The following is a 70,900-nucleotide window of genomic DNA, read 5'->3' as shown; positions in this document are numbered from 1 at the left end:
GCTTTTTTTCTTTTTTTTTGGATATAGTCTCACTGTGTTGCCTGGGCTAGAGTGTCGTGGTGTCAGCCTAGCTCACAGCAACCTCAAACTCCTGGGCTCAAGCAATCCTCCTGCCTCAGCCTCCGGAGTAGCTGGGACTACAGGCATGCACCACCATGCCTGGCTAATCTTTTCTATATATTTTTAGTTGTCCAGCTAATTTCTTTCTATTTTTAGTAGAGATGGGTCTCGCTCTTGCTCAGGCTGCTCTTGAACTCCTGAGCTCAAATGATCCTCCTGCCTCGGCCTCCTGGAGTGCTAGGATTATAGGTGTGAGCCACTGGGCCCCGGCCAAATTACTCATTTTATTTTATTTTATTATTTTTTTTAAGGCTGGTCAAGTGGAGCAGTGGGACTGGAGAAGGAACAAAGGAATCTGTAACTGGTTGTGATCAATTAGTTGTAAACACCACTGCACTGGGACCAACCAAGTTACTCATTTTAAATGATTATAGAGTTTATAAGGAATTTGGAGTTTTGCATTAGAATAAGTTGATTTACATTTATCTAGGAACTTAATTGGTCAAAATGGCTTCTGTGAATCAATGGGCTAGCTAAGTTTATGAAGGAGCCCCCTTAATTTAGGTTTTCTTTCTTTTTTTGAGGGTGGGAGAGGGCCTTAGCCTGAAAAATAAAGGTCTCTCTTGCTCCATTGTAAATAAGAGACCAAAACTTAGGCTCAGCTTTGCCTCTCTTCCTTCCTTCCTTCCTTCCTTCCTTCCTTCCTTCCTTCCTTGTTTTTTTAAAGAAATGTTTTTTAAAAAGTTGTGGTAAAAAACACATGAAATTTACCATCTTAACCATTTTTCAGTGTACAGTGTAGTAATATTAAGCATATTAATACTGTTGTGAAACATCTTCAGAACTTTTTCATTTTGCAGAATTGAAACTCTATACCCTTTAACAACTCTCCTTTGCTCACTCTCCTCATCCTCTGGTAGCCACCATTCTGCTTTTCCATTATCAATGAATTTCACTACTTTATATACCTTATATAAATGGAATCATATAGTATTTGTTCTTTTGTGACTGGCTTATTTTACTTAGTATGATGTAGGTTCATCCATATTATAGCATGTGACAGAATTTCCTTCCTTTTTTGGAGAGACGCAGTCTCACTACGTTGCCCTGGCTGGTCTCAAACTCCTGGCTTCAAGCGATTTTCCTGCCTCCCAAAGTGCTGGGATTACAGGCATGAGCACGGTGCCTGGCTGATTTCCTTCCTTTTTAAGGTTGAATTGTATTCCATTGTGTGTGTATACAGTATTTTGTTTATCCTTTCATCTATTGATGGATATTTAAAAGCTTCTTATACCTCTTGGCTGTTGTGAGTAGTGCTGCTATGAACATGAGTGTACAGATATCTCTTGGAGACTCTGCTCTTAAGTATTTTGGATATACACCTAGAATTGGAGACTCTGCTCTTAATTATTTTGGATATACACCTAGAATTGGGATTACTGAATCATACAGTAGTTGTTTTCCATAGCAGCTGCACCATTTTACAGTCCCTGTCAACAGTGCACAAGAGTTCTGACTTCTCCATATTCCCGTCAATACTTGTTGAATATGATATGATAGAGCTTGATTACACTTTTAGTAAAAGCTTCATGAAAACTTTTTTTTTTTGAGTTTTCAGACTTGAATGTTCTTGTTACGATATCTTTACATAGTGATTTTTAGCTAAAACCTTGGGCTCATGTTCTTGTTTCAGAATATGGAAAGGGACATAGCCTGGGAAGAAAGCAAACTAGTGGGCAAAAGTGGTTGTGGCAGTTGGGGAGAAAGGTGAGCAGAATCCATAGAGTTTGTCATAAACAGAAAAATTAAGAGGAAAACAATACTTCTGGTGTGCATTTTAGTTTTTTTAATGGCATGTTCAGGGAGCAGAGGGGAAAATGAATAACAAACCTTGGTGTGCATATGGGAAATGTCTAGACCAGAGGGAGTGACGGATTCTTAGGGAAATATCATGGAGAGCAGCTACAGAGGGAGAGGGTTCTGACAGCTAACTAGAGGACTTAGATTTTTGCAAACATGGGCTCTCATTAACGAGAACTTGGGTAAGCCTGTCATCTGGATGTAGGATGGCTTGAAAGAGGAAGAAGAAACCGGACACCATAGTAATACAAGGTACCAGTAAATCTCTTGATACTGGTAATGCAGAAGAATGAAAGACTAGGGTTGATGGGGGACTGTGTGGGCACAGGAAGTAAGGAAAAACCATGCCATGTGTGTTTATACATGTATTTTTATGCCTTCTACTTGTTTTTCCCCAACCTCTTGGCTCTACTTTCTCAGGCCCCAAAATGAAAATCCACTACTACCAAATCATTTTGTGCATCTCTGCGGCTAAGTTTTTATTGGTTTTGATCTATGGTCCTTAGAAAGAGAGCCAGCCCACTACCACCTGGACAGTCTAATATCACACACAGAGCACTTAAGTGGTTAGAAAATAAAAGATAAAAGTAGCTGGTTCTTGCTTTAATATTTTTGTTGTTGAATCTAAAAACACTAGTTTGAAAACATGTCTACACTTGATCTTTGGACAATAATGGCAGTATCCATATTAAGTGACTAATGTGAGGCTAGTCATCTCCTGTTATTATTTCATTATAATATTTTCATCAGTATGCATTATAAATTAGTATGTGAAAGAAAGGGCTTTTATCCATTGTAAAGCACTTTACAAATGCAAGAGGTTAGTTGGGAATTGTATTTGAATATCCTAGATCTGTGTAGCCAATATGTTATTCTCTATGGGGACAGTTGTGTATCTATATCTATAATATAATTATAATTAGATAATTTATATTATATAATAGTTATATAATAATTTATATTATATAAATTATAATTATATCTATAAATTAAATACTCAAATTCTAAAGTTCCCTTTCACTCTGATTTGAAAGCTTTAGTTTTAAATGAGAGAGGTTAGTGGTCATTATGAAGTTTAAGATAGACAATGTGTGTAACTTATTTTACTCTTTATATGTAGATCATGGAAGGGAAGTGGTTACTGTGTATGTTACTGGCCCTTGGAACTGCTGCCCTTCAGGCTCATGATGGACATGATGATGATGTGATTGATATTGAGGATGACCTTGATGATGTCATTGAAGAGGTAGAAGATTCGAAGTCAGATACCAGCACTCCTCCTCCATCTCCAAAGGTTTGAAGTGTTTGAATCTATTCCTTTTACCTCTTGATGATAAAATTTTGAAAACAGTGGGGTGCGGTGGGGTGTACCTGTAGTCCTAGTTACTTGAGAGGCTGAGGTGGGAATATCACTTGAGTTCAAGTCCAGCCTGGGTAACATAGCAAGACCCTATCTCTGAAAAAGAAAAAAAGTTATGCAGGTAAATTTGGATCCTTCTCAAAGAGAAAGCATAGTTTGCTGAAATACCTATTGATCTCTCTGACAGCCTTTGTTCTATCTTGCCAAAGGCCAGGAATATAGATCAAATTTGAATGCTGGCTATGAAAGTTTTATGACAATAGGAAGCAAACCAAGAGAATAAAATCTAGTAAAAAAAAAGCACGTTGCTTTTTTAATTCACTTATATATTTAACACAGGTCACCTATAAAGCTCCAGTTCCAACAGGGGAAGTATATTTTGCTGATTCCTTTGACAGAGGGACTCTGTCAGGGTAAGTGTTTCCTAGGGGGAAAAATTCTTGGAGGCAAACATCATGTAAATAAGGTGGGTAAAAGTGGATTCCTTTCTGGGTAGCCTCTTACATAGTGAAATGTCTAACTTTTATATCTCCAGTGTTCCCATCCATTTAGGAGAATAGTCTTCTGGAACTTGTGGTTCTTCCATTCCTTTTCTTCCCCTACGCCACCCTATATTTTATTTTTTGAGAAAATTTTTTTTCTCTTGAGTCTTAAAAAAAGGGAATTATCTCATAGGTTGGTACTTTTTCTTTTAGGTTTGTGAGTTGAATATAATGTTATCAATACTACTTGTATGGCATTTAGAAGTTGAAAGCAGAGTGGTTAAGTAAGCTAAGAAGAGCAGGATAAAGTCCTTTTATGAGTATTTACATTGTTTTTCTTCACAGGTTAACTGTCATTTGAACCTTAATTTTGGGATTTGTCTTAATTACAGGTGGATTTTATCCAAAGCCAAGAAAGATGATACTGATGATGAAATTGCCAAATATGATGGTGAGAATTTTGTTTAGATAGCAGATAGAAGTTTGACATGTTGTCTCCATGACATCTCTTAAGACTAGTTTAGGCCGGGCGCAGTGGCTCACGCCTGTAATCCTAGCACTCTGGGAGGCCGAGGCGGGTGGATTGCTTGAGGTCAGGAGTTCGAGACCAGCCTGAGCAAGAGCGAGACCCCATCTCTACTAAAAATAGAAAGAAATTATCTGGCCAACTAAAGTATATATATATATATATATATATATATATATATATATATATATATATATATATATATAGAAAAAATTAGCCGGGCATGGTGGCGCATGCCTGTAGTCCCAGCTACTGGGGAGGCTGAGGCAGTAGGATTGCTTAAGCCCAGGAGTTTGAGGTTGCTGTGAGCTAGGCTGACGCCACGGCACTCACTCTAGCCCGGGCAACAAAGTGACGCTCTGTCTCAAAAAAAAAAAAAAAAAAAAAAAGACTAGTTTAAAAGGAAATATAAGCCTCAAGATTTTTCTTTGGAAGTTTTGCCATCTTTGTGTGTTGCCTCATATTTAATAGTATTATACCTCTGTAATCACCTATGCAGCTGAATGTTGGAAATAATAATAGAAGGTCTTTTCTAGGCAGTGGCATAATAAATAAGCTACAAGTGAAAAAACTCATATCCTAATATTTGTCAAATATATGCATATATGTGTTTAGTATTAATAGGCTAACTCCCATAGATAAATGGAATATGTTAAAAATTTGTCAGTATGATAGACTTATACAACTTGGGAGTTTAGTTTGTTTCCATTTAAAGGACCTTCAGAGGTGTGGAGCTTTTTTGTGTTGTCTTGTAGGAAAGTGGGAAGTAGATGAGATGAAAGAATCAAAGCTTCCAGGTGATAAAGGACTTGTATTGATGTCTCGGGCCAAGCATCATGCCATCTCTGCTAAACTGAACAAGCCCTTTGTGTTTGATACCAAGCCTCTTATTGTTCAGTAAGTGAAATGCTTGTATGATAAAAGCTTTCTAGAAAGAGTAATCTCAGAAGACGTCTTATTATAAAACTTTTACTCTATGTAGAAAAAATTATGAGAGTGTTACAATAGGGATTTTGGGGTGAATTTAAGCATCTTATAATTAATATTTTTTTCTGCCCAATAAATCAGTTTGAAACAAGCTGGTTTACAAAAAGCATTTACCAGGAATCTGCATTAAGGTTTAATTTAATTTAATTTAATTTATTTTTGTGGGATTGGGTAGCTGTAAAAAGCAATAGCAGGTGGAATCTTTGTTAAGGATAAACGTATGACTTGTGATAAAGCATATGACCAAAATGGAGAAAAGGGGAAATAAATTAAGAGAGTCAGTCTTTCAAAATGCCATACTGGTTTCTGCTTTCCTTTTTGAAATTAGGTATGAGGTCAATTTCCAAAATGGAATAGAATGTGGCGGTGCCTATGTGAAACTGCTTTCTAAAATACCAGAACTCAACCTGGTAGGTAATTCCTATTTCTTTGTGTAGCTGGCCATCCACAATTATAAGCTTATAGAAAAGGAAAGAAAATTTTGTAAGCCCTGTGAAAGTAAAGACTTCTTCCCCTGCGGTTTAAATCTTTTAGAAGGTTAGGAATATTGACTTTGACACTGATGTGCCATTTATTTGAAATGTGAATTTCAAAGTTATTACCAACTTTTATCTTATCTCTGGTTTCTGTTCTGTGTAGATTTTTGTTTTAGCAAGCTTATTTCTTGGTTTTATGAAGGAAACTAGATATATGTATTTTTTTTAAAACACTTAACTATGTTCTTATTTTAAATTTCCTGATGATTGCTGGTAATTCCATTTCACTTAAAAAACCTTATAATCAGCTTTTCAACATTAATAGTTACTAATTTGTTTGAAATTTTATAAGAGGAAATAGCATATACTTTTGAAAGGTTGCTTTTGAACACTTTGACTAGAGTTACTTAAAATAATTTATTTTTATTTCTGAAGGATCAGTTCCACGACAAGACCCCTTATACGATTATGTTTGGTCCAGATAAATGTGGAGAGGATTATAAATTGCACTTCATCTTCCGCCACAAAAACCCTAAGACGGGTATTTATGAAGAAAAGCATGCTAAGAGGCCAGATGCAGATCTGAAGACCTATTTTACTGATAAGAAAACACATCTTTACACATTAAGTAAGAAAAACTATTAGTTTGGGGGTTTTATGGCATTACAAATGGGTGATCCATTTAAAGATTGCTCATCCTGCAAATTACCCAAGCCTGCAGATAAGGCGGTCTTGACTTAATATCTTAGCGGAGAAATGAGCTTACTTTGTCAGCATTAAAACAAAGTTCTCTTTCACAGGTTGAACTGAGAACTGAAGTTTGAGACAATTTCAGGAATAGGGTTTTATGTTCCATGCAGAGGTTCTCTGCTGATTTCCCTCTTTTCTTCCCTTTGTATATTTTCTTGTTGATAAAATGTTGAATAATAGGATATACAATAGAACTATATACAAGCTTTCAAAATTATCTTTTAGTTGAACTTTCTTTGGATGTTCCAATACCACCTGGACAATTGTGTTTAGTCATTTGGCTATTAGGGTAAGTTTTGTTTTGGTTTTTAAATGAAGCTTTTCCTGCTGGTTTGAGATCATTTATAGACATGCCTCTTTTTGCAAAGAACGTAATAACCTTTTTTTTAGAATTACAAAAGTAACATATATTTAGAGTACAGGAATTCAGAAGATGTGAATAAGCAAAAAAAAGACGTTTAAGGTGCTGAGCCGGTGGCTCACGCCTGTAATCCTAGCACTCTGGGTTGCCAAGGTGGAAGGATCCCTTGAGCTCAGGAGTTCAAGACCAGCCTGAGCAAGAGTGAGACCCCATCTCTACTAAAAATAGAAAAAATTAACCAGGTGTGGTGGTGCACACTTATAGCTACTCAGGAGGCCAAGGCAGGAGGATCGCTTGAGCCCAGGAGTTTGAGGTTGCAGTGAGCTATGATGATACCACTACACTCTAGCTGGGGCAGCAGAGCAAGACTCTGTCTCTAAATCAATCAATAAAGAATAAATAAATAGACACTTAAGGATTTGGGGGAATGAAGAGAAGTTGGTTAATGGGTACAGAAATACAGTTTAGTTAGATAAAACGAATAAGTTCTAGTATTCAGCAGTACAGTAGGGAAATTATAGTTAACAGTAATTATATATTTAAAAATAGCTAGAAGAGATGGTTTGTTTCCAACACAAAGAAAAGATAAATATTTGAGGTGATGGGTATCCCAGTTACACTGATTTGACCATTACACATTGTATACATATATCAAAACATTACATGTAGTCCCAAAATGTGTGCATCTATGATATACCAATGAAAAAATACACAAAAAACGTAAAATTATCTGAAATATCAACATTGTGATGTGTATTTGTCCATATATATATAAACCTTTGTGTATAACTTTTACAAAGTTAAATATACTACATATCTCACTTCCTTAACTATACAAAAGTGTGAAAATCTTCCTACGAAAGAATGTATCTTCATTGTCATTGTTAACAGCAGCATAGTGTCCCATTGTCTGGATGCGCTCTAACTTGGTCGGCTGCCTATTAGGCATTTTGGTGTGGGATCCAGGCTTAAGCGTAAATCACACTTAAGATGACTTTATGGATTTAAAATTGTGTTTCCATTTTCTATTGGACTTCAAAAGTACAACCATGAGTAAACATGTATTTTAATAAAAGATTTGTGTAATTCAGATAGTTGGTAACATACATGGTAATAATACCAGTTCTATGAAAAAATGAAGAAATGGGCCTTTCTACTGGGAGGTGGTTATGAGAAATACACTCACCTGCTGACTGGTGCACAACAATTTATGTCAGACCAATAATTAAGTTAATTGTTATAGGTTTTTTGACGTTCTTATTGTCCATAACCGTAAGTGCAGTCTTTTGGTGTTATAAATTTTAGCTATTATTTGTTATAATTCCTAGAAACCTGAGGATCTAGCACCTAATTTTGTAGATAAGGAAAAGGGGTTCAAAGGTGGTTCCAAAAAAAAAAAAAACAGGAAAGGAAAAGGAGGTTAAGTTGCCCAAGGCCCCCCAAGAGCCAGGCATTGGTGATCCTGTTACGACCCTAGTGCCTGTGGTCGTTCCTCCATATTTTCCATGTTGCTGCTTCCTATGCGACATCACCATCTTTTGGTTTATGGTAAAGACAGCTTGGGCGTGAATGGGTAATTAACTATTTTTAATTGCATTTAACTTTTTTTTTTCAGTCTTGAATCCAGATAATAGTTTTGAAATATTAGTTGACCAGTCTGTTGTGAACAGTGGAAATCTGCTAAATGACATGACTCCTGCTGTAAATCCTTCACGTGAAATTGAGGACCCAGAAGACCGGAAACCCGAGGATTGGGATGAAAGACCAAAAATACCAGATCCAGATGCTGTCAAGCCAGATGACTGGTGAGTCTTGGGGGCCTGTCTTTGAGTATAAGGGAACATTTTGTATATTCGCCATGGCTTTAGCAACGAAATATTGGTTGAGTAAGATCTGATAATTTCAACAATCTATGATGCAGTCTAAACTGTAGGAAAAAATGTAGACTGCTGTAGCTGGAGTGTCATCATCTATATCAGAGGTCCCTAACCTTTTTGGCACCAGGTACCATTTTCATGGAAGACAATTATGCCATGGACTGGTGACAGAGGGCATGGTTTTGGTATGGTTTCAAGTATATTACATGTATTGTGCATTTTATTTCTATCATTATTACATTGTAATATATAATGAAATAATTATACAACTCACCATAGGTTGGGGACCCCTGATCTAGATTGTTGTAGCATTTTATAAATCACAAAATGCTGAAACTGGTTATGCAGATTGCCTGTGGTCAGTTTGTGGCAGAACCTCAGGTCTTGTGGCCTGGCCATTCTAGTGCTGCTTTCAATTCACATTCAAAGTTAAAGTACTGAAATTTTAAATTGAAAAGTAACCTTTTTCCTATTTCCTATTTAAAACAATACTTAGAGATCTCTGCTCTGTGTTGGGCAGTGGAATACAAAGGCACAGGACACTACCATCTGCCTACCCAGAGCTCCAAGTCCAGTTGTAAGGCAAGTAAATAAAATTGGCATGTAGTTATAGTAAGGGTCCACAAGAAGGTGCTACTAGGGGACCAGAGCACCAGGTGTGCCTAACCCAGGCATGGTTTCTGGGAGCAGGGCAAATTAAATTGAGACTTAAAAGCAAAATGAGAGTTAACTAAGTGGTGAGGATGGAAGAGGAGGGTGTTCCTGGTTGAAGAACATTATATGCAAAAATAGAGGAGCGGGAGTGATCTAGACATGCATGAGAGAAGTTTTTTGTTTTTTTTTTTTAGACAGGGTCTCTGTCACTTAGGCTGGATAACAGTGGTGTCATCATAACTCACTGTAGCCTCAGACTTCTGGGCTCAAGCGATCCTCCTGCCTCAGCCTCCCAAGTAGCTGGGCCTATAGGCACATGCCACTATGCCTGACTAATTTATTTTTATTTTTATTTTTTGTAGAGATGGGGGTCTTGCTATGTTTCTCAGGCTGGTCTCGAACTCCTGGGCTCAAACGATATTCCCACGTTGGCCTCCCAAAGTGCTGGCATTACAGGCGTGATCACCTAGACAATTTTGAGTATTATATGGCCTTTTATGTAGGGTTCAAATTGGAGAGTGATGAGAAGTGAAGATAGGTGGGGTCAGACTCTTGTATTTGGCTATATTTGAAATCCAGTGACTTCCAGAAATGTTACAATTTCAACAAAGAAATAAATTGTTCTTACCCTTTGTAAAAGTATCTTCCTATGCTTAGCAATTAAATTCTAGATAATCTTTTTCTTCCCTGAAAGGTAAGATATATGTACCTGAAATTTTATGCTGCACTAATACATATGCTAAATTTATTTGTATATTTGGTGAACATTAGATTTGGAGTCAGCCTTGTTCAGTATTACATTCCGTTACTAGCTTTATCACCCCAAAAGAAACCTGTACTCATTAAGCAGTCACTCCCCATATCTTCCTTTCCCTAGCCTCTGGCAATACTACTCTGCTTGCTACCTCTCTGGATTTGTCCATCTATACGTTTCATATAAATGGAGTCATGCAATATGTGACCTTTTGTGACTAGCTGCTTTTATTTAGCATAATGTCAGGGGTCATCCATATTGAAGCATGTATCAGTACTTCATTATTTTTTTTTATGACTGAATAATATTCCATTGTGTTGATAATGCCACATTTTATTTATCCACCCTTTAATTGATGGAAATTTAGGTTGTTTCTCCTTTTTGGCTATGGTTATGTAAAATGCTGCTATGAACATTCAAATACCAGTTTTTGTGTAGATACATATTTTCATTTCCACCTAAAAGTGTAATTGCTGGGTCATGTGGTAACTCTGTTTAACTTTTTGAGGAACTGCCAAACTATTTTCCAAAGTGGCTGCACCATTTTACTTTACCACCAGCAATGTATGAGGGTTCTACATGCTCATCAACACTTGTTTTTATCAGTCTTTTTTATTATAGCCACTTCATGGATGTGATGTGGTATTGTGGTTTTGATTTGCATTTCTCTGATGTCTGTTGATGTTAACCATCTTTTCATGTGCTCATCAGTCATTTGTATATGTTCTTTGGAGAAATGTCTATTCAAATTCTTTGCTGGTTTTTTAGATGGGTCTTTTTTTATTACTGAATTGCAAGCAAGAGTTCTTTTACTAGGCCCCTATCAGATATATGATTTACAAATATTTTCTAGGAATCATTATTTTAAATTTTGAGATTATGACCTAAATCTTTTTTTTTTTCCCTGAGATACTGCTCTGTCTCCCAGGCTGGAGTACAATGGCGTGACCATAGCTCATTGCTGCCTGGAACTCTGGGTCTCCTGCCTCAGCTTCTCAAGTAGCTAGTTACAGGTGTGCACCACCACGCCACCATGGAGGACTTTTTTTTTTTTTTTTTTTCTTGTAGAGACGAGATTTCGCTATGCTATGATGCTTAGGCTGGTCTCAAACTTCTAGCCTTGGGTGATCTTCTCACCATGGCTTCCCAGAATGCTGGGATTACAGGGCCCTAAATATTTTTAGAATGCTCTGTTTCAGATTCACAAAGTGGGAGTACTCTGATTCACTGGCCAGTGTTGTCATAACTGGCTTTTTCTTTTGTGTTTAAGGGATGAAGATGCCCCTGCTAAGATTCCAGATGAAGAGGCCACAAAACCTGAAGGTTGGTTAGATGATGAGCCTGAATATATACCTGATCCAGATGCAGAGAAGCCAGAGGATTGGTAAGAGCTTCAGATAACTTTTTTAATTATCTTTTTTTCTTTTATTTATTTATCTTTTTCTTCACAGCCATCAGACGAAGAGAATAAATTATCTTTTTTTAAATTGAAGTAAAATTTATTTTTATTTTATTTATTTATTTTTTTTGAGACAGCATCTCACTCTGTTGCCTGGGCTAGAGTGCCATGGCATCAGCCTAGCTCACGGCAACCTCAAACGCCTGGGCTCAAGCGATCCTTCTGCCTCAGCCTCCCAAGTAGCTGGGACTACAGGCATGCGCCACCATGCCCGGCTAATTTTTTCTATATATTTTAGCTGTCCATATAATTTCTTTATATTTTTAGTAGAGACGGGGTCTCGCTCTTGCTCAGGCTGGTCTCGAACTCCTGAGCTCAAACAATCTGCCTACCTCGGCCTCCCAGAGTGTTAGGATTACGGGCATGAGCCACCCGCCCAGCCTGAAGTAAAATTTAATACTTAAGTACAAGCTCTGATTGGGGGGGTGGGGGGGCGAGGCATGGGCAATACACATAACCTAAACTTTTGTACCCCCATAATATGCTGAAATAAAATAAAATACTTAAATACAGGCAGTTGCCCAAATTTTAGGGTAGAGCTTGACGAATTTAATTACATTTTCAACTTTTTTTTTTTTTTTTTACTGCATCTGTCATGAAAAACTGTTGTTACTGGAGATACAAACAACAGAAGATGGTCTTGCATAGTATGACAATGTGAAAACAGTTCAGTAGGACCTTAGGGGAGCACTGGCCAGCGAGCTGTTCATAGTCCTGTATCACAGAACCCATTTGTAATTTGTTGTTTTTGTATTTCCAAAGGGATGAAGACATGGACGGAGAATGGGAGGCTCCTCAAATTGCCAACCCGAAGTGTGAGTCAGCCCCTGGGTGTGGTGTCTGGCAGCGACCTATGATTGACAACCCCAATTATAAGGGCAAATGGAAGCCTCCTATGATGGACAATCCTAACTACCAGGTTTGTACATCTTGATGGTTGAGTTGCTTTCATTGATCTGTTTGCATTCAGATAGAAGTTTTGTCTGCGGTGAGGCTCCCAGGATGATCATTATATTCAAGCTGTTGAATTAAAAGCAGAAAGTAAACTTCATAAATTGAGAGAGGCTTAATCGGTTAGGTGCTGCAAAGATAAACCTAGAAACTGGAGGCAATAGCTGTTACAATTGCTTTGTAACTATGTTTAGAAACAAAAACAAAAGAGAAATGGAAAACTTGTGATTGGGCACCCTGCTGTCAGGCGGCAGGGGTGCTTTAGTCACAAGATCCAAATCCCAGGCTTGGCAATCTGTGTGACATGGTGGATAAGAGGCCTGTGAGAGGAGCTGGTACCCCAACCACATCAGAACAGCTCACTGCTTAGCCTTAATGTCTTCAACTGTAAAAAGTCTCAGGCTCAGATGAGATGGTAAGGATCTAAGTGGTCTATGAAATGTGCCCCCTTGGACCCTTTCTTTATCCTAGTGAAATTGTTTATAATCATTAATTTCCACTTTGTCAAACTTTAAGGTATAGGTGGATCTATATGCATATACTAGATGTATGTTTTTCTGTTTTTTAATATATTTTTAATTGTGCAGTCAACAATGAGATAAAATTAAAAAATTCACTTTACAAAAATTGCCCTTTAGCTGTTCTCCTGTTGGTGGCCATTTAGGTGGATTGTCAGTTTTCCTTTTAGAGTCAGTGCTGCCGTAATCATCCTTAAATGTGCCTGAATGTATGTAGTAAGTATTTGTCTAGGTAGTTATCTAGAAGTGAATTGCTGGTTGAAGACTAAGTACATTTTATTTTAAATCACCACTGAAAAAGTAGTCAGAGTTTAGCAATCTTAGAGGCAGGGGTATAAAACATCAAGTAGCATTTATTGTCTTCTTCCTCTTGCTCATTTAAGTTTCACAAAGTCAGCATTTATCTCCATTGATTATGTAGAATTCATCTTACAGTAGGCTTCTCATAAGTTTTTGTTGATCATTATCTGAAATAATTTTTTAAACATTGTTTGCTAGGGAATCTGGAAACCCAGGAAAATACCAAATCCAGATTTCTTTGAAGATCTTGAACCTTTCAAAATGACTCCTTTTAGTGCTATTGGTTTGGAGCTGTGGTCCATGACCTCTGACATTTTTTTTGACAACTTTATCATCTGTGCTGATCGAAGAGTAGTTGATGATTGGGCTAGTGATGGATGGGGCCTGAAGAAAGCTGCTGATGGGGCTGCTGAGGTTTGTGTTTGCTTGTTTCTTGTGCATTTATATCTGTTACTATGGGTAACTTTTGTGAAAAGGTATGTTTGAGGATTTATTTTTCCCTCTTTGGGAATCTTGGCATAAAAAGTATAACCATATGCCTGCTAAAGACAAAATGTTGGGTTTTTGGCCATGACTTCATTAGTCTAATATGGTGGCTTTAGATTCTCTATTTGTTATGTGCAGAATTTTTTGAAAATTATTTGTGTGTCCGTGTGTATATGTATCTTAAAATCTGCCATTTAGGGTATATCATAATGCAAACTTGAATCTTGATTTATATCTAACATGCAGAATTTTCAGAGAACTGGTCATATGTCCAAGCTGCAAATTGGAGAGCCAGAGATAACTGAGATCAAGAAATTCTTGATTCACTGGTTTGAGGTTAAGGGAGCTTTTTGCAGGTGAATAAGATGCCAGCTTTGGTACCTATGAAAGTGAAATCACCTTGATGATAAGGAGAGCAGGAAGATGGAAGCATTTCTCTATAATTTCATGTTTATGTTGTATGGACATCTTGGCTTGGACTCTTTGAAAAAGGAGGAGCCTGTGTAGTGCTGTGCCGTAATTGAACAGTAGAACAAACAGTGCAGCCTATATTTGGTTTCAAAAGCCAGAACTTTCAATCCTGTCTTGTTTTTCAGCCAGGCGTAGTGGGGCAGATGATTGAGGCAGCTGAAGAGCGCCCGTGGCTCTGGGTGGTCTACATTTTGACTGTGGCTCTGCCTGTGTTCCTTGTTATCCTCTTCTGCTGTTCTGGAAAGGTATGAATTATTATTATTATTATTTTTTGGCATCACTTTTAGAAAGAACTCTTATGATGTTAAAAATAACGAAGATAGGCCGGGTGCGGTGGCACACTGCCTGTAATCCTAGCACTTTGGGAGGCAGAGGTGGGCAGATCATTTGAGCTCAGGAGTTCGAGAGCAGCCTGAGCAAGAGCGAGACTCCGTCTCTACTTAAAAAAAAAAAGAAGAAAGAAAGAAAGAAATTAGCTGGACAACTAAAAATATATAGAAAAAATTAGCCGGGTATGGTGGTGCATGCCTGTAGTCCCAGCTACTCAGAAGGCTGAGGCAGGAGGATTGCTTGAGCCCGGGAGTTTGAGGCTGCTGTGAGCTAGGCTGATGCCACAGCACTCTAGCCCAGGCAACAGAGTGAGACTCTGTCTCAAAAAAACAAAGATATGTTGCCTGAAGTTTTCTTTGTAGCAGCTCAGTAATGACGGGGCCATATTTGATGTTGACTTCTGAAAGTTTATTCGCTACTCCTCAATGGCCATTTATTGTGCCCAGATGGGAGTAGAATTTATAGCCCCTCGGTTGCTAGTATTATTTATCCTGCTTTATTTCTCTCTGTAATATTTGGCAGTAACTTTCTTAAAATAAACTTAGATACAAAACCAGCTATCTGGGAACAAACCAGCTCTTTCTCCTGCCATAGGTATTTCTGTTATTATACTTTATAATTCGATCTTTGATTTCTCATTATCCATTCCTCCCTCACCAACCCCCCCCCCAAAACAATACACGTGGAGGTATTATTGCCTTATTATTAATTTTCTTATTTAGCCCTTGTTGCATGCAATCATAAAAAAAGAATATCTTATTTAGGCTCTCTACTTCCAAGTGAGGATTACGCTTCACCTTGCATTCAAAACACTTTGTAACTGAATCCAAAGTTCTTTTTCCAGCCTTACTCTCCACCACTGTTCTGTGTATCTGTGCCTCAGTCAGCTTGACTATTTAGACCTGTACACACGCATATTCAATGAAGAGAAAGCTATTCAGGGTAGGAATTGATATCTTACTCATTTCTATATATCTACCCCTATATACAGCCTAGAACAGAACTTTGCCAGTGCCTGTAGGCATTCGGTAATTATATGATAACGTAATATCTGACAATGTAAATAAAATTGTTGCACTTTGGGGAATATTTCAGAGACAACCCAGTGCTGTGGAGTATAAGAAGACTGATGCTCCTCAGCCCGATGTGAAGGAGGAGGAAGAAGAGAAAGAGGAGGAAAAGGACAAGGGAGATGAGGAGGAGGAAGCAGAAGAGAAACTTGGTAAGAAGTTGACCCCAAAACCCTGCTTTAAGCCAAGACCCTAAGATGTTGTTTTCAAACACTTACAATCAAGTTACAGTAAAGATTTTTTTAGATCTAGAGATATATTCTAATGCTAATTGCCTGATCACCAAAACAAGTGTAAGGTTTTACTTAGTTGTTTAACTTCTGTCTTAGAAGAGAAACAAAAAAGTGATGCTGAAGAAGATGGTGGCACTGTTAGTCAAGAGGAGGAAGACAGAAAACCTAAAGCAGAGGTAAAAGAAAGGAGTTATGCATTTTGTATTTCCAAATTGAAGGTACATTTAAGTAAAGGGAATATTTTTATAGGGTAGTTTACAATGGCTTGTAGCAGTAAAAATTCTCTTAGTGCTGGTTTTGTTGAAGTGGGATTTTTAGCTATATTAGTCAACATTTCATTTGATAATTTTAAGCTATATCTGAATCTCAAAAGTATGTTTTTGTGCCGAAAATGGCTTTCTGGATTAAGCAGAAGGTTGTAGAGGGCAAATAATAAAAAGCTTTCTAAGATGGGAACTTTAAGTTGTTATCACAGTTCTGTCTCGTCTACCTCTTCTGTTCCCTGAAAAGTATTTTTTGCACAAATCACTGCATTCTGTATATTTTGTCCCTGATTTCCATGGATTCATGCCTTCATTTAACAAATATTGAGTGCCCATTTTGTGCCAGACATTGTCAGCAAATAATACAAAGATACCCTGCCTTTGGGGAGTTTAAATTCTAGTGGGGGGGAAACAGGCAATAAACAGTAGACATTATAAGGAAGTAAACGACTCTATGTATTAGGAACTGATAAGCTATGAAAAATTAGGACAGGAAAAGGTATTGGAAGTGTCGGAGGTGGGGTAGGTCACAATGTTAAAGACCTCATTGGAAAGATTCAAAGGCTTGAAAGAGAAAAAGGACTTTTCCATGAGGATGTCAGTGGCAGGTGTATTCCAGGCAGAGAGAACAGCCAGTACTAAGGCCTAAAGTGGTTGTCCACAAGGCCAGTATGGCCCGTAGAGTGAGAGAGAGTGGAGAAAAAGAGGATGGAGAAGGCTCCTAATTAGGTGGAACTCACAGGCCGTTGTATGGACTTGGCTTTTCTTTCGAGTGAAATGGGCAGCCGTTGCATGCTTTGGGGCACAGATGTGACAGGATCTGATTACTGAGGCTGCTGTGTTTTCTGTAGACCAGGGAGAATCAGGGAGACCAGTTAGGAGGCTCCTGTAATAATCCAGGCAAGATATAGTGGCCCTATGCAAGGTGCTTGGAGGAGGAGGGTATGAGAAGTAGTGGAGGTTCTGGATCTAGGTTTTGCGGTGGTTGGATATATGGGGTATGAGAGAGAATAATCACTGTACCTTTGCTTACCACGGAACTCTTTTTAGTGCCTCTGTTTTTGAGTCTAGTCCCTTCTTCAAAGCTCTATCCCTTTCCAGCTACCACAGTCTTTCTGTTGATAAAGATGAGTGCTATTTATATCTTGATTATGTTTTCAATGGATGTATTCTGTCTCAACAAAAATTCAGTTCTTGAAGGTAGGCACCATGTCTCACTACTTTTTATATCCCCCAAACAGCCTAATGTGTTAAGTTGCTAGTACATTTAAGTAAAGGGAGTATTTTCATAGGGTAATTTATAATGTTAAGAACTTGTGATAGAGTAGAAAGAGCACTGGGCTTGTAGTCTACTTGGATAGTCTTCAGTCTTCATGAATCCTAGGTTTCTCATCCTCAAAATGGGGCTAATGTACCCACGGGCTAATAGATTAGGATTAAGCAAGATAATGTGAAAGCCCAGTGCCTGATCGTTTTTTTAAGAAAAGGTTTATGGGTTAGATTGAGGAAAAGTATACGTTTATGGAACAAAAAAGACTAAACTGAATTAGTCTGCTACCTCTGAGACAGCCATTGTTTTGGGTGCATTTTTTCTAATTATTTTTCTTGATTTTTCCTCAAATGGGTCACTCTTAGCCTGGCAGATCTTGAAAATATGGTGAACTTTTATTTTTCAAAAATGTGCTAATTAGAGTGAATTTCTTTTCTTTTCAACCAATAGGAGGATGAAATTTTGAACAGATCACCAAGAAACAGAAAGCCACGAAGAGAGTGAAACAATCTTAAGAACTTGATCTGTGATTTCCTCTCCCTCCCCTTCCCCTGCAAGTGTGGTCCTAGCACCTGGCACACCTTAGGTTGAAACTCAGAAAACCTCAAGACGTCACCATAAACAGGTTCCAATTGAACACTAGTCTGTGTAATTTTAAACATCTAGCAGTAAATAATTGCAGTTGTGACATAAAGGACCCTGTTTCTGTAGAAAACATTTAACATAATGGTTGTGAAATGTAACATAAAGCAACTAACTTGTATTTTTGTTTTTGTTTTTAAACATCTTTGTTTTTTAAAATAGAATGATAGAACTTTGCCAATCTTTAAAATCTTGGCTTAATTTAATACATTAATCTGTCCATGCAGAAATAACACCAACACTTAAAAATGCTAGGGGGATGAGTTGCAGTTTTTATAACAGATTTTTTTTTAAGTTTGGTATTACAAAACATTCAAATGTCTGTGTCCCTTAAAATTGATAATCATGTTTAAAGTGCAGTCATTTATGGTTTTAATCTTGTTTTGCTTGTTTCCATTACTCATTTTCTCCTAAGGAAATTTAGGAGAGGATTGGACAGAAGCCCAAATTTATATAGAAGTTCTGTTTAAGTTGTATTAAAAATAGACATACAAAAAGAAAAAAAAAAAACTTTTCACTTGGTGTTGGTTAGACCATAAAATGTTTGTGTTCTGGTGCCCTTGGAACTGCTTAGTTCCCAGACAGCTTCACAGTTAGTGGAGAAGGTGGCTTCATATGGGCACTTGGGTATTCATACTCCATATACAGGGATCATTGGGCTCCGGCCTTCTGGAGCAGGTGGCTTGTTAAGGAACGCACTAGCAGGGCATGGCATGTGAGCTCTGGAGTAGGTGTTTTCATCACTTCTTCCACTATGTTGACACTGTTTTCCTTACCTATTTCCCCAAATTCCCAGCTTTCTCCTCTGCTATGCATTTTCTTCACAGCGCAGCTTGCAGTCCGTTGCTGAAAATGATTATAAACTCTGCATAGTGTTAAGCTTTATTGTGATTATGTGTATTTCTTTCTTTTAAGCAGACCCATACCTTTCCAGGGTCAAAGTACAGGATAGAATACAATTTTTCATTTTTATTCATTTCTTTTACTCTGTGTAAAGACTTTAGGAGTCTGATTCAGAGGTGAGCCAATTTAGAATTGACTGTAATTGAACACAGGCTAAAAGTATTTATGGGAGGAGTGACACATAGCATGAATTATCTGATTTTTGTAGCTGCTGAATATTTTAAGCCTTCATTTGCAATTCATGTAATTCATTTGTGTCTTAAATTACACAATAAAGCAGTCCTGTTCAAATTTTTTTTATGTGGCTTGTAGAATTTTTAAAAAAATCTTAGGTTTGTTTTTCATGTGGAATGCAGATGGGTGCTATCAGAGCCTCTCCCATACCACTATAGTGTAATGTTATTATGCTACACTGAAACATATTCAGAATTAGATTTTATTTTAGCTTTATTCTGATGATACTGTTCCTTGCACTGAATATATAGACACTCCACAGTGTTTATATTGGGGAGATGGGGAGGATGTATATTTGTAAAAGATGAAGGCTATATCCATTTATTTTATCATCTTTTTTTTTTTAAACTGGTTCACTTAAATTCTTTTGAGGGTTGTATGCATTTTTCTTGCTGTCCAGTGCTTTTTCCTTTTCATCTGTTGTTTGTAGTCACAGTGACATTAGCTGTGTAACAGACTTTCCCAAATGTATTGAGTGCAAATAAACAGTTATTACTTAGCAAGACCTGAAAACATGTCTGCAGATTTCTCCTTGAAGCAAATGTGGGGGATCCTTGCATTTCTAGAAATCTGCCTTCATTCTCCATTAATGTTACATTTCATGCCTCCCTTTCTTCCAGCTGAACTTTAAACCATTAGAGTGTTCATTGCTTTTCCAGGATTATTTAGTGAAGTTTATTCAAAATAAAACAAAAACAGTGCCTTTTATTGGTTCGTTTTTTCAGTTTTTGTTGAAGGTGCAGCATCCTGATTAAATGTCCAACACATTAATGAATGACTAGCAGTTTTCAGCTCTTAAAAGGCACTTATATTATGATTTCACATGCTGGTTACCTGTCCCATTGTTGTAAAATGCCCACTCTCCGTCAGATGTGTTCCTCAATTTTTCTTATCCACAAAGTATTCAACATTTTTCAAACTGTCACGTTACTAAATGGTGTTACATTAAAGCCCTGTGTTAAGTGTCTGCTTTTGACTGAACTTCTTCATAGTAACCTTCAATGTGTGTTTTTTACTGTTTCAATAGCGGGTTAATCTTTTAATTGGCCCCTGCATGAGAGTTTGCTAATGTGCAGAAACTATTATAGATGGTGAAATAATTACCTTATCTCACCACATGAGTTTGATTCAGTCTTTTATATTTAGCTCTTGCCGCCTCCTCTTGCTGATTGTGGTTCAGTAGTTTCTATTGTGTGCAAGGACAGCAGTTCAGAAAAGGAAGGGATGCCAGCCCCAAGAGGTGGCTCACACCTGTAATTCTAGTGACTTGGGAGGCTGAGGCAGGAGTATCATTTGAGGCTAGGAGTTTGAGACCAGTCTGGGCAACATATTGAGACCCCCATCTTTACAAAAAATAAAAAAATTAGCCGGGTACAGTGACTTGGGCCTGTAGTCCCAGCTACTTGGGAGGAGGCCAAGGCAGGAGGATTGCTGGAGCCCAGATGATGGAGACTGCAGTGAGCTGTGATCACATTTATCTCTTCAGAAAAATTATTTTAAAGGAGTGGATGCTACTGGTAATTTGTAGATGATATTCTTTTTTTTGAGACAGAGTCTTGCTCTGTTGCCCGGGCTAGAGTGCAACCTCAAAGTCCTGAGCTCAAGCATCCTTCTGCCTCAGCCTCCTGAGTAGCTGGGACTACAGACATGTGCCACCATGGCCGGCTAACTTTTCCTATATAGGTTTTCAGTTGTCTGCTAATTTCTAGTTTTAGTTAGAGATGAGGTCTCGCTCTTGCTCAGGCTGGTCTTCGAACTCCTGACCTCGAGCAATCCTTTGGCCTTGGCCTCCGAGAGTGCTAGGATTACAGGTGTGAGCCACGGTGCCTAGCCTGTAGATAATATTTTTTAAGACTTACAGGAAACACTGAACTTTTTTATTAGAAAATAATCTTTGTTCAGAATCAGACTCCATATTTTACATATACTTGAATATTTCGGGGATGTTTTTGAAAATTAGGCCAAAAGTTTTTATGCACTATTGATTGCTTGCTGAAAAGATATACACAAAATGTAGTACTCCTAGTTACTATTTTTTCTATTAAAAGAATAGTTTAATTCTGATGTAAAATTTATATGTTTGAAGTAAGAAGCAGGGCTGCATTAGGGCATTTTCACCTTGGTGGCCCACTTCCTACATTAAAAATTAGAATTTGTATTTTTCTGCATTTGTATAAAAACATTTGGCTATTTGTAATAAAACTTTTTCCTGAGCCCTAGTAAAAAGCAACGAATGTTTGACCTGCTGATGGTGTCTCTCAACGTACAGCCTCCTGGCACCTCCTTTTTAACCTTTTAGCAATTAGGGTGACAATACCTGTACCTAATATCCCCTGGCATCTAGTTTTAGTACTGACACTTTCATTGCTCCGCTTTTCCCCATATAGTCCCTTCCACGCCCTCTACCTACTAGCAATACTGGAGCAGAATTGTCTTTGGGTTTAAGGACTATTTTTTAAATGTAAAGCTTGCAGTCCAGGCTCCCTGTTTTTAACTGAAGCATAATCCTTTGCATTTCCAGCCCCCTCTAATGGAGCTGGACTCCATTATGTTTTTCCTCACATCTGCTAAGCTTTTTCTTTTAAGTAGTAATTCTGCACTTCTGAATTCTGCATTTGTTCAGACTTTCATAAATAAGTGGAAGTTGACAGCCCCAATGATCCAGAACGGTGTAAGAGGAAATTTCTACCAACTCGCTCGTGGACCATTCTGACCAATTATGGGGCTGGATAAGGTGAAAGAAAAACGGCTGACGCTGAAATAGCGTAGCTACTTTCAGCTTATCAAAGCCAAAATCAAAAGGTTGGAAGAAAATGAAGTGCCGTGCTGTGAGGCGGACGGCTGGGTGTGGACGCCGACTTGGATTCACCTCCTCTCCCTCAGCGGGCCGGAAGGGCCTGCCTTCAGGAGGCAGCGTCTGGCAAGCCTCTAGTCACCCCCAGGAAGAGCTCCTGTCAGTCACGCTTAGCTCCGCCCCCAGGGCTGAGGCCCGCCCAGGGGCTTCCCTCCGCCCTCCGCTGGAGAGTTCCTTTTAAATACCGCTCCGGAGTCCGAGCGCGTCTCTTACGTGCTCGTCCCCACGCCCTCGGGCGGCCAGTTCTTCCTTTTTTGATTGGCCGGAGCACCTGTCCATCAGTCGTGACGCGCGAGGTTGCCTGCCGAGGCCCCGCCCTCTTCCGAGAGCTCTGAAAACAATTTTAAGATGGCGACGGCGGCGGCTCGGAAAACAATGGGGCCGGGGCGGCGGGGACAGGCCAAGGCCTGAAGTGGGCAGCGAGCGCCGGCTGGGGGTCGGGCCGAGCGGGGCAGGAGAAAGACCCACCGCCGCGCGTGAGCCCGCTCCACAGCCTGCGGGGGCATGGCGCGGCCGTGAGGCGGACCGGGGCTGCCGCAGGGAGCGGAGCCCGCAGTGCCAGCCGGCCCCGAGAGGCCCGGCCCGTGCAGCCCGCGGCCCATGGTGCTGCCCACCTGCCCCATGGCGGAGTTCGCGCTGCCGCGGCACAGCGCGGTCATGGAGCGCCTCCGCCGGCGCATCGAGCTGTGCCGGCGCCACCACAGCACCTGCGAGGCCCGCTACGAGGCCGTGTCGCCCGAGCGCCTGGAGCTCGAGCGCCAGCACACCTTCGCCCTGCACCAGCGCTGTATCCAGGCCAAGGCCAAGCGCACCGGCGCTAAGCACCGGCAGCCGCCCGCCGCGGCTCCGGCCCCGCCGTCCGCCCCGGCCCCAGCGTCCGCCGCGCCCGCCCCGGCCCCGCGCCTCGACGCCGCCGACGGCTCGGAGCTCGGCCGCCCGGCCGCGGTGAGTAGGGCGCGGGGGCAGTCCCTTCGCCCGAAAATGCGTCCCCTTGACGCAGCTCGGGCCGCCGGGAAACTTCCTCGTGCGCCTGCAACTCCTGGGTCTGGCTCGAGGGAGGGTAACATGGCAGGGAGCTGAGCGGTTGTCATCTTCGGGAAATGGCACTGTGGCATTACTCTGGGAAAATATAACCGAGAGGACCTTGCCTGAGGCTCGGCGTGGGAAGGCTGGCGAACGCTAGCCGAAAGGTTTTTCTCCCAGACTTAATTCTAAAATTTTGAGAACGTTATTTTGGAAAATACCAACATTCGAGTTGCCTGTGATGTAGGGAGTTCCTGCACAGTAGGCCTGGCTTCATTTATTCTTCAAATGTTTATTGGGTCTTTGTGCTGTAAGCAGGGTCAGGTCTTTAATATGAAAATAAGTCGGCTTTCGATTGAACAAATCAAACTGTTCTGAATGAAAAATTAAAAAAAAATCTTTAGAAAACTTATAAAATGCATATTGCTGCTCAGTGAGTTGCATAAGAGTATTCCTTCTTTAGGTAGTCTGAAATTTGTGAACTTGAGATTCCTGCAATATTGTTGACAGTTCCAGTTTTAATTTATGAGGCCTGTTTAAAGTCTCTAATGTTAGATTGTTGGTAAATTATTACGACCCTTGAGTTCTCAGTAGATACTTGTGAAATTTGTTGGTTAGGTTTTTCTCCGTGAAACTGGTATGTAAAAGGGAGACAAGATTTTTTGTGTGTGTGGTTTTCTTGGTAATTTTAGTTTAAAACAAATGCTACAATCCAATCGGTTCAGTATATTTGTAATTCTTGCCTTTATTGTCTCTCACCTGGGCTGTTGTAACTAACTTTAGGCATTTGTTCTCTTTCTGCCTCTCTAATTGACAGAAACCCTTCTATTGGACCTAACCCATCTTTTCCTGTCCCCGGCAGGTCCTGTGCTCTGGTTGAATTATTTTCCTCATTCTCTACTACACTAGTGTGGGCTGTTGAACTGGAAGACAAAATACTTGGGTTCAAACTCAGGTTTCATTGCTTATTGTATTGAATGGTCAAGTCATCTCATCCTCACTTTTTTCATTTGTAAACTGGTGGTATGTTGGGCTTCTTATCTCCCAGGGTTCTTTAGGATTCAAAGAAATGAGTATAGGTGTAAAACTAGAGTATTCTGTAAACTGATAGGCTGCCTGCAGGGTCCTCCTCAACATCTTTCAGAATCCTACCGTGCCATCAGTCCCAGCTCACCTCTCCCTTCTTTAAAGCTAGTTTCTGACCAATCTAGCCTACAGCAATAGAATCACCTTTGTCAAAACATTTAGGAAATATATTGTCTGTGCTATTTATTTTTAGCACATGGACACATATTACTTTAGGTCACGTATTTCCAACTAGACTAAGCTCTTGGAAGCAGGGAGTGCTTGGGCTCAGAGTCCTGCACATACATGTCTGAGGCCCTCAGAGCATGTTTGTTGAGTGATTGATAAAAACTTGTTAGTGCTTTACTCAGTAATCTGTCCTCCTGTGTGCTCACCTCAAAAAGCTAAATGGCTTAACTTCATGAGCCACCTTTACTAACAACTCCTGTTGTCAGGAAAGACTTTTAAAAGTAGTAGGTTGTCATTCCAATTGAAGTAAATAATGAAAGCTCATAAAAATCGTGGTTTTACATACAAATAATTGCCTTGAATTCCCCTTAGAAAGTATGTTAGTAGTGATTCAATTTCCAGTTAAAGTTATTTTAAGAGTGTAGACCTTATATGATTTTTTTAGTCCTGAATCACTAGAGAGAAATTCAGCGTGCTATATGAAGAGAAATTAATTCTGAGTGTGTTAGAACTTGAATCTAGCTTGTCAGTCATTCCTTTGGTGTCAGAGCCTGATCAGATGTGCCATGTTAGATTGATAGACATTACATTTAAACCTTGACCCATGGATTTCCTGATTTTAAATTTTACAGTGGAAGTGCTCTCCTGTGTCTGCCAGGAAGAGGGACCCTTTTCACGTCAGGTTCCAAGTGATTCTAGCTGAGATCTTTGGCCTTGGAATGGGGTCATAGGAACTAAAGATAAGTATCACTATGAAAACAGTGGCGTTTTCCGTTTTAGTGGCTCCTTCAGTTCAGACGGGGAGAATCCTTGACTGTAGGATTTGGGCTTGGAAAACACAGCTTTGCACAGCGAGATGGCAAGAGCGTGCCTCTTAGTCATTGTTATTTTTGACAACTCTGTGTATGTATTTGATCTCATTAATACTCCTTATATAAAGAATATTAGTCTTATTTTTTTTCCAAGTGTGCTGTAGTACTACTGTTAGGCAGTCATTTCATTGCCAGAGTTACTTAATCAGCAAGCCATTTACACAATTGAAAAGGGATCAGATTTACTAATAGAGTTTACCTTAATTTCAGTTTATTGTTTTTTTCTTCTTAGGCTATCTCACCACAGCGAAGTGTTCACCACTGTCTGCTTAGTCTGTTAGAGATGAATCAGGAACAGTACTTCAGGCTTTTTTTTTCTATTCTGGTTTTCAAGGAATGAGCCTATTAGTTTTCTTTATATTCTCTGTGCTCTTCAAAAACAAATAGTAGTATTCTAATGACAGAATTGACTTCTTTATGTTAGGAATTCTAGGTTAGGGAGACCTATCCACCTACTTTACACAAACATTCATTCTGTAAGTGAAAATAGTCTTTTACAATAGTGTGAACATTTTCTTTCTGTAATAAAATGCTATAAAGGTTTATTCCCAGGCCCTTTATCGACTATTGCTATACTTTGGCTGCTGAGCAGAGAGGAACTGTCAATGGTTGTGGTAGTTGACAAAGAAATTTGACAGTAGAATGCCAACCATTCACCATGGAAGTTTCTTTCCCTACTTGGTTTTAGGTGTGTGAAATTTCTCTCTCTCTCTCTTTTTTAACCTTTTATTTGTAAATAACTTTCCTCCATAGAGGAAAGCTACACAAATAGTACAAAGCACATCTGTATACTCCTTAACCTAGAGTTACCCATTGTCACTATTGTGCCCCATTTGCTTTATCATTGATTTGTGCATTCCGCCCCAACTTCTCTCTCTCTCTCTCTCCCTTTTTCTTTTCTCTCAAGCTCTTGTTCTCTGAACCTCTGAAGGATATGTTGCACACCTCATGGCTCTCTACCCACAAATATGCCAGTGTGTGTCTTTTAAGAGTTAAGAAAGGTGTGCAGAGTATTAGTAATTTTGTAGACTAAACTCATGTAAGAATTATGCAAATGAAAAATTATTTCCAGGGAGTAGATATTTCTGAGTATAAAACATATTATACTGGGATAATTTTTTTTTTAAAGAGGACTGATGTGGCTTTAGGGTCTCATTTCTTCCTCTAACATCTGTGAGTTTGTCTAGCACCCTTTTTTCTTTTTTATCTTCAGCATCTTCTTTCCCACTGGGTCCTTCCCTTCAGCTTGAAAACATGAGCAAGTAGAGTCCTTTCTTTTGTGTTTTCTCACTCTCAAAATAGTATTCCATATTTTTCCTTCCTTTTTCCCTTTCCACTTGAACTTCCCACTTACTCATTAGCCTATTGTAATATGCTTTCCACCTCTTGGAAAGGACACAAGGATGGAATTGCCAAATTCATTGGCTTCTTTGTCATTCTTCTTGATGTCTTCCTTCATGTCTCTTCTTTTAGCTTCTTCTCTCTTATGCTTTTCTTTCCAGCTTTCTGACTTTTTTTCTTAGTCTTCTTCCTACTTTCCCTTTTTAATTCATGCAGCAAATATTCGAGTGGATTCAACCAACCATGGATTGAAAATGTTAGAGAAAAAAATTTTTAAATACCAATACAATAAAAATAATACAAAATTTAAAAAAGTATTACAACTATTTACATCATATTAGGTATTATAAGTAATCAAGAGATGATTTAAAGTATATAGGAGGATGTGGATGTGCGTAGTAGGTTATACCCCAATATTAATACTAAGCCATTTTATATAAGGGACTTGAGCATCCACAGATTTTGGTATCCTGGGGGGCATCCTGGAACCAATCCCCCATGGATACCAAGGGACGTCTGTATTCAGGGCACTAGGGATACAGCAGTGTACAGGATGAATTAAAACTCTGTTCTCATGGAGAAAGAGAAAATCAATAATTTTAAATATTAAATTATGATAAATGCTAAGCAAAACTTAAAAGCAGGGTAATGTGCTACCAAATGACTGACAGTAGCAGCTTAAGATAAGACATTCTGTCTTGATTTGGGCATGAATGATTGGAGGCCATCAGTCAGCCAGAAGTCTCAGGAAAGAACATTCCAGTTAGAACCACCAGCACAAAGTCTCTGAGGCAGGAATCTTCTGAGCTTGCATGAAGAATGGAAAGGTCCATGTGTCTGGAGTAGCCTGGTGGGTGGGCACCTGGTAGGAGAGGTGAGTAAGCTAAGCAAGGAGCAGATCAAGTGCAGTGGGAAGCAGTAGCAGGATTTGAAGCAGAAACATTGTGATCTAACTTATGCTTTCTAAAGATCATTGTGGTGCTAGGCAGAGGATTCCTGGGGTTGGTGCGGCAAGAGTGGATACATGTGAGGCTTTTGTAGTTGTCTAGGCTGGTTGGAGATGCCAGGGCTGGGACTAGTGGTGGTAGTGGAGGTGGAGAGGAAGGGATGGATTTTCGGCAGCAGAAGTGACAAGACTGGGTTGCTGGACTAGATGGCTTAGTTGTGGGGGCAGGAGAGAGGGGAGTAGTCAAGGGGAATTCTTAGTTTTTTGGCTTGAGAAACTTTCTTTGCACAGTTTTTAAATATTAGTGTTCCTTTCCATTTGCAGTGGTTCATGCCTGTAATCCCAGCACTTTAGGAGCCAAGGTGGGAGGATCAAATGAGGCCAGGAGTTAGAGACCATTCTGGGTGACAGTGAGACCCAATCTCTACAAAAAAATTTAAAAAATTTAAAAATTAGCCAGGCATGGTGTCACAAACCTATAGCCCCAGACCTGTAGTCCCAGCTACTCCGGAGGCTGAGGTAGGAGGATTACTTGGGCCCAGGAGCTTAAAGTTGCAGCTATGATTGTGCCACTGCACTCCAGCCTGGGGACATAGTGAGACTCTCTACAAAAAATGTTCCCTGGGGAACCACATCCTCTACTTTTTTTTACTTTTTTTTCTCCGCGGTAATGTCACTGATTCTTTCATAGCTTCATCTGTCACCTATAATAAAAGGCTTCTCCAAATCTCCAATCCAGATCTGTCTTCCAGGGTTCAAGTCAGTCTTTTCAACTGTCTGTTGGACATTTCCATTTTGATTTCCTGTATTTCCAAAATGGACTCTGCCTTTTTCCTACCAAATCTTACGTTCCCTGTGAGTATTTTCCCTAGCTAGTCATCCAAAGTAGAAACCTGAAAATTAGCGGTTCCTTCCCCTTTGCTTCTAGCTTTCAGTTGATTGTTCTTTCAAACCAACGTTGAGCTCCTGCTGGGAGCCAGGAATTGTGGTAGATGCTGGACCTATATTACAGAGTCTAGTGGGGATTAGATAGTAGGTGGGTCATTGCAAAGCTATGTTAAGGGCTGTAAAGCCTGTGGGAATATTGGGGAGGGGATGCCTTTTTGGTGAAGTTTGGAAGGCTTTTAAGAATTGACTTTTAAGATGGGTCTTAAGTTGTAGCCAGATGCCTTCCCAAATGGGTGTTCCATGGAACACTAATTTCATGGGCTATTCAAAGAGTTCTAGAGTGGAACAAATTTGGGAGTCACTGGGCTAAACAGGTTTTTTGCCTCTGAGCATTTGCACATATATAGGCTAAACAAATTTAAACAGTTTCCTTTATTTAGGACATTTCCAAACCTTTAATATACTGATATGCATGCCAACTTGAGCTCTTACCAAGGAGCATCTAATAGGACTTTGATCCTTTTGGGAAACTAAGCAAAAACACAAAATTATGATAGTAGTTCTTTGAATTTGAGGCTTGAAGTGCCAGAGGCTGGAAGATGAAGCAGGAAAGGTAGGAGTCAGGTCAGGAAGAGCCTTATATTAATATTAGAGACGAGGTATTTGGACTAAATAATTTTGAAACACTGTGAACCCCCTCTCACATATTTTTAAGTTGACATCTAAAACTTTTCATCCTAAGTTTGTAGGCTTATCAAAAATTATAACCAATCTTTTGTATACTAAATTACTATAATTCAGTTTAGTAAGTGAAAAATACAAAATAAGAAATTTATGTAACACAGCCGTATAAATGCTGCATACATTTAAGATGAATTAACTATTTTAAAAGAAGGGCAAAAAATGCTATTTATATGTAACTTACAGAGAATTACAAATATTTTTAAGAAAAGGTTACATCACTTTTTAAAATGTAGCCAGCAGAATCTGAATATCTTAGCAATATGCTATCTTTCATCAACCATTCAAAGAATGCTTTTCTTCAACAAAAGTTTTAAGTCATTCTTTTTTTCTCCTGGAACTTGCTTTCTTTTTACACTTACTCTGTGTAATATGTTTTATTTTAACTTAATACATGTTTGAAAGTCTTTTTATTGATTAGCATATTTCTCTGCATCAAAAATAGGTATAAACATTGAAATTAAAACTTTTAAATTTATTTTGACCATAAAGCTGTACGTATTTTTTGCTCTTTTTAAAGTTGATTTATACAAAGAATATATGTAGCATTTGTAAGATTCTGTTATGTCTATGTCTTGTTTTAATAAATTGAGTTATAGCAATTTAGTACACAACAGATAACATGCATTATAAATTCTTATAAGTAATTATTAAGCAAAGAAAATACACTTTTATTAGAAATGCCTCCCTTAATAAGATAAATGAGGCTCCCGTCCCCCCTTGATTTATTCATGTAACCATGGATGAATATTAGTTCTTGCCAAAATGAGAGTTCTCAGTTCAGTTCTTATTTTTTGTTTTTGTAAATTTAAGCCCCAGAAATCCTTGTTTGCATAAATATTAATAACTATAAAGGAAAGGAAGAAGTTTAGTAATAGCAATGTTATTCAATATTTTGAAACCTCAGTTGTGTGCCAGAAAGTCAGAGTGTCATATCATTAAAAATTAGTTTACTAATTAGCTGACAACTTGGTTAAGTAGTCCTTCAATTTTATTGAAAACAAAGAATTAGAAACCATCTGATTAGTCATTTACTTTCTCAATTATTGAGAAATATAACAGAAAGGCTTTACCAAGTTTTATCAATTGATTGTTGATTATACCTGTTATTCTTTCACTTAGAGGTACCTTGTTTAACCTAATATACACAAAATTTGTTGGGAAAACAAAAGCACTATTCGTTTCAGTACACTTTTGCCAATATGCTTTTTTTTTTTTTTTTTTTTTTTTTGAGACAGAGTCTCTCTCTGTTGCCCGGCTAGAGTGAGTGCCGTGGCATCAGCCTAGCTCACAGCAACCTCAATCAAACTCCTGGGTTCAAGCAATCCTTCTGCCTCAGCCTCCCAAGTAGCTGGGACTACAGGCATGCACCACCATGCCCGGCTAATTTTTTCTATATATATTTTTAGTTGTCCAGATAATTTATTTCTATTTTTAGTAGAGACGGGGTCTCACTCTTGCTCAGGCTGGTCTCGAACTCCTGACCTCGAGCGATCCACCCACCTCGGCCTCCCAGAGTGCTAGGATTACAGGCGTGAGCCACCGTGCCCGGCCTAATATGCTATTTTTTGATTAAATACTTTTATCTGCTTTAGGTGTATTTTCATCAAAACCTTAGAGCTGTGACTATTATAGCTTGTTTAATATATGGAAGATACCTGCTGTATAACCTAATGTGCAAAACCAATCCTCATTGTCAAATAGTCACATAAGACTCAACTTTCCATCAGAAAGTTTGACTTCATTTTTCAAATATCCATAATAATGTGCATTCTCATGAGTACCATCTCACTTCTGAATTCCAGGAGAGATGGTTAAAGAGCATGGAGCCTTGTCATGAGTTTGTTGCCTGCATCAAATAAGGTGTCTTACCTACATATTTCTTACCCATATTCTCTTTGCTCTCCCATGGAACACTCCTTTGAAGAGCCTTACATTGTTTGGTTAGTTGAGGATGGAAGAATGATGTCTTTAAATGAAAAATAGCACCACTGCTACTGCCCACTCTATGATATATCTGAATTCAAAGCATCCCAACACACAGGCCAATCACTGGCAACAGCTGGCAGGGGTAGGGAACCTGTGGCCTTCTAGGTCCTTAAGTGCGGCCTTATGGCTGAATCCAAATTTTACAGAACAAATCCTTGCATTAAAAGGGTTGTAGCAGAGAAAGATAAAGCTTTTCTTGTCTCCTTTGGTGTTTTAGAAAAAACAATCTTGAAATCAGAAGGTGGTAGGTTCCCCACCCCTGCCCGGTGAGTCCAGACCCTTTAGGTCAACGTAGCACTGTTATGCCTGGCGGGGCAGAGCGGCAGGAGAGACTGCAGCACATAGCTGAGTATTTGGAGCAGTGTCAGTGCTACCAGGCCTACTAGAACAGCATGTCATGGGGTGACCTCTGTTACCATGGAAACGAAGCCTTTGTGAGCCTTACTTCAAGATCCCAGAAATACTTTGAATGTAATTCTTTAAAAATGGCCTAATTTCTCTTGGTACCTCGCTGTGTATGTTCTTCCCCCAGTCTCATAATGTTGGACATTTCACCATTCAGAACTCATAATCCATCTCCTCCAGCATACCTTCCTAAGTCAGCTCTTCAAGTTGACCTGGCCTTTGTCAGAACAACTATAACACTGAGTTTTAATTCGTGTGTTTGTGCTGCTCTCTATTGGACTGTGAGTCTAGCACTATACCTGCCGCATATTCAGCAGTCAGCAGGCGTCTGTTGGGTGAATGTTAATGTTATGGAAGGAACTCTCAATTCAGTGTCAGAAGCTGTATGGCTGTAGGTCAGGAACGATTCAGAAGTGAGTTGGTAGAGGTAAGACAGTAAGCCCTGATTCACACCCATGTTTATTGCAGCATTGTTGACACTAGGTGGGAGCAACCTAAATGTCCATCACCAGATGAATGGATAAAGAAAACGTGGTGTGTACGTACAATGGAATATTATCTAGCCTTAAAAAGAATGGCTACATTTAAAAAAGCATCCTGTTATGTGCTACAGCATGGATGAACCTTGAGGACATTGGGCTAACAGAAATAAGCCACTCACAAAAAGACAAAGATTGTAAGATTCCAATTATATGAGATATGTGACATTGTCAAACTCAGAAAGAGAAAGTAGAATGGTGGTTGTCAGGGGCTGGGGAAGGGGGAAAGGGGGGTTGTTCAATGGATATAGCAGTTTCAGTTTTGCAAGATGAAAAAGTTCTGGTAATTTGTTGTGCAACAACCTGCGTATAGTTACTCTACTGTACGCCTTAAAAGGTTAAGATGGTAAATTCTGTGTGGTTTTTTTTTTCTTTTTTTTTTGAGACAGAGTCTCTCACTCTGTTGCCTGGGCTAGAGTGAGTGCCGTGGCATCAGCCTAGCTCACAGCAACCTCAGACTCCTGGGCTTCAGCGATCCTACTGCCTCAGCCTCCCGAGTAGCTGGGACTACAGGCATGTGCCACCATGCCCGGCTAATTTTTTCTATACATATTTTTAGTTGTCCAGATAATTTTTATTTCTGTTTTTAGTAGAGATGGGGGTCTCGCTCAGGCTGGTCTTGACCTCCTGACCTCGAGCGATCCACCTGCCTCGGCCTCCCAGAGCTAGGATTACAGGCGTGAGCCACCGTGCCTGGCCAATTCTATGTGTTTTTGACACAATTTTTAAAAAATTAGAAAACAGAAACTATGATTTTATAAACCATATGTCCTGAAAATTTTCTAACAATATCTTAAGGGCTTCTTTATAAAGGCACATCAAGGAAATTAGACTAGAGTGATTTTAAAGTCAGTCAAAGAAAGATGGGATAGAGTCTGTGATTCTCTGCCTAGAATATGAAACAAGGAAAAATTTTTATATGCTTGTATCTCTGTTGCTATATAGTTCTTTATTGCTGCATAGTTAAGAACAAAGTCTGTTAATAGAAACAAAGCAAGACAGTGGGCCCTGTGTCTCAGGGAAGGGTGGTGCAGCTAGTGAGCAGAAGGAAGAGAATACATTTGTGTGCAAACAGGATGAAGTAAATTATAGGGCAGGAGTCAAAAAACCTGGATGCAGTAACAGTTTTGGCCTAAAGTAATTGTATGACTTTAGGCATGGAAAAGAATCTCTCTGCTCCAATTTTCTCATTTTTAACAGGTGTTAAGGAAAAAAAAATTCTAAGAGAGCAAAGATTCAAAAAGCTAAATAGAAAAATGCTACCTTCAAGCAGGGAAACCAATCCGGCGCAGTCTAGCCTCTGAGGGATGTGGCTCAGGGGAGGAAAAATAGGGTGAGTCTTAAAAGCCAGAAGACCATGAACCATCTCTTTCCTTGTTGGGAAAGCAAAATCTCTGAGTGTTGCTGATGGGCTAACGATGCCAGGACTTTTCATTAAGGAAGACCTGGGATGGCTGGAGGGGATCTGCTGTGTACAAGAGGCAGCTTTCTTGGGCCTTTGACATCAGCTGCCTGTGTTACTTGCAAGTGCCTGTCTTGGGATCATGGCATCTAATTGGGTCTGTGTTGGTATAAGTAGCCTAGCTATTCAGGTCAAAAGAAAAAAAAAATTTTTTTTTCTTGAGACAGAGTCTCACTCAGTCACCCTGGCTAGAGTGTAGTGTCATCATCATAGCTCACTGCAACCTCCAACTCCTGGATTGCAGATATACGCCATCACGCCTAGCTAATTTTTTTTTTTTTGTATTTTTTGGTAGACACGGCTTCTTGCTCTTGCTCAGGCTGGTTTCAAACTCCTGAGTTCAAGTGATCCTCCCACCTTGGCTTCCAAGAGTGCTAGCATTACAGGCATGAGCCAATAGAAAATTTAACAAGGACCAGACTCTTTACATATGTTGTCATTTAATCCTCAAAGCAGTCTCAAATGGTAAATATTTGTATGCCCAATTTTTCATGAAAGGAAATTGAGACTCATAGGTTAACTTGCCAAGGTTGCCGACTTAAATGGTAGAAGCAAAATTCAGACCAAAGTCTGATACCAAAGTTGTCTTTCTACTGTGTCATTTAGCTTCTGCAGATGAGATCATATATGAGAAAGAACTTTATAAATACTAGAAGTGCTATTAATATGTTATTTAGTATAGACTAGTGGTTTTGAATCAAAGACATTCTCTGTGGCATATATGTCAGAATTACCTGGAATACTTTTTAACTGTACATCTACTTGCCTGCTTATACTCTCCCTCCTCCGCCTCTCCCCCAACTTTTATCCTTATTGCTATTCAAATGAGTTGCTATTATTCATGGGAATGGCATAGCCCTTAGTTGTGTGAGGGTAGATTAAATGTTCTCAGTTTTTCATTCTAGGTCATTTTATATATCCACACCCTTGCCATGGCTTCATAGTAGGCAGCAAGAGTCAGGAAACAGGAGACCCAACTCAGAAAACATGGCAAGGGAATTCTGTGGAGGATGGTGAAAAGTAATCCCGGGATGACAGCTGTGCACTAGATGTGGAGGGCAACTGAGCTCTATTGCAGCAGTGTGACGTGGGAGGTAGACTGTCATCACCAAGACCCCTACTTGCATCAGGCCATCTTTTTGTTGTTGTTGTTGAGACAGGGTCTCGCTGTGTTGCTCTTGGCATGATAATACCTCACTGCAACCTCAAACTCCTGGGTTCAAGAGATGCTTCCGCCGTAGCCTCCTGAGTAGTGGGGATTACAGGCATGTGCCACCATGCCTAGCTAATTTTCCTATTTTTTGTAGAGACAGGGTCTTGCTATGTTGCTCAGGCTGGCTGAGGATGGGCCATCTTTTTAACCTGAGGACAGAATGCCCAGGAGAGCTTGGCCCAGGTTCTCAGCAGGACTTGGCTTGTCCTGACCATGTGCTGATGAGAATCTCTCCCTTCCTCCTCTGCTGAGGACACGCACATCACTCAAAGAAATTTCCAGCTTTCTCTCAAGTGCTGGAGGGAGGCCACGGCAAACTTAGGAGCAGAAGGTACAGGACACCTCTGCCCTGACCATATTTCTGCTTCATGTCCAGTACATGGCCCACACCTCAGCCCTGCCGGGTGCCCAAACACAGGTGCTGAGCCTTGTGTTTCCCAAGACTGCCTTATGACTTTGCTCATGACTTCCCCAGAAGGGGCCTTGTCAGACCACGACCTGGAGGCTAATACACTCACCTCCTCCCAGAGTCTCCATCCTGCGGGGGCAGTGCCACCCTTCCTTATGGCTAGTGTGTGCTTGCCCTCTGCTTTCAAAACTAGACAGTACAGTTGACCCTTGGACCAACTCGTGGGTTAGTGGCGCCAACTCCCCCACAACCCCCACGCAGTCAAAAATCCACATAGAACTTTTGACTCCCAGACACATAACTCCTGATAGCCATAGCCTCCTGTTGACTGAAAGCCTTACTGATAATGTAAACAGTTGATAAACACATATTTTGTGTGTTATATGCTGTATTCTTACAATAAAGTAAGCTAGAGAAAAAATGTTAAGAAAATCATAAGGAAGAGAAAATATGTTTACTATTCATTAAGTGAAAGGGAATCGTCATAAAGGTCTTCATCCTCATCGTCTTCATGGTGTGTAGGCTGAGGAGGGGGAGGAGCTGGTCTTGCGGTCTCAGGGGTAGCAAAGGCAGAAGATAATCCATATATAATTGGACCTCACGGTTCAAACCCATGTTGCTCAAGAGTCACCTGTATATTGTTTGGGGATAACATGAAGGTGGTAGAACTATCAAGAAAAGCAATTAACACAAAATCAGGATAGTGGTTGTCTCTGGGAAAGATGAAGAGCAGGTACGCAGGGGCTTTGAGACAGGGTCTTGCTCTGCTGCCTGGGCTAGAGTGCAGTGGCCCAATCATAGCTCACTGCAACCTCAAACTCCTGGCCTCAAGTGATCCTCCCACCTCAGCCTCCCAAAGTGCTGGGTTTAGAGGCATGAGCCACTAGGACTGGCCAGGGATTTCTTTTTAAATGTTTATTTTGTTTTTAATCTCCTGATTATCTCTTTTAATCAAGTATGAGGTTTTTCCACAAGACCTAGACAACCATGGAGTTCTTTCTGGTTTGGTAAACTGGCCAGTCCCAACCAAAAGACAGAATTTTGGGTCTGTTTATTGAACAACAGTGTGAATCAAGTCCCATGATGGGTGCTGGAAAGACCGAGGTGAATGAGGAAGAGCCCCTATACTCGGAGCTAATGGAGACAGATGGAGAGGCTGGCCACTCATGTGCTGGGTTTTATGTACCACACTAGAGAGTGGTCCAAAAAGCTTTGGCTACTTGGGAGAGCCAGTGGCAAGCTCTGCAGTCACCCTGGAAATTGAGGAAGACTTCAAGGTGGGCACCGCTTGCTCTTTCCCAGCAAGTGCTGGGGGTGCCCCCACAACCCCCTGTGCTCCTGGCAAAGCCACTTCTCTGCCCACCTCCATCCTTAACTCCGCAGCCTGTCAAGACAACGCAGATCAGCCTGACTTCTCTTCTGCCACCTCTCCCTGTATTCTAGCCACACTTGAGCCTGCCAGGGATACTCCTCTCCAGAGATCCTTAGGCCAACCCCATAGCCCATACAGCAGCTCCACCTTCAACACATACCCAGAACTTGGCCGCTTCTCCCCACCTTTGCCACCACTATCCTGTTCTGAGCCATCATTTCTTTTACCTGCATTATTGCCTCCTAGTTGGTCTCCCTGTTTCCTGTAGCCCTTCTGCAGTCTGCTTTCCCCTCAAAATGATCTTGTTCCTGTGCCCAGACCTCTCCACAAGGCTTCCGTCACCCGAGGGAAAAGCCAGCACTTAGCCAGAGTTGCATGGCACTGTGTGGCCTGGTGCACCTGTCCCTCCTTCCCGTCCCCCCACCCTGTGCTGTTCACTCCAAGTCAGCCACACTGGCCTTACTGATCTGCACACATCAGGTATGTTCCCACCTTAGCCTTTGCACTGTGCATCCCTTGGCTGGATCTTCTTTCATAGGTGTTGGCGTGGTTCACTCCTCTCTTACAGGCAGGGTCTTGCTCAGACTTCTCGTGCTGTACTGTGCAGCCTTTCATGAGCACTTTATTTAGGATCGTAAGCCCCACAGACTACCTCTCTTTCTGTGCTGTATTTTCTGGGGAGTACTGCCCACTAGAATGTGGGCTGCCAGAGAGCAAGGGGTTTTGTCTGTTTTGTTGTCCGCTGTGTCCCCAGGGCCCAGATAGTGGCTGGCTCAGTCAGTTCTCAGTAGATTCTTATTGAATAAAAATTGAATGAGGGCCGGGCACGGTGGCTCACGCCTGTAATCCTAGCCTGCTGGGAGGCTGAGGCCGGTGGATCGCTCGAGGTCAGTTCGAGACCAGCCTGAGCGAGACCCCGTCTCTACTAAAAATAGAAATAAATTATCTGGACAACTAAAAATATATATAGAAAAAATTAGCCGAGCATGGTGGCGCATGCCTGTAGTCCCAGCTACTTGGGAGGCTGAGGCAGTAGAATCGCTTGAGCCCAGGAGTTTGAGGTTGCTGTGAGCTAGGCTGACGCCACGGCACTCACTCTAGCCTGGGCAACAAAGTGAGACTCTGTCTCAAAAAAAAAAAAAAAATTGAATGAGATAATGAGGAGTAGTTTGCTAGAAAAAGAAAGGAGGGCAAAGTTGAGTATTTCAGGTGAGGAAGCAGCTGGCCGAAAGGTGCCTGGTGTGTGGAGCCCCATGTGCAGTAAGGAGCCTAGTGCTGAAACAGGCAGCAAGTTCCCAGGCACTTCCTTTTGTCTTCATTACTGTCCTGAAAATTTATGCCCAAGGCTCATCTCTAGAGCTACGCTGTCCATTAAGGTGGCCACTGGCCAGGTAGGGCTCTTAAGCACTTGAAATTTGCCTACTCCAAATTGAGTTGTGCTAAAAGTTTAAAATACACACTGGATTTTGAAAATTTAGTGGCAAAAATAATCTCAATTTAAAAAATACTATGTGTTAATATATTGAGTTAAATAAAATATATAAAAATTTGCTTCCTGTTTCTTTTTAATGTGACAGCTAGAACATTTAAAGCTGCTTATTTTGCTTATATTTGTGGCTGACATTTCTATAAGCGCTGTTCAGTAACAAGCAGGTTTTTACTATATTGAGTTTAACCCTTTATTAGACACTCTTTAATGTCCTGTTTCATCCATGGAACTCTTATCTCACTGTCGCTTCACAGTCACAAGAACAGAAAAGACAAATAATAATTTCAGTTTGCTCACCTAAATCCTAGATGCTATTTTTTTAATTACAGGGAGAAAGTGTCTGTGTATGTGTTGGGGCGGGGGGTCCTGGTTCCACGTCTTCTCTCTGGTCTCTGGCAGTCTGCTTTCTATATTGACTACTCGGTAAAACCAGTCTATCCTGATATCTTTATTTTCATTATGCTCTGTGCTACATTTGATATTTGAAATTTTTCTGCTTAACTTATGAATAGAAGAATTGCTGTACTTAACTCCCAGATCTATTTGGATAAGTAATTTAAACTCTCAAGAGTTTTAGTTTTCGTATTTGTAAAGGGCATAAGGGTGCCAGAAGGGTTTGAGGAGTAAGTGAATGTTCTGGACTTAAAAGTACTTAGTGATTGATGCTCTAAAGAAAGCTAGTGGCAAGGAGGTGAGACGCAAGATTGAGAAGCATTTTGGGATTGTTTTAAAATGTGAAGTGGAATTTAAGTTTCAAAAAAGAGGCTGGGCGCGGTGGCTCACACCTGTAATCCTAGCACTCTGGGAGGCCGAGGCGGGTGGATCGCTCAAGGTCAGGAGTTTGAGACCAGCCTGAGCAAGAGCGAGACCCTGTCTCTACTAAAAAAATAGAAAGAAATTATCTGGCCAACTAAAATATATATAGCAAAAATTAGCCGGGCATGGTGGCGCATGCCTGTAGTCCCAGCTACTCGGGAGGCTGAGGCAGTAGGATCGCTTAAGCCCAGGAGTTTGAGGTTGCTGTGAGCTAGGCTAACGCCACGGCACTCACTCTAGCCCAGGCAAAAAAGCGAGACGCTGTCTCAAAAAATAAAAATAAAAAAATAAAAAAAAAAACCAAAAAAGAAGCCTTGCAGCAGTGGTTCTCATTTAACATTCATCAAAATCACCTGGAGGGCTTTTTTTTTTTTTTTTTTTTTGAGACAGAGTCTCGCTCTTTTGCCTAGGCTAGAGTGCAGTACTGTCAGCCTAGCTCACAGCAACTTCAAACTTCTGACCTCAAGCTATACTCCCACCTGGGGCCTCCCAGAGTGCTAGGATTACAGCCATGAGCCACTCACTGCACAGGCCCTGAAGGGCTTTTTAAACCCGTTTATGGGCCCCACCCCCAGAAATTTTGACTTGGTGGGTCTTGGCAGAGCCTGATAATTTGCATTGCTAATAGATTCTGATGCTACTGGTCTGGGACCACACTTTGATAACCACAGCTCTAGAGGAGAGAAGGGGAAGAATTTGAAGGGAAAAAGTCTCAGATGAGGCACACAGTCCAGGGGAAATAAGGAGATGTGGCTGAAGGGAGTTAATCTTTGCAAGGAGCAATGTTTTCATCTCAAAGAAGAGGGAAAGAAAAGAGTTAAGGTACTAGGAAGTTTTGAGGTGGCGAGGACACATTTAAAGGAGTAACATATATTTGAGATTGAATCCTAAAAAAAAAAAGGAATTACATAAGTTGGACTCCTGGTTCAGCTCTCACATTCCAAGTTGTTTAACTTCTCTAAACCTTAGTACCTTTATCTTGAAATTAGGAATACTGGTATAACACTGGCCCTGCAGGTTGTTCTGAAGATTAAGTGAGCTAGTACTCCCTCCTGTTTATTGGGCAGAGAGAGTGAGCCTGTGAGACACAATGACAAAGAACTCAGTGAACTGTGAAGGGAGCAATGGGGACTGTGGGAAGGTTAATTCTGTGAACCTTCACTGGGCACTCTTAACTTGCTGAGCATTGGACTAGGTTCTGGGGATGAAAAGGTCAAGGTTCTTGTCCTCAGGGATGCACGGAGATGCAGAGAAACAGTGAACATTTACAGTATGACACAAATGCTTTCCATGAAACTGGAACGTAAGTATTGTGTACAAAGTATTGTTAGAGCACTAGGGATACAATAAGGAACTTGACCAGCTGTGGGGTAAGTGGTCAGGGAAAAAATACTACAGAGTTGATGTTTGAGCTAAATCTTAAAAGATTAGTAGGAAGTCACCAGGGTGGAGCTATATTTTCAGTCTTGAAAGAGGTTCATTTTAAATTTGGGCCTCAAGGGAATGGCAGGGGATTAAATAGAGAAGTTAATTGGGATCAGCTCAAACAGACCCTGTGTGCCAGGTAAACACAATGACTGTCACAACTAGAAAAAAAATTTTTTCCCTGGGGCCATGGTGTTTTATTATGAAAATAAAATAAAAACTTTGAAAACAAACGATCCTTTTTAATTTAAGGAAAAATGTGTTATTTTTTATTGTTTTCTGTGCATGAGTGATATGCAACTCATGCGGCGCTAGAATCAATTTTTACACTGCATGCCACTTGAGTTGTATGTGACTCATGGGATACTTAATGAATTTGTTTGCGAGAATTGAATCTTCATATGCTTCATGAGGCCCCAGGCTCAAAACTAGCATGAGTTAAATATAACTCACATGGCAGTTAATGTGTTAAGGAGTTTGAACTTTATCTGTAGGTGATGGGGAAATAAGAAGGGTTTAAAATAGTTCCAATAGTGTTTTATAGAGATCACACTGATAACATCATAAAGGGTTAGATCAGAGAGAGATGAGAAACAAAAATCAGCATGAAGTTCTTTCAGTAACCTAGGATAAAACATGAGAAATTGAACCAAGATGGGGGTGGTATGGAGGTGTCTCGCTGGAGAGAGGTTTGGACAGGAGAATCAGCAGACCTCAATGCCCGACCATCTGAGGACAGGGAATGAGCCATGCATGAATCAGGGAGCATGAGAGTAGGGAGTGGATTTGGGGAAGAGGCAAAGAACCCAGTTTGGAGTGTATCCTGTCTGCCTCCACATGGAGATTCCCAGTTTATGGCTGAATATGTAAGTCTAGAGCCACAGAGTCTGAATGGAAAAAGACCTAAACTCTGTAAAGTAACTTAAAGAGATTTATTCTGAGCCAAATATGTGTGACCATGGCCCAGAGAGCCAGCCTTGAGCAACTGGTCTCGCATGGGTTATACTTTGGATTTAGACATTTCAGGGAGACTGGAATTACACGTAAAGTCATGAGTCATTACACGGGAGATGTTGGTTTGGCCTGAAAAGGCAGGACATCTTGACATCTTGAAGTGGGAGGGGGGATTACAGGTTATAAGTGGCTTTAAAGATACTTTGATTTGTGATTGATTAAAGAAATGAAGCTTTGTCTAAATGTTAAGGAATGTTTTATTTTTATTTTATTTTATTTTTTGAGACAGAGTCTCACTCTCTTGCCTGGGCTAGGGTGCCGCGGCATCAGCCTAGCTCACAGCAACCTCAAACTCCTGGGCTCAAGCGATCCTCCTGCCTCAGCCTCCTGGGTAGCTGGGACTACAGGCATGTACCACCATGCCTGGCTAATTTTTTCTTTTTTTAGTTGTTTGGCTAATTTCTTTCTATTTTTAGTAGAAATGGGGTCTCCCTCTTGCTCAGGCTGGTCTCGAACTCCTGAGCTCAAGCAATCCTCCCGCCTCAGCCTCCCAGAGTGCTAGAATTACAGGCCTGAGCCACCGGCCCAGCCTAAATGTTAGGAAATGTTTTAAATTAAGATAAGTCAATTAAGCCACCTGACATATACCCAGCCGCAAGTGGTCTGTTAAGTATTTAGGTCATTAAATATGAAATATCCGATTTCACATCAAAAGTGTAATTTATTGCATCTCAAACAAGAAGCAGTACAAGTAAGCAAAGTACGTGCCTAAACTGTCAACACTGTTTTGCCATCTTAACAGTAGCTTGTTTATGCCAGCAGCAAAGATGTTTGGAGAGCGAGTGGCAGTGAAATTGTGAAAGGCGTTTTCCACAGCTTGTTGAGAATTGAATATTTTTCCTTGCAAGAAGTGGTCCAAAGCCTGGAAGACATGGTGGTCAGTTGGTGCAAGGTCTCGTGACTACAGTGGATGACAGAGAGTTCCCAGGTCCTGCTTCTGTAGTTTGAGCAGCATTGTTTGTGCGACATGTGGTGGAACATTGTCTTGCAAGAGGGCTGGCCTGTGTCTATTCACCAATTTCGGCTACTTAATCGCAAGCGTCCTCAGCATTTTGTCCAGTTGGCTGCAGTAGACATCTGCTGTAATCGTTTGACCATGTTTCATGAAGCTATAGTAGATAATACCAGTGCTGGACCACCAAACAGACACCATTAGCTTTCTTTGATGAGTATTTGGTTTTGGACTGTGTTTCAGCACTTCATCTTTATCCAGCCATTGTGCCAAACACTTGAGATTGTCAAAAAGAATCCATTTTTCATCACACGTAAAAATACAGTATAGAAATGGTTTGCCTTTATGTCGTGACAGCAAAGAAAGGCAAGCTTCGAGAAGATTTCTCTTCTGACGCTCATTTAATTCATGCTAGAACCCATCTATCCGGCTTCTTTACCTTGCCGATTTGTTTCAAATGGTCCAATGTTGGAATAGTACTGTTAAACCTTGCTGCTAATTCAAGCGTAGATTGAGATGCATTCGCTTCCACTGCAGCTTTTAGCTCATCATTATCTACCTTGGTCTCAGGTCGCCCACGTGGCTCATGTTCAAGATTAAAATCACCAGAATGGAGCTTCTCAAACCATGGATGTACTATGCATTCATTAGCCACATTGTTCCCAAACACTTCGCTGATATTTTGAGCTGTCTGTGCTTCATTGGTTCCACGATGGAACTCATATTTGAAAATAACACAAATTTTTTTACTTGTCCATGGTTTCACAAAAATTGCTCTTAAAAAATGTGACAGATAATCACAAGCCAAAATGTGTGTTTGCAAGACTAAGGATATACCTTCACAATAAAAATAAAACAGAAAATGTCAGAGATATCAACTGTTAAACTTAGTACTTAAGGAAATCGGGTATTTCATACTTAATAACCTAAATAAATTGATTACCTGCAGGTGTGGTTTAAGCGTTGCCTTATGTAGCCTTAGTCCTGTTAATGAGTTACAAAGCCTATCTCCGAGAAGGGAAGGGGGCATGACAAGGCGTGTCTGACCTCCCTTCTCAGCCAGGAATTCACCAATAGGGTGCTTCTGGGGTCCCCTTAGCCAAAAGGGCTCTATTCAGTCAGCTGGGAGGCTTAAGATTTTATTGTAGTTCACCGGATAGAGGGTGGGGCAGGAAAGGTGAAGATTGGGAAATGTCAGTGCCTGCTCTGGGCCAGGTTGTCAGGCTGTAGTTGAAACCCTGAGTGTGGATGGAGTTGCTTGGGGAGAGGACATCAGTGAAAAGGGATGAAGGCCCTGCAGGCGTGAGAAGGGGCAGGCTGCAGAGTAGCTTTGGAGGCAGGAGCATGGGCATCAAGGGAGGGAGAGGTTTAGAGAAGGGGGGAGTGGTCGTCAGTGCCTGGTGCCTCAGAGAGGTCAAGGAGATACACTCTGAAAAGGGTTCTTGGATTTAAGAACCTGGAGGTCCCCTTAAAGTAGAGACCAGACTTTGCAGAAGCTATGAGGGGAAGGAGGAGGATTAGCTGGACAGGAAAAGCGTCACTAGGTGCTCAGTAAGTAGTAGTGAAATGTCTCAGCTGCCCCAGGAAGGTAAGGTAAGGACCCCAATGAAGGAAACACTCCAGCTAAGCATCCTAAGGGGATTCAAAGCAGGTCTTGCTGTGCTCTTAACACTATGCTAAATGGTCCATGGAATAGGACCTTGTTAAAAGATGGGAGGTACTGTGAGCATTAGTCATTGGTTAGGGGTGAAAAGAACCAGCAAAAAGGAAGAATGGAAAACAGAGAAAGCATGGTGACTGAATGAAGGAAGGCCTCGAAGAGCCTGGCTGGGAATGGCAGAGAGCCCGGTGGAGAGCTTGGCTTTGGAAAGGAGGGACATCACCCTTGCATGCACAGAACCCCTCACTTAAGTCATAATTTCCCCATAAATAGGAAGATCTTGATATTTATGCTTTCAGGAGTTGTCATGATACATCTTTTTTCATATGGAAGAGCCTGATTGCATTCATAGAATAACAGAGTTCCTGAGGATTTTAGAGAGATCTAGTTTAATCAAGTAATTATGTGCTGTTCTGTAAGTGAGCTCAAGTCTATTACTCCAAAATAACCCTCCTTTGACCCTCTCTGGCTACCAACCAGTCTCTCCCCACCCCCACGCTTTTTTGGGGGAGGAGACAGGGTCTATCTCTTTTGGCCAGGCTGATGTACAGGGGTGTGACCATCGTTCACAGCAACCTCAAACTCCTGGGCTCAAGCTATCCTCCTACCTCAACCTCCCAAAGTGCTGGGATTACAGGCATAAGCCACCATGCCCAGGCTCCTACTTTTTAAAAAATAACTTTATTGAGATACATAACTCACTTGCCATATAATTCACCCATTTAAAGTGTACACTTCAGTGATTTTTAGTGTGTTTACAGAGTTGTGCAACAATCAATTTTAGAATATTTGCATCACCCGTCAGTCCTCCCACTGCCCTCCAGTGCTAGACAACCACTAATGTACTTTTGTCTCTTTATCTCCCTTTTAAAACTAAACTTGGGAAAGAACTGTCCATACAGTTTCTATTAATATTTACCTCCCAATTATCTCTCAAGTTAAGGGTTTTTACTCTGTCCCCTTTCTGAAACTGCTCAGGGCAGCATCATCAGTCACCCTTTTACTGCCAGAACAAAAGGACATGTTCAGCATTGACCTTTCCATACCTTTCTGATGCATTTAACCTCTCTCTCTCCTTTGTGCTGTCTCCCTGTGGGCTCTGCACCTGCCCCTTGGCTGGCTTCTCCCTCTTCCTGAGGGCTCGGATTCACTGAGGGTGTCAGCTGTGTGCCCTGCTGATGAGGGTCTTTCCACAGAACTCTTAGTGTCATTCACTGCCCCTTGGATGTTACCTGGATGTCATTTCTTCATGGCTAAAACAGAACTCAATTCTTCCTGCTAAGGAGAACCTTGTTTTTCCTTTGTTCTCTTTCTTACCCGTGCACCCAGATTGGTTAGAAACACCTTTCTCCTTCAGACTCCTATACCTGCTGAATTTTCTTCCACCCTTATTTTAAAAATCTTGCTGCTTCTTGCTCATACCCACAATCGGGTCCTACTCCTCTTTCATGGACTATTTCAACAGTTTCCTACTTGGTCACTCTGGCTGTAGCCTCCCTGAAATTCATTCACTCCATGGTCATTACAGAGAGCTTATAAATATGCAAATCTGACCTCATCTGCTAAGGTCCTGTTAAAAGGACTACACCACCTGTAAGTATTTATGCCCGCCCCCCAGTCTAAATCCTGTCAGACGTCTGACTGCCAGTTTATAGGAAGGACAGGGATTAGAAGAACTTGTGAAGAACACCTTGGGGATTCATCAGCCAGCTATGGAAGTGGGAAATTCTACAGGCCAGGTGACTAAGCTGCTTAAACAAGTAAATGGAAAGGGAAAAAAAGAGGGAGAGAGAACTGTTCCATATTGAAAGTCTTAAGAGCATGCCAACCAAATATAATGTATTTGATCCTGATTTGAATAAGCCAACTGTAAAAACAGTTTGACTTTTTTGAACAGTCAGTAATCATGGGGTTATTTTTTAAAGAGCTTTTATATTTTAGAGATATGTGCTGAAATATTTAAGGAGAAATGATATGATTCCCAGGTTACCCCAGGGAGTGGGTATTGTACAAATGAGACAAGACTGGCCATGTGTTTCAGTTGGGCAGTGGGCACGTGGGGTCCATTATACCATTGTACTTTTGGTGTATGTTTGAAATCTTCCATATAATAAAGGGGTTATTTTGTTTTTCTTTAAAAGATATTAATGAGGCCAGGTACAATAGCTCATACTTATAATCTCAGGATTGGGGGGGTGCCAAGACAGGAAGATCGCTTGAGGCCAGGAGTTTGAGACTAGTCTGGGCAACATAGTGAGACCCCATCTCTACCAAAAAATGTAAAAATCAGCTGGGCGTGGTGGGACACGTCTGTAGTCCCAGCTACATGGGAGGCTAAGGCAGGAGGATCACTTGAGCCTAGGAGTTGGAGGCTGCAGTGAGCTATGATCATGCCAGTGCTTTCCAGCCTGGGCAACAGAGCGAGACCCCATTTCAAAAATAAAAAGATATTAATGAGACAGGGAAATTTTGAACCCTGATGGGATGTGGGATGACAAAGAATTATTTTTAGGCCAGGCCTAATGGCTCATGTCTGTAATCATAGCCCTTTGGGAGGCTAAGACAGATGGATCACTTGAGGCCAGGAATTTGATACCAGCCTGGGCAATGTAGCGAGACCCTGTCTCTACAAAAAAATTTAAAAAGAATTATTTTTAAAAAGTTTTATTGTAAAATTTACACGGCATAAAATTTACCATCTTAACTGTATTTAAATGTACAACAGTACAATGACATTAAGTACATTCACATTGTTGTGCAACCACCATCACCATCCACCTCCAGAACTCTTTTCATCTTGCAAAATTAAAGCTATATCCATTAAACAATAACTGTCCATTCCTCCATCCCCTGGCAATCACCATCTACTTTCTATGTCTATGAATTTGATTACTCTAGGTTCCTCATTTAAGTGGAGTCAATGTAGTATTTGTCCTTTTATCACCAGCTTATTTTACTTGATGTAAATGTCCTAAAGGTTCATCCATGTTATGCATATGTGTCAGAATTTCCTTTCTTTTAAAGACTGAATAACATTCTGTTGTATGTATATGCCACATTTTATCTGTTCAGCTATAAACAGGCACTTGGATTTCTTCCACTTTTTGACTATTGCGAATAATGCTGCTGTGAACACATATCTCTGAGTCCTTCCTATCAGTTCTTTCAAGTCTGTGCTTGGAAGTAGGATTGCTGGAGCGTATATGGTAATTCTGGTTTCGTTCTGGGAGGAATGACCACACTGTTTTCCGCAGCAGCTACATCATTTTACATTCTTGCTGATAGTGCACCAAAGTTCCACGTTCTCCACAGCCTTGATAGTACTTGTTATTTTCTTGTCTGGGTTTTTGTTTGTTTTTTATCATAGCCAACCCTCACGAGTGTGAGGTAGTAATAATAAAAAATTATTAATGTTTTAGGTATAATAATGCTACTATGATGTTACATACACACATAAATTTTTAAGAGTTCTTACTTTTTGGAGATACACACTGAGAAGGATTTGTGGATTAATGATACAATGCCTAGGATTTGTTTTTTAAATAATCCAGTTGGCAGAGGGAGAGAGGTAGAAATGAAACAAAATTGGCTAAATACTGATATTGTCCAAGTTGGGTGATGGTTATATGGGGGGTTCATCATACTGTTCTCTGTAGTTTTGTGTATTTTAAAATTTTCCCGTAAGTGATATTTTGGGACCATCGTGATCCATTCCCAGCCTCTCTCTTTGAACACTCCCTGTTGTGCCCTTTGTCAGCAGCGTTCAACTACTGCTGGTTCTTTCCTGCTGCCGCCTCTGTCCGCTCCCATTCACTGCTCCTTTGTGTATTTGCCTTTGCCTCTCAGCCTGGAATGCTCTCCCCTCTGCTGGATGACCTTTCTGCTCCTTTAATCCTTAACTCTGGTGTCCCCTTCTCCAGGAAGTCTTCCCTGCCATCCCCACGCTGTCCTGCCCTCTATTCTCCTTCCTCCCATAATACCCTGGCCTGCCTCCATCTCCATAGCTTCTCCATCACATCCCAGGAGGAGGGACAGATCAGTATGTCTTATTAATCTTTTTATCCCCTTGTGCCTATTGTTCTGCCTAGAATATAGTAAAAAAAAAAACAACAAAAAAACAAAAAACTAGTGAATTTTGAATGATGAATTGTACTGTACCATCATTTTATGCACAGCCTGTATTGGGCAATGTCTGGTACATAGTAGGCCTTGGTGAATGAGTACTGCATGAAGCCCTGAGTGTCTCCCTGTACAGGGTCATAATTAATATTAGAAGTATAGCATTATGGACCTTTAACCCAGGCATCTTCATTTTGTAGGCCAAGAAAGCAGATTCTAAATGGATTATGTCTTAAAGTCACACAGCCAGTTGGCAATGGCCTGCTTTGTACTTCATGTCCACCAAGAAACCTTCTGAGTCTCATTTGGTTCCCAAATTAGTTTTTCTATAGTGAGAACATACTGCCTGCCTGCCAAGCACAAGAATCAATCTATTTAACAATTTTATTTCTCAGTGAATTCTAATTTTCTGTTTTATTATATAATCCTGCAGAAATAAGTTATATTATGTTAAATACTTACATAGCCCATAGCCTTGCTTTCTTAAGTAGCTTTTTTAAAAAAAGCTTTGTTTTGTTTTGTTTTGTTTTTTGAGACAGAGTCTCACTCTGTCACCCAGGCTATGGTGTAGTAGCATTATCATAGCTCACTGCAACCTCAAACTCCTGGACTCAAGCAATCCTCCTACTTCAGTCTCCCAAAGTGCTAGGATTACAAACATTAGCCACCATGCCTGGCCTCTTTAAAAGCTTTCTGTCAAAAAAAAAAAGTGGTGGTCTTGTGCTAAGATGACATAGAACTTGTAGGGGTGTGGGGAAACTCACAATAAGGCAGATTAATAAGAGAAAGAGATTAATTTGCTGTGTGCTTGGGGAGAATCACAAGAGTGATTGCCAGATATCCCAATGGGGTCCAGAAGTTTAAGCACCCTCATTTTAGAGGGGGAGATGAGGAATGTAGGTAATTCTGTTGAGTGGCAGTAAGTGGTTGCTAGGGAGGATGAATATAGATAACTGGGGAGAATAAATGCATGGGAGAAACAGATTGACTTATAAGTGATTCTCTTTGGAAATTAAATTAACCTGAGAGATGGGTATTATATTAAAAATGATTTGGACCAGGTCTGGTTGCATTCTTGATCTTTTCTGCAACATATTGAGATAAAAGGAGGAGAAGGGAAGTCACTTGTTTTTGATGGGTCTGATTTTTTTTTTGTGAAGAAAGAGGGAAGGCCCCTTCCAATGTCTGTTGATCTTTAAGAGCCTTTAATTTAAAACACTCTTTATCTCAAGGAGTCATATTTTGGAGTGAAATTTCCTGAGCTCCTTCAAATTATATACTCACATTATACCTGTCTCAAATGCCTGGTTTTGGTATCATGCTATTATTTTGTAACATACAACCGTTGGGGGCAGCTGGGTGAAGGGTACACATGACCTCTCTGTACTACCTTGCAGTTTCCTATGAATCTATAATTATTTCAGAACAAAAAGATTTCCTTTTTTTGAGACAGGGTCTCACTCTGTTGCCTGGGCTAGAGTGCTGTGGCGTCAGCCTAGCTCATAGCAACCTCCAACTCCTGGGCTCAAGTAATCCTCCTGCCTCAGCCTCCCAAGTCACTGGGACTACAGGCATGCTCCACCATGCCCTGCTAACTTTTTCTATATATTTTTAGTTGTCCGGTTAATTTCTTTCTATTTTTTAGTAGAGGGGGGGGGTCTCGCTATTGCTCAGGCTGGTCTCGAACTTCTGACCTCAAGTGATCCTCCCGCCTCGGCCTCTCAGACAGAGTGCTAGGATTACAGGTGTGAGTCACCACGCCTGGCCAAAAAGATTTTTTAGCAAGGTGATGGTGTAAATGTTTAGGCACCAAATTATAAAGTTTTCTGGAAAATAAATTGCTCTGGAACTTACCATCTTCTGTATGTCCTTGACAAGTAGATTCAGTGACAAGAGTGGAGCTTACAGAGATCTTTAGTACTCACCATGCTGGGTTGTTTGCATTCTAAATCAATGACTATTCCAAACTACTAAGACAAATAATGTCTTTTTTTTTTTTTTTTTTTTTTTGAGACAGAGTCTCGCTGTGTTGCCCGGGCTAGAATGCCATGGCATCAGGCTAGCTCACAGCAACTTCAAACTCCTGGGCTCAAGCAATCCTTCTGCCTCAGCCTCCGAGTAGCTGGGGCTACAGGCAAGTGCCACCATGCCCGGCTAATTTTTTCTATATAGATTTTTAGCTGTCCAAATCATTTCTTTCTATTTTTAGTAGAGATGGGGTCTCAACCTTGCTCAGGCTGGTCTCGAACTCCTGACCTCGAGTGATCCTCCCGCCTCAGCCTCCCAGAGTAGCTAGGATTACAGGCATGAGCCACTGTGCCCGGCCAATAATGTCTTAAAGTTGGTAATTTTTAGTAGCAGGTAGATGGTTCTGTTGATTTTTTTTTTCTTTAAATATTTCACAAAGAATTGTCTGTGGGCATGGTGTATGGGATTTCATCACAGCGCAGCCCGCTTTTCTGGTAATAACACCTTGATAGGACTCTTCATGCTTTGCCTAGGGAGGGTGCTCTTTTTTGCACAGTTTGAAACTCTGACGCACTCCATTCAGCTGCTGGTGTTTCATACACACGCTCCTCTTTCAGCATCACTCCTGGAAGTGGAATTAATTTGGGCCCAGTTCTCATTCTGACACAGGTGACTGGGCTGTGGGGATTGGCAGCAGACCCCCGACGTTCACAAGGGATCCTTCCCAAGACATCTGAATGCTCAAACCTCAGAAAACCTCTCATAATTTTCTGAGTTTCACTGGCTGTAAAACAAAAACAGTGATACTTATCCTCCAGAGTTGTTCTGAACCTTAAATTTTGAAGGTTAAGTGAGATCTTGAATTAACTGAGAATTATAAGTTAATGATAATAATAATGGGAAGAAATCACAAGAAATAAGCTGAGTGTGGTGGTGGCACCTGTAGTCCCAGCTACTCAGGAGGCTGAGGCAGGAGGATCGCTTGAGCCCAGGAGTTTGAGGTTACAATGAGCTGTGATGATGCCATTGCAGCCTAGCCCGGGTAATAGAGTGAGACCCTATCTCAAAATAAATAAATAAATGAATAAAAAGAAGAAGAAGAAATAATTGGGAATGAGTGTTTGGTGAGGCACACTAGGTAACTAATGACTTATCCCTACAGCACTTCAAATTTGTGGCTTTTCAAAGTAATAAGTGCTACTTGACATGGCTTTCCCTTCCTCAAATTATTGAAACCTGGAATGTTGCATGAAAATGGATCTACTTTACCTGAAGAGAGGGTCTTTTCCGGCAACAGTCAGGGTTTCTGAGGGTCCTCTGAGTGTACATGCGGGGCACTGGGAGAGTTCCTGGGAAAAAGAAAACAGCACAGTATTAAGTTGAAATTGCCAGTATTCAATAATTGTTACCTTAGAAACTTCCAGTGTTACAGCTTTGAACCTATGCTTCTGCTGAGTACCAGTGAACAGCACCATGGGAGTGCAGCCTGGGTGTGGCTGGAGAGAGGGTGGGCACTTAATCCTTGTGGGAGCCAAGCTCAGGGTTGTGAAGACCTGAGGGCAACCAGGAGCCATTGAAGGGCTTTAAGGAAAAGAATGACCTGATCAGATTTGTCCTTCAGCATCATCTTTGTGACCATGGCATGAAATACAGATGGGGTGGGGAGTCTCGACAAGAGGCTTCCTATAATACTTCGTTAACACATAACTGCCGTGTGAGTTATATTTAACTTACGCTAGTTTTGAGCCCGGGGCCTCGTGAAGCATATGTAACTGCAGTTGGTTCGTGAAAATCTTACTTGTTGGTGTTCTTATTGTTACAATTAATATTGACAACTTAATTGCATGTAACTCATGCACACAAAACAATAAAAAATCAATTTTTCATTAAATTAGAAAGGATCGTTTTGTTTTCGAAGTTTTTATTCTATTGTTGTAATAAAACATGTGGCCCCAAGGAAAAATTTTTTTTTTCTAGTGTGGTAGTCAATCTGTTAATTCAAGTGAGGTCAGGTGTGGTGGCTCACGCCTGTAATCCCAGCATTTTGGGGGGCCCAGGCAGGAGGATCACTTGAGGCCAAGAATTGAAGACCAGCTTGGGCAACATAGTAAGACCTCATCTCTGAAAGAAAAGGAAAAAAGAAAAACAAGAAAAATTAGCTGGGACTAAAGGTGGTACACAACTTTAGTCCCGGCTACTCAGGTGGCTGAGGTGGGAGAATCACTTGAGCCTGAGCCCAGGAGTTCAAGGCTGCAGTAAGCTCTGATCACACCACTGCACTCCAGCCTAGGCGACAGAGCAAGACTCGTCTCTAAAAAATTAAATTAAATTAAATGATTGAAGTGACAGAGATTGATGTTGGTGAATGGAGAGAAGTGGACGAGGAGGTGGACTCTTGTAGGACTTGGGCACTGATTGGATGTGGGGAGTGGAGGAGGGGTAGCTGTCTGGTGTCTGGTTTCTGTGGCTGGGTGGCTGGTAGTGTCCTTCTCTGAGATAGGAACAGGGAAAGGAAGCTAGGACTGGGGAGAAGCTGGCATAAACTTTGGACAGATTTCATTTGAATTATCGGTGTACACTCACGTAGAGGCATGCTCACTCAAGCAGAGGCGTGCTAGGTAAGTCTTTGGACAGGCAGGAGTCAGGAGCTCTGCAGAGGTGGGTGGATTAGGTACAGAAATACTCACTGAATGCTAGGCACTGTCCTAAGTGCTGGGGTCTCTGCTCTTCATCCTAATGGGGGAGCTGGGCTCATTCAGCTGTGTGCCTCCAACGGGGGAACCAACAAGGAAGTCTGTGGGGAGGAGCAGATGATGATGAGTGACTGAAGAGCTCAGCCACCTGCGTTATGTGATGCGCGTCATCCAGGAAGGATCAGAGGGAAGCAGCTTTCTGGGCAGAGGAGCACAGGAGTGAGTAGGCACGTCCCAGATGCTCTAAGGAGGCCGTGTGACCCAGCATGGGACACGCTGGGGGCGGTGAAAGGAGTTTGGGCTGGGTAGGGATTGGTGTTTGGTCCCGGGGCAGCTGGGTTTGTTCTGAGCTGTTTGCTCGTAGGAGTTTGAAGACATGGGAATGGGTGGAAAATCTCAGGGAGAGAGCACAGAGTGAAAAGGGGAGAGCACTTCGATATTTAATCCAAGGGCAGGAGAAAAGGAGACTTCTCAAAGGAAACTGAGAAGAAACAACCAGAAAAGTAGAAGAGAAGGCAAGAGAATGTGGTAGAGAAGTGTGAAGAAAGAGAACTTGAAAGATGGAGGGAATTATGAAGTGGCAGGTGGCGGAGGGAGGGGCGAGTGGGAAAGGAGACTGAAAGTGCGGCCTGCGTGTCGCAGCATGAACACTGCTGACCTTCGTGACCTTCGGAGAGCACAGCCCTCCTCGGCGTCGCCGTCCTTCCCAGACCAGAGGGCGAGCTGCCCACACTGCAGCAGACCAAGGTGCTGGCTTGCCAGGGAGGCGATGTGTGGTACCTGGCTCATAGGAGGATGACAGAAGAAGCAGAGAAGAGGGGAAGGAGAAGAAGCAAGTTTCCCAGTGAGGAAGGGCAGGAGGCAGCAGTGGCTGTCCCAGGTCGCTACCTGTGCATAGGAAGCGCTGATGAGAGAGCCACACCTGTCTCCAACAGCCACATCTGCTAACTCAGAGTGGAAGAGCGTAGGTGCTGTCATTTTTAGGTGAGTTTGACCACAGAGCACCCTGGGATTGCAGTGGTGGGTGGTTGAAGGAGGAAGTGGAGACTGGGTGAGGGACCCTCCTGTCAGGCTAGTGCGTGGGGGGTGACAGGATGCTGCTTAGCGGTCCACAAAGTGTGACTAGCTCCAGTTTGATTCAGAGCAGTGTCGACATCCTGGAGCCTTTCCCAGAGCAGAAAATGGAGGTGGCACCTGGAGGCAGAGGCCTCCCAGAAGAGAGCGGGCACTGGCCAGTGGGAGTCAGGCTGCCGTGTCCTTGGTGGAAGCCGAACTCGGTGGCACACACCGTTCGCCAGCAGACGGTGGACCTCTGACCGCATTCTCTCCCAGAACTGGGTCTTCCTGGAGCCCTGTGCGCGGAGAGCCTCTGAGCTGAGTGCCCAGAAGTACCAGATACGATGGGAACAGGCTCATGTGTTTATTATTTTTATTTTTTCATGCATTTATTTACGGCAGCCAGTCTTATATTGCTTTATAACATCTTGTGTGTTTGTTTTTACATAACTTGTAATCTGTTCAGGCAGTTTTCCCACCTCTGTTGGAGCTTAGGCTGGAAGGCTTACTCATTTTTGCCTTCCTCTGTCGTGCCCTGCACATACCAGGCACTCTGCAAATGCTCAAGGCTAAAAAATCTGTCAGGACCACCACATTCCACACTCCCCATTCCTGCCTACGTCATTCCAGTTAAATTTTGTGAGTAGTTGAGAAAACGGCCCAGTGTTTCCTTTGGCTAAAAGCAATTGGTATTGCAAAATTGAGTTCTCACTTTGGAACTTGTCTGCAGCTGTTTGCATGTGGATATTGAAAGAGGGAGTGGTAGCTTTTATAACTGTTAGGGCAGAGACGGATTCTGTTTCTAATCTGGGATGACCAGCTGACTCATCAAGTGGGTCCTTACGTTCCATCTTTCCCCTTAGGAATATGGAAAACTGAGCTCCCAGGTTTGCAGACAGCCCAGACCTGGCACTTGTGGAGCAAAAGGAAATAATAGAAAAAACAAAAATCCAAGAAATGTTAGCAGCTTGTTTTTAGTTTTTCTGACCTTCAATAGGTATGACTTTACCTTCCCCAAAGGAAAACTTTTCAAACAATGGCTTTTATAAAGGGTTCATTTCAGGAGCATGGTTCCCATCCCCTTTCCCCCTAGGTGGCAGTAGGAAGCAGAAGAATCTACGTGAAAGTCAATGAAAGTCAAGTCCTGTTCTTGAACTGGGGCCTAGGATTGAGTTACTTACCTCTGCCCTACAGTTACATTTGTCAGGCATTCCTAAGGTTTTTTTCAGACCAACTTAGGCACCCATATATGGATTTAAAGAAATACTGACTCAGCTAGGATTTGTGGAGCACTGTGCAGTCAGCTTTAACAGTTAAGGGGGGAAAAAACAAATGGGAGCATTAGAATTGGGGGGATGGTCTGCTACTGAGACCCTGTGCCCTCAGAGTTGCCTTGGGCAGGACACCCAGGTTGGAATACTTCTGCACTCTGTGCCTGGGTTGGGCGTGGTGGTCAGGATGGCCCTTCTCTGCAACGGGAGGGACAGCACAGAGTGCGGACTCCTCAGAAATCTCTTAAAGATAATAATTAAAGATGTTATTTGGTACATTTTTTAATAACACACTGGAGATGTTTAGTGTTAGGAGGGAGGGATGATATTGGGGGTGGGGGATGAAATGCAAAAATGTAACACAGGTAAACATAGGAAAGGAACAGTACATGTTTAGAGGCTGAGCAAAGGCACCTCTTCTGGGCAATGGAGGGGTCAAATCCTGACAGCTGAACATGAGGTTGGGGAAATAGTGGAAAGATACCATCTCTCTCCTCCCTCTCCCACCTCTATCATGTTCTCATCATGAAATCCCTGCCCCAGAACTCTGAGGGTGTTTATTAATGCACTGTTCTTGTTCTGTAGTCACATCCCATGTCCTAGAAGACTGGGAGCCCATGAGAGCAGGAACCACCTTATTCATCTTTACGTGCCCCACAGCACTGGTCTCTGGCACAGGGTGGACTCTTAGTAAGGTTAGCTGAAGGCATCTCGTTGGGGAGAAAATGGGAAGCAGAGAATTACGGTGCCAGACCAAACATGACTGTGTCCATATGCATGGTCTTGGTAAGAAGCGGCCAGGTCTGTGTGGGTGGTGGTTGGGAGCAGGGGAGTCAGTTGACGGGGAGGAAAGTGGGACAAGAGCTGCGAGACAGTTGCCTGCATGGCATGTGAGGGAGCAGCCCAGCCTGGGGAGAAGAGGGGGGTTCGAGGAGGGTGTGAACCCTGGCCTGTGTAGCCAGACGGAGGCGTGGTGTTCTGGTCAGCACCCACCGACACCTGAGGGAGAAACCTTACTCGTCAGGGCTCCTTCAGTTGACAGCAACAGAAATTCAAGTTAAACTGGCTTAACACAGGAAGGAAGTTATTGATTGACATAAGTAGAAAGTCTAGGGGTAGCTGGTCTTAGGTACACCTAGATCCAGGGCTCAATGACATACTCAAAAATGCAGGTGTATCCTTTGGCCCTTTTTCATTGGCTCCATTCTCGGGCAAACCCTCAGATGAGGTGGCTGTGGACAGCATCAGGCTTGTATCCTGCACAAAGAGAGGACTGCAGAGGTCCAGGGACTGAGACCTCACTTCCCCACGGCTGAACTAGACATCGATTCTGCCCGGTACAGAACTGGTGAGAGGCAGCGTTGTCGGGGATAGAGGTGTGTTCCCAGAAGAGGGAGGTGAGCCTGGGCAAGCAGCCCCCAGGAGCACTGTAGAGCACAGGCCCCTGGCTTTCGTCGCTGCTGCAAGCAGGGAGGCCTCGTGCATGAAGTGTACCTACATCTCTCTTTTTCATTGTTTTTCAGCATCTTCATGATACGGTGAAGAGGAATCTTGACAGTGCTGCCTCCCCTCAGAATGGCGATCAACAGAATGGCTATGGAGAACTCTTCCCTGGGCATAAGAAGACCCGCCGGGAGGCCCCTCTGGGAGGAGCCGTCTCTTCCAATGGACTGCCTCCAGCCTCCCCGTGTGGGCAGCCTGACAAGCCTCCTGGGGGAGAGGCCTTGCAGTCCAGTGGGAAGCACCCTCTGGGGCTGGACTCTGTCAACAAAAAATGCCTGGCTGACTCGAGCCTCCACTTGAATGGAGGGAGTAACCCCAGTGAGTCATTTGCTCTGAGCCTGGGTAAAGAACTGAAGCAGGAACCTGTCGATGACCTACCTTGCATGATTGCTGGGGCTGGAGGCTCCATAGCGCAAAGCAACCTCATGCCTGACCTCAACCTGAACGAACAGGAGTGGAAGGAGCTCATCGAGGAGCTGAACAGGTCAGTGCCCGATGAAGACATGAAGGACCTGTTTAATGAGGACTTTGAGGAGAAGAAAGACCCAGAGTCTTCTGGTTCTGCCACACAAACCCCCTTGGCACAGGATGTTAATATTAAGACGGAATTCTCTCCAGCAGCCTTTGAGCAAGAACAGTTAGGCTCTCCACAAGTGAGGGCTGGGTCTGCAGGACAGACCTTTTTGGGGCCTTCATCCGCCCCTGTGAGCACAGATTCTCCCAGCCTGGGAGGCTCTCAGACCCTGTTCCACACCTCTGGTCAGCCTGGGGCAGACAATACCAGTCCAAACCTGATGCCGGCATCAGCCCAAGCCCAGAATACACAAAGAGCGCTCGCGAGTGTAGTGTTGCCTACCCAGGGTCCAGGAGGGGCCTCAGAGCTGTCCTCTGCCCACCAGCTCCAGCAGATCGCTGCCAAGCAGAAGCGCGAGCACATGCTCCAGAACCCACAGCAGGCTGCCCCAGCACCAGCCACCAGCCAGATGTCCACATGGCAGCAGACGGGGCCCTCCCACAGTCCCTTAGATGCCCCTTACCCCATGGAGAAGCCTGCCAGCCCTCCTGGCTATAAGCAAGACTTCACTAACTCCAAACTGCTCATGATGCCTAGTGTGAACAAGAGTTCCCCTCGGCCTGGAGGACCCTACCTCCAGCCCAGCCATGTGAACCTGCTGAGTCACCAGCCACCAAGTAACTTGAATCAGAACTCTGTGAATAGCCCAGGGTCGGTGCTGGACTATGGCAATACCAAACCCCTTTCTCATTACAAAGCAGACTGTGGGCAAGGCAGCCCTGGGTCTGGCCAGAGCAAGCCAGCCCTAGTGGCTTATCTTCCCCAGCAGCTGTCCCATCTGAGCAGTGAGCAAAACCCCTTGTTTCTGATGAAACCAAAGCCAGGAAGTATGCCCTTCCGATCACTAGTTCCACCTGGCCAGGTAAGTATGTGGCTTCCTTTTCTGTCACTGCTGCAGATACTTCAGTGAGGTTACTCGCTAAGTTGGATGTAAATTCGGTCCAAAGCAGTTGTGGGAACAGAGAGAGGAGGAGCAGCTGCTGTCCTTTGACTCCTTTGGGAGTGAAATTTATAAAATAAACCAGGGTCAATTCTTAATAAACAAAAATAGAGTAAAATTCCCTAGTATAATTTGATTTTAAATGCATAAACATTTGAAAAATCACCTGCATTTAGTCCAGTGTCTCTTTCATGCAATAGGATTTAAATTAAGTCATTTGTGGCTGTGCTTTTACAGGTAAAGATCACATTCGATGTGCTTCTTAGAGGTTTTGCATTTTTACCACCTTTCAGATTTCTATGTTCAAAATCCCTTAGTTTTTTGTATGCTTGTAGCATTTTAGGTCTGTGCTGCTTCCCAGCACGTCTAAACCCTGTAGTTACTTGGTCATGATGCTCACGCCAAGCAGGGCCACGTGGCTCTGGAGGGGAGAAAGAGCCCTGTAGGTTGGCTCCTGTTTCCCACTGCTGTACGTAAACCTTTGTGTATGTGTCTTTGTGTATTTGTAGCACACTCTAAAATTTTAAAAATCATAAATTTAAAAACTCAATGCTGGTAATATCTTGAGGAAATTGACACACTCCTATATTGGTGAGGGTATGTAACTGGGCACACTGCTTTTGGGAAGTAATTGGCATTACGTGTTTTTCATAAGCCATAAAAATGTCCATAAATATTGACATATTCTACCCCCTGCAAGTTTGTCCAAAGAAATCCAGAACAAAAAAGTTATATATAAGAGATATTCGTTGCATGAGTATTTCTAATAGCCAAAACCTGGAAGCAGTTTAAGCATCTCCCAGTAGGAGAATCCATGTATAAATATTGATACTTCCACTTATTTCAGCCATTAAAATGTTACACAGCCATGAAACACAACCTTAGCAAAGGCAAAGCAACACAATGATAAATGTCATTTGAGTAGTGCTTTGCGCTGTACTCTCAGTAGTCCTTAAGCTTCTGGTGACTGGAATGAAATCACACCACAGAATCTAAGATTAGAATCTTGAGAAGATTAAATATACAAACGAATAAGAACTGGAAAGGAGCTCAGAAAGTTGAACTTGTTTAAATAATAATTTCTTTTTGCCTTCTTCCTGTGCTTAGTTTTCCCCTTTTCTTTTAAATGTAAGTTACGGTGTTGGATAATACTGTGGTAGCCTTGGCTATGAGTCTCACTTCCAGTTTCTGTGTTAACAGAAAATATCTGTTAAAGTTCTCACTGATACTTTGTATTTTTTGGAACATGGGTATCTGACAAAAGCTAAGCATTCTCTGCCCAGTGAAATGCTTGCATACAAGTGGACAGACATCCAGTTTCAGGCAGTTCAGGAATAGCCCCAAAGGTTCACGCACATGAAATGTTGTGTGTCTGTCCACCAAAGCCCTCCTCAGACTGTTCTTGTGTGGGTCTCCTCCGCATTCAGACATTCTGATAATCGAGTGTTTATAAGCCTCAGTTGCTTACTGGAACTATCTTGTGCAAGTGTGAGAGCTTCAATATGTTTAATGTAAAACCACATTTTTGCCACTGATGAATCATAGTGAGCAAGGCTAACGTGTGGAGTGCTTGTTCATTGCTAAGTGCCTGCATGCTCGAATGTCATTGCTCTGGGCTGCGCCCCAGCCCTGTGGGATGGTGGTGGTTAGAGTCAGCAGAGGCTTGGCTTCAAGAGAATGAGCCTTGAATGAGGCTCTCGCTGGGTGGGGCACATCTGGTCTGATCAGAGCTTAGAGACTTCACTGGCTCCCCTGTGTTGACAGGAGCAGAACCCTTCCAGTGTCCCTGTACCAGCCCCGGCCGCCAGTGTTGGGACCCAGCCGCCTGCTGTGTCCGTGGCCAGCTCTCACAACAGCTCCCCCTATCTCAGCAGCCAGCAGCAGGTGGCTGTAATGAAGCAGCATCAGATGATTTTGGACCAACAGAAACAGAGGGAGCAGCAGCAAAAGCATTTGCAGCAACAGCAGTTCCTTCAAAGGCAACAGCACCTTCTGGCAGAACAGGTAAAAAGAAAGATGGAAGAAAACTGCCCCACTCCCTACCTTCACCTGCTTCCTGAGTCACTGCAGTGGTCACAAGCTCCACTTGTGCACTTGTGCATGTAAATCGGCACTGATTTTGTAGGTGTGGTGTTAGAGTAGTTTGCCCTTTAAAAACTCCTTTCCAGGAGTGGTGCATTTTTCAGACAGAGGTGGTCTATGTCAGAAGCTGCATTGTGTCACTTAGTGGGGTTAATGAAGGTAGAATCTGTGGCTAAAACTTCACGTAAGGGGCATTTTCCCATGTTGCTGGTTGGCAGCTTCCAAACCACTGAACTCACTTGTCCGTCCCTCTGCTGTGGGGCCCAGCTTTGCTGTAAATACAGTTTGTTATAAGCCAGAACATGAAGAGTGAAGATGTCCTTAAGGTTCTAGAATCAGGACACATAGTTCAATCACTTAGTCACCAAGTGTAGTGTGTAGGCACAAAGGGTAACAAGTGTGAGTTCACAGGATTTTAAATTATACCTTAAGACAATGGAACTAGCTCCAGAGAGTGAAGTTGATTCAGGATGATCACTACCTTAGTTTTGCCATTTAGAAAAATAGCAACTTTATTGGGATATAATTCACATAACATTTAAAGTAAACAATTCAGTGGGTTTTAGTATATTTACAAAGTTGTACAACCATCAGCACAGTCCATGGTATAACCTTTCCATCACCCACAAACAAACCCTGTACCTCTGAGCAGCCATTCTCCCACTGCCAGCCTCCCCAGCCCTCGCCAACAGCTAGTCCACCTCTGCCTCTACAGACCTGCCTGCTCTGGACATTTCGTACGACTGTTTTCACGATGCAGCCGTGTGCCCATATCAGTACTTCATAGGATTCCACTGTATATCCAGGATAGGCTACATTGTATTCATTCATCTACTGAGGAGCATTTGGGTTGTTTCCCCTTTTTGGCTGTTATGAATAGTGCTGCTGTGAGCATTCACGTGCAGGTTTTCATGTGGACATGTTTTCGTTTCTCTCGGATATATATCTAGGAGTGAAGTTGCTGGGTCATGTGGTAATTCTTACGTTTAACCTTTGGAGGAACTGCCAGAGTGTTCTCCGCAGTGGCTGCACCATTTTACATTCCCACCAGCAGTGTATGAGGGTGCCGGTTTCTCCACATCCTTGGCAATGCTTGTTAATGTCTGAGTTTTGATTCTAGCCATCCTAGTAGGTGTGAAGTGGGATCTCATCATGGCTTTGATTTTCATTTGCCTAATCTGCCCTCCATTTTTTTTTTTTTTTTGGACAGAATCTCACTCTGTTGCCCGGGCTAGAGTGCTGTGGCATCAGCCCAGCTCACAGCAACCTCAAACTCCTGGGCTCAAGTGATCCTCCTGCCTCAGCCTCCCAAGTAGCTGGGACTACAGGCATGCGCCACCATGCCCGGCTGGTTTTTTCTATATATTTTTAGTAGTCCAGCTAATTTCTTTCTATTTTTTTTAGTAGAGGTGGGGTCTCGCTCTTGCTCAGGCTGGTGCCCTCCATTTTTTTAAACTGATAGACCTACCTTTTTTCTTATCCATTGCTCCTTAGATCTGTTTCATACTATTTATTAAAAACCCCCGAAGTAGGCTGGCGAGGTGGCTCAACGCCTGTAATCCTAGCACTCTGGGAGGCCGAGGCAGGTGGATTGCTTGAGGTCAGAAGTTCGAGACCAGCCTGAGCCAAGAGTGAGACCCTGTCTCTACTAAAAATAGAAAGAAATTATCTGGCCAATGAAAAATATATACAGAAAAAATTAGCCGGGCATGGTGGCACATGCCTGTAGTCCCAGCTACTCGAGAGGCTGAGGCAGGAGGATCGCTTGATCCCAGGAGTTTGAGGTTGCTGTGAGCTAGGCTGACGCCACGGCACTCACTCTAGCCCGGGCAAGAGAGCGAGACTCTGTCTAAAAAAAAAAAAACAAAACCCCAAAGTAAAATCATTAGCACTGTTTCCACAGGAGCCCATTTGTGAGTGACACGCTTGGACGATTTACTTTTCTCTGGCCTAACTCTGTTTGGTTTTGTTTTATGTGGGTTTTGCTGTTTTGTTGTTCTTGGCGTTTTCTAGGAGAAGCAGCAGTTTCAGCGCCATTTGACCCGCCCACCACCCCAGTACCAAGACCCAACACAAAGCACCTTTCCGCAGCAGGTCGGACAGTTCCCAGGTAAGGGGGTGTCTGAGCGAGAAAGCGGGAGCAGGGAGGCAGGCCCCAGGTGGGGCGTGCCCAGGGAGCGTCACAGCTTGTGTTGGTCACTGTGCAGTGCTGGCTGAGCTCCTGCTCTCTGCCTAGCTTTAAAAGCTTGGGAAAATGCCTTTACTTTATCATCTCAGCTTCAGTCTGTCTAAGGAGGCTGGCTTTCTAGTTACCCGGCCCCAGGAGAAGAGGGCCTAGAGGCAGACCACTGGAAATACTTCTGCTGGGTCTCTGGCCATACAGGAAGTGGCTTCCATAATTCTTAAGAAAGTTCTTTGCTTCTGCCTTTATGTGTTTTCAAAAAATGACCCTCTCCTATTTTCCAGATAAAGAGAGACTTGATGTGGTTGTGTGGCCTTTTGCTTCTTTTGTCTCCTCCTGCTGACTCACTTTGATGTCACAGATGGCAGCATCAGCAGTGGACGGTTGGCCAGAAAAGGGCAGGAAGTACACTGTGGTCTCACCTGTCACCTCTGAGCTGTGCCAGGGGAACTTGCTTAGACTGCCCCTCTAGAAATGTGTAGAAATTGCACAGGATAGATGCAGTAAGATCTGGCCTGCACCCGCCTCTGCTTACCCCTCTTGGAGTGTCTCAGAAACCTCTCTTCTTCGCTTAGTCAGTCCTCTCGCTGTAAGTGTCCCAGAGAGACTGGCACAGCCGTGTGTCCTGGAGCAGAGTAGAGGGGCTGCGTGTGCTCACTGGGAACGTGGAGTGGAAGACTTAATGTGTCTCAGAAGCCTGGGTGTGGCCCGTGGCTCCTGCCTTCGGTCCCCTCTGACATGGTGTGGGCTGTCAGTGGGAGTGAGATCGGCTATTTCAGCTCTCCTCTTTTCTTCAACCTGATTTTTATTTAGGCGCTAGTGGACAGAGGAAGAGGAAAAACAAAGTACTAGGTTAGGGCCAATCCCTGAATGATCCCTCTTTATCTGGAAAATAGGAGAAGGTCATTTTTTGAAGACACGTAAAGGCAGAAGCAAAGAACTTTCTTAAGAATTACAGAAGCCACTTCCTGTATGGCCCGGGGACTCTCCTACCCACAAAACCCTGTCTCGGTTAACAGGTTTTGCCATGTGTCTCTTGTTCGTACCAGAAGCCCAGGGTGGCAGGCTCCCTGAGCACAGGGCTCTCGGTCTGTTCCGTGCCGTCTCCCAGCAGGTGCTCAGAAATATCTGGTGATCTCATGCCAGCCTCCTTCCTCTCTTGACCATCTTGTCATTTTGGGATAGACAGTAAGGTCTCAGAAATGTCTCCACACGTCTGGATGCCCATCACCGCCTTGCCACACTGTGTCACTGCCTCATCTAAGATCAGAGCTGCTGCTCACGGCAGGGTCTGAGCTGCAGTCCCAGTCCCCCCAGTGTGGGCTCTGCAGCCCCGTCCCTCACATGCCGGCCACAGCTCTTCCGTCTGGCCTGGACTGGCTTTTCCATTTCCTCTCTAAACAGCTGGCCCCTGTCCCCACACCCCAGCCACGGCCAGCCTCTTCGAGTTCTCCACACGGACTGCCTTTCATAATTCTGCCTTTGCACATTCTTTTCTCTGCCTAGAATATACTTTTTCTCCAAACTGTTGAATTGCTAAATTTCTATGCTTTTTAAACCCAGTATATCTCTTACCATCTCTCTGAGGCCCTCCCCGCATCTTTCCCAGACACTGAGGCTTCAGGCCCTGTGTTTCCACACCCTGCTGTCCAGGCTGTGACCCTGTCATACCATGTGGTGACTTTGCCTCTTCAGGGCAGATCTTGGGTTGCATCCATCTTGAAGTCCCCAGTGCCTAGCTTAGGGCCCCCACAGAGCAGAAATTCCATGTGTGTTTGAAAATTGAATGGACCAGTCCACTGGCGTTCCCTCCCCTGTGCCTTTCTGAAGCTTGTTATTGTCCCAGACCTGGCCTCCATTCCACTGTGGGGGAGATTGCTACCCCTCCAGCCCCCAGAGCCCTCTTCCTCACAGTGTACCACTGACCACGAGATGTCTGGTGTTAGGATTTTGCATGTAGGATACAGGCTGTAACTTGGGTCTCAGAGATGTCTCCACAGTGGGGGTCAAGAAATGCCAGCTTGGCTGGGCGTGGTGGCTCATCCCTGTAATTCTAGCACTTTGGGAGGCCGAGGTGGGAGGATCACTTGAGCCCTGGCGTTTGAGGCCAGCCTGGGCAACATAGCAAGACTCCACTCTACAAATAAAATTTTAAAATTATCCAGGCATGGTGGCATACACCTATAGTATAGTCCCAGCTACTCTGGAAGCTGAGGCAGGAGGATCGCTGAAGCCCAGGAGTTTGAGGTTGTAGTGAGCTGTGATTGGTCCAGTGCACTTCAGCATGGGCAACAGAGCAACACCCTGTCTCTAAAAGAGAAAAATACATATATATATATATATATACATATATAAAACAACAAAAAAAAAGAAATGCCAGCTTGATTGACAGAATCTTCTCTGTCCTTTAGGGTCGTCTGCTGCCATGCCTGGCATGAACAGCTTGGGTCCGTCCAACTCCAGCTGTCCTCGAGTGTTCCCTCAGGCTGGGAGTCTGATGCCAATGGGCCCTGCACACACTTCGGTTTCCTCTCTGCCCTCAAACTCAGGCCAGCAGGACCGGGGTGTGGCTCAGTTCGCCGGCTCCCAAAGCTTGCCTCAGAGCAGCCTGTATGGCATGTCCTCTGGCATAACCCAGATAGTTGCCCAGCCCCCCACACAGGCCACCAACGGACATGGCCACATTCCACGGCAGACCAGCGTGGGCCAGAACACCTCGGTTTCAGCTCCCTATGGGCAGAACTCTCTAGGAAGCTCTGGCCTCTCCCAGCCGCACAATAAGGGGACCCTCAGCTCTGGTTTAACTAAGCCACAGGTCCCAAGGGTGTCAGCCGCCGTTGGAGGCCAGAATCCCTCATGGCAACATCAGGCAGTGCCGAACCTGAGTGGCCAGAGCCCAGGGAACAGCAGCGCAAGCCCCTTCACTGCAGCCTCCGGCTTCCACATGCAGCAGGCCCACCTGAAAATGGCCAGCCCGCAGTTCTCCCAGGCGATGCCCCGCAGGCCCATGGCCCCCATGAGCTCAGCAGCTGCGGCCGGGTCCTTGCTGCCCCCGGTGAACGCGCAGCAGAGGACCAGCGCCCCTGCCCCAGCACCTCCCCCGGCAGCCGCACAGCAGGGCTTGCCTGGCCTGAGCCCAGCAGGGCCTGAGCTGGGGGCCTTCAGCCAGAGCCCAGCCTCACAGGTGGGCAGCCGGGTGGGGCTGCCTTGCGCCCAGGCCTACCCCGTGCGGACCGCGGGCCAGGAACTGCCCTTTGCCTACAGCGGGCAGCCGGGCAGCAGCGGGCTGTCCAGTGTGGCTGGGCACACCGATCTGATTGACTCCCTGCTGAAGAACAGGACTTCAGAGGAGTGGATGAATGATTTGGATGACCTTTTAGGGTCTCAGTAGTGGAGGGATTTGTGGTGGTTTTAGCATTCATACATCGTATATTTTTGTTCTCAGATTCAAGAAAGAGCAATTACTTTGGACCAAAAGCGTATGGCCCAGGGAGCTGGACAGGCAGAGCCCAAGCCCTGGCTGCGGCCTGGCCTGCTCAGGGTCCATGGGCTTGTGGCTCCCTGGCCAGCAGTTGTCCGCTGGGCTGGCCCTAGCCCGGCTGCTGGCATCATTACCTGGTATTGGGACAGCAGGATAGGATTCTAAAGGTGGTTTTGTATCCAAATGACCAAAAAACCAACAGTAACAACGGTGAAACCCCACAGTGTCAGGCTTATAAAAACCTTTGCCGTCATGTTGACTTTATCCAAGATTTCTCCACTTTCCCCAGTGTTGGGGACAAGTTTTTGTTGAAACTTTATATAGCAGAATTTTTTGCAATTTGTAGCATAGGAAAGATTTTTTTAAAAATTTTAGGTTTTTAAACAGATTAGGATAGGTGGTGGTTTAAGTCAATCAAGGGGCATTGGAGACCTAGGGTTTCCTTTCGATCAAGAGCCTTTTTTGTTTCTGCTCTTTGTCAGCTCTCAAGGGAGAAGGAGGCCCTTGGGAATCATTTCCAGAGTGCAGGCTGTGACTGCGCGTGCCAAGAAGGAGCAGGATGCCGTGGGACGGCAGATCTGGTGACACAGACAGGGTCTTCCTAGCAGCTCCTCTTCCTTCCCAGGCCCCCAGGAGCCCCTTCCTGCCATGCCCTGGCAGCAGGAGCCCAGGGGAATGCTGCAAGTAGAGATTTGGGGTTCCTGCGCCCTCTGTCATGCCACCCCACCTTCTGAGGTTCCTCTGAACACTCATGTTGAACGCAGGGAGAGCGTGGTGACTGTGTGGCTGTCACAGGTGTCTTTCCTTTACCAGTCTTCAGTTCCCATGATCTTTCTCTCTGCCTCCTCTTCTTCCTCTCTCCAGCCAAAGTGGAAAGCAATGATTTACTAAATCGGAGGGGAAAGAAAGTCACTAGAATCCCTGGGGGCACCTTAGCATTGCACAGGTTTTCGGGAAGGAGGCTCAAGCTGGCCCACAGGGAGGAGCTCTACTTTCTGAACGACCTCTGCCACTCCCGTGTTGGACGACTTGCACTTTTTAAAGAGATTGCTTTATAACACTAACACAAAAGATTCAGGTGGACTTGACTAACCCAGGAGTCCACGAGATAGAACGCGGCATGTGGGCTGTTTGTGAAAAGGGAAGGGCAGAGAGGGCCCTTCCCCATGGCGAAAGCACAGCAGTAAGCGCAGGGCGAGGGCTTCACACAGAGCCGTGGAGAGATGGGAGTAGCTGAAGAGTGGCATCCGTGCAGAGTGGTGTTGAGAAACCGCAGCCCCATTTTCATTTCCATGCAGTGTCAAAATGCATCATTCAAGGAGCATCACACATAAAGAACTGAGCCAAGGAAAGTATTCACGCAACCAGCCTAAGTTGCTTTGAGAGGCTGAGAGGGTTGTACATGCATTGGTAATTATTTTGCACCAGCAGTGCCTTTCTCACTGAGGTTGCTTAGACCCTCAGATCTTCGTCTCTAATAGCCATTTGCCACCCTTGGTGGCGTATGGGCCATTTCCCCTTAAAACACCCTCCCTGCCTTCCCCATATGCTTAGTTTAGCTCTCAGAGAAGGAGACGAATCATAAAGCCACCCTCTGAGTGAGTTCCCCAATCTGCAGGGGAAGGGAGTGACTTCAGCAGGTTTTCTGCCAAAAATAGGGCTGACAGCTGGTTATGGATCCTTTGCCTCTCCTATCTCCCTCCAGCTGCTGCCCGCCTCCTGCCTCTGTCCCCAGGGCAGTCGCCGGCCCCTGCACTCTGCCTTAGTCCTGAGCCGGCCACACAGCCTGGGGCTCCTCACTTGCTGCAATGTCATAGCAATAAAATGTGATTCTTGGGGTCCCCCCAGGAGCTGCCCATGGCTTTATTTATAAATCTGGTTTTGGGCGTCAGGGGAGGAGATGCCTGCTTCTGCACAGCCCCATCTTCCGGGAGCCACGACTCAGAAGGAAAGGGTGCTCGGACTTACTATACACATTCGCTTTGTGTAAATAAATGTTTACAATTTTATATTAAAGACGGAATAAGCGTTAGAGCTTCCAACTGTATATTTTTTACTTTTATAGATTTTTAAACTATGATCTTATATATGTGTTTTGGGGGATCTATGGTAAGTTTTATGGCAAACGGTTGGTATTGTTAACTTTTTATTGTCATCAAAAGTGCATAGAAATCCTATTAATCCCCTTATTCTTCTACTGCCCTTAACTCTGGTATACACCAAAAAAAAAAAAATCTTGTTTTATCATTATAAAAATAATAAAAGTATTTTGCTAGTATGGAAACTGCCCGTGCCTTTGACTTCGCCTGGGGTCCGATGGCAGGGAGAGTCGGGGGTTGATATCCCTTTGTGCCTTAGCTGCTTATTGTGCGTTGTTGGGGGCAGGGGTTGGTGTGATTGAAGGCCTCAGGGTGACTTCTGCTATGTGATGGTAGATATTAAACAGAGCTAACGTCACCAGAGAAATCAGTCTCCCTCCTGTGTTTGGGGCTCGCCCATGTCCTTGTGTCTAATTGGAGGGAAGTTGGACTAGATAACTCAGTGGTATCTTAGGTCCTTCGTGGTTCTGATGTTTTATTCAAACCCTTAGGTTTACCCCCAAAGCATTTTTACTCCAGGTCCTATTTCGTTTCTCTCAGGATGGGTTTTGTCTTTCCCCTTTTCTGTTGTAAGAGTGGCATGCTCTGGCGTGTCCATCCTGCCCGTCAGTGTCACTCTGTGAAGAGGGACCAGATGGTGGAGCCTGGACTTCAGGGGTGAGGGGGCCCCTCTCACCAGAACTCCTCCCTGCTCTGGTCCCCTGTGAGCTGGAGGCAGGTCGGCCCAGGGAAGCCGGAGTTCCTGAAAGGGTGGAGGAGTGAGGAAACACGTCCCATGATAGAATTAAAAAAATAATAAACGGAGAAAATCTGTGACAAATAGAAAATAACGTGCACAGCCTTGCCATGTAAGGCGCAGTAAAGGAAAAAAGTCCCTGTGAAGTCTTGACTGAGGCACGTGGCCTCTGCAGTCGTGGAAGGATGCAGCCGTCGGGTTTCACCTGTCAGAGGCACGGCGACAGTAACGGGCCGACTCGGGCAGGTGTGGTGTGGTGAGCAGGCTGCTAGGCGATTTTTGTGGGAAGAAAGTTTGCAAAAGTTATCATCAAGCCCCTTAAAGTGTTCACGCCGTGGCTGACCCTACAATTCCAATTCTGAGAAGCCGTCCTTGAAATGATTCTGGATACAGAAAAAAGGATAAGCTGAACAGCCGCCATAGGGGATTGGTTAAGTAAATTGTGGTGCTTCTACTTGAGGAGATAGGATGCAATTATCTTAAATATTTATGAAGGTTTTGAACAAAGTAATTTGGAATAATAGTTTTGTTGGGGCTCTTCCATTGCGAGCCAATAGAAAAGTCTGGCTGATAGAACCCTAAAAGTTCCCTCCCCACAGCCCGTTTTCAAGGTTCCCAGGTAACTTTCAGAACCAAAGGGGGCATGAACAGCCGGCCTCGGGGGCGTCGAGGGCCAGGCCAGCCCGCGTCTCCGCAGCTCCACCACCCTCGCTGGCCTGCCTGGGACTCCTGCCGCGTGTGCGTGGCCAGGCAGGGGACAGGCAGGAGTCGCCTGAGTATAGGAAGGCAAGGTCTCTGCTCCCTGGAGCTCACAGTGTCGTGTGAAGCAGACACTGCACAGGTCAGTGAGCTAATGTCAGAGGTAAGTGTTGAGAAGAAGCCAAAGTGGGGTGATGAGATGGAGGGAGGGCAGGCTGCAGCCTGCTGTAGACACGAAGGCCAGGGCAGATCTCCAGGAAGGTGACATTGAACTGAGGCCCAAAAGCTGGAAAGGAGCCAGCCAACCAGACCTTGGGGAAGAGGGATTGGCCATTGCAAAGGCCCTGAAGCCACATGGGACAGGAGAGGAAGTTCCTCCAAAGACAGGGGTGCTGAGAAGGCAAAGTTAACAGACGCCTGCCACGTGTTAAAGAGCAAAAGATGTACCGTTGCATCTAGCAGAGGAGTGGCCCTCACCTGTCCTCCAGGTACTTTTGAGCCGCAGCACAGGCCCGTGCTGTTCTGGGACCTCTGCCAGCCCACACGAGACTTACCAGCCTGCCCAGCCCTAGGAGATGGCCAAGGTAAGTTGAGGGCAAGCTCAGGGGTGTCCTGTTCATCCTGGGGCTGGACTGCCATGCCATGTTAGCAGTGTTGTCAATAAGGCTGCCTTAAGGCCACCTAGCTGATGTGGCCTGGAACTGGCAGTGTGGCTGTGAAGCTGCTGAGAGGTGCAAAACGCTGGCTGCCTGCAGGCTTGGTCCAAGGCTGGCAGCAGAAGCGCAGTGTCCCACACTCCCCTGGCCAGCACCAGAGATGGTGGGTGGTGGTAAGTTTGCCCGACGGGCCTTTCCCCCTTTTGTCTTTGAGCTGTGAACACGCCGGCCACTCTGCAGAGTGGCTGTGCTTATGCACCAAGGATAATTTGCTCTCTGAATGGTTGCAGCAAGCTGAGCAGCAGTCTGTTCAGTGTGTGAAGACCATTTCATGAAAGTTGAGAAAGATGACTTCAGACTCCCACCCAAAGCGGAAACCAGCATTGCAAGGACAGAATTCATGGACCCACCATTATATCAATTTCCTGGAGTGCCATCTTCTGGGAAGGGTAACCTACGTTAGGGAAAGCAAGATGCTGTCTGCTGCAAAAACAAATGCCACGAGTACAGCAGCTGCCATCGGGGGACAGGGCTGCAGCAGGTGACTACATCTGAGGATTTCAGCACTGCAGGCCACAGGGCGCAGTCCTGGTTGCACAGGCTGCCCGAGAAGCAGAACAGGCCAGTGCAGGGCATGGAGGGCTGCCAGGGTGCTACATGGCGTCAGTGCAGAGAGCTCCATGTTTTTTTGTACCTGGAAAGCAGAACTTTTTAAGGTCAAGGAAAGAAAAATGAATTTTACATTCTTATTAAGTTATGAGAAGATCTAATTGCATTTTATGTGGCAGAGACAAATGCTTGCTTCGACTTATTACCTTGGACTTAATTAGCTACTACTGATACCATCACCATTCCTTATCATAAATTTTAAGGTTCTAGGATGGCTCTATCCGGATTCTT

At 43.1% G+C, this 70,900-nt stretch overlaps 2 protein-coding genes across 3 annotated transcripts in view; both read left to right on the top strand.

The window, feature by feature from the left end:
- The window catches only part of CANX (calnexin), a 32,947-nt gene extending 12,703 nt beyond the window's left edge, over positions 1-20,244 (top strand). For both annotated transcript variants that reach the window (XM_045527739.1, XM_045527738.1), the window contains exons 2-15: positions 3,041-3,214; positions 3,620-3,693; positions 4,155-4,213; positions 5,044-5,185; positions 5,604-5,685; positions 6,187-6,379; positions 8,478-8,667; positions 11,418-11,531; positions 12,369-12,525; positions 13,574-13,789; positions 14,458-14,577; positions 15,758-15,884; positions 16,062-16,141; positions 17,949-20,244. In XM_045527739.1, coding sequence (XP_045383695.1) covers positions 3,044-3,214; positions 3,620-3,693; positions 4,155-4,213; positions 5,044-5,185; positions 5,604-5,685; positions 6,187-6,379; positions 8,478-8,667; positions 11,418-11,531; positions 12,369-12,525; positions 13,574-13,789; positions 14,458-14,577; positions 15,758-15,884; positions 16,062-16,141; positions 17,949-18,002 — 1,779 coding nt within the window. In that variant the 5' untranslated portion in view covers positions 3,041-3,043 and the 3' untranslated portion in view covers positions 18,003-20,244. The remainder of the gene's footprint in view (positions 1-3,040; positions 3,215-3,619; positions 3,694-4,154; positions 4,214-5,043; positions 5,186-5,603; positions 5,686-6,186; positions 6,380-8,477; positions 8,668-11,417; positions 11,532-12,368; positions 12,526-13,573; positions 13,790-14,457; positions 14,578-15,757; positions 15,885-16,061; positions 16,142-17,948) is intronic.
- A 2,211-nt stretch (positions 20,245-22,455) lies between these two features.
- On the top strand, positions 22,456-68,094 carry MAML1 (mastermind like transcriptional coactivator 1). Its single transcript, XM_045527737.1, has 5 exons — positions 22,456-23,076; positions 56,572-57,987; positions 59,830-60,069; positions 62,161-62,257; positions 64,741-68,094. The coding sequence occupies exons 1-5, from the start codon at positions 22,732-22,734 to the stop codon at positions 65,718-65,720; spliced, it is 3,078 nt and encodes a 1,025-aa protein (XP_045383693.1). The 5' UTR covers positions 22,456-22,731; the 3' UTR covers positions 65,721-68,094.
- Positions 68,095-70,900: the final 2,806 nt, after the last annotated feature.

The sequence above is a fragment of the Lemur catta genome, chromosome 16 (assembly GCF_020740605.2).
Source record: "Lemur catta isolate mLemCat1 chromosome 16, mLemCat1.pri, whole genome shotgun sequence".
NCBI classification, from domain to species: domain Eukaryota; kingdom Metazoa; phylum Chordata; class Mammalia; order Primates; family Lemuridae; genus Lemur; species Lemur catta.
The sequence above is the reverse complement of the archived record's forward strand: the minus strand, read 5'-3'. Positions and strand labels throughout refer to the sequence as shown.

Excerpts from the sequence above, each read along its gene's own strand:
- MAML1 (XM_045527737.1), top strand. The coding sequence starts at position 22,732 with ATGGTGCTGCCCACCTGCCCCATGGCGGAGTTCGCGCTGCCGCGGCAC. Across the intron at positions 57,988-59,829 it reads CACTAGTTCCACCTGGCCAG|GAGCAGAACCCTTCCAGTGT; the intron begins GTAAGTATGTGG and ends CTGTGTTGACAG. Across the intron at positions 62,258-64,740 it reads GCAGGTCGGACAGTTCCCAG|GGTCGTCTGCTGCCATGCCT; the intron begins GTAAGGGGGTGT and ends TCTGTCCTTTAG.